Genomic DNA, 72,089 nt, shown 5'->3' with positions numbered 1-72,089 from the left:
CCCTCACCCACATTTCCCGAGAACGAGAGAGCAATCAACCCATTTCCGCCTCTAACCACTCCCACAATCCCACTCTTCCATATTAACAAGATTAATTCAGTTTCCACCATCTAAAAGGAGCATCACCAAACAACAGTTATTTTCAATTTATTTTCAGTTGGGGCATTGACTATTTACCACCGAGGATCAATCCTGAAGAAGTCCAAGATAACCATCACCCGAAATTCCACATGCACGGGAGACAAGTTCAACCCCGTCCTCCGGTGGAATTCATTAAGCACTTCTACAAAAGTTGTCTTTAACTCTCCTAACAAACACTGGAATAACACAAGAAAACCCATAGGTACTCGGCACCTTGTCTTTACCAAGATTCATCACTACATTTCTTTTTCATCCACAAACTCATCCAAACTAATCTGCTCAATCCAGTGAAATTTTTTCTAACTGTAAATTATCAAGAAGATGCAGGATCACCTTCTCCTTGTGGATATTTTTTTAAATCTCTTTCTAGTTTACATGATTGCTTCTCCAATTTTCACCCTAGAGAGATTTTGTTCTCCTGGCATTGGCAATCCAATGGTAAAAGGTGGCATTCCTATCTCCTTTTAACCCCAAGGACTTCAACTATTGCCTCCAAGCAATTCTTCAAATCTAATTGTCTCATTACTAATTGCCTGTCTCCAAGCAATTCGTCAAATCTAATTATTATTTAATAGATAAGAGAGCATTTATTAGAAATGAAAAGGATCCAGGGATCCAACGTATAAAGCTAGGAAAAACAGAGATCCAACATACAGAGCTAGGAAATACAAAGGCCCCAGGCCATATTTGCAGTGAAAAGACCATGCTCTTCCATTTAAATGAACTGTTTAACTGAATGGAAACAGCCAAAATTATCCCGTAAGGTTGAACAAATCATTCCCAATCTTTTTTTTAAAAAAAAAGGGGCAGTATACAGAATTTTGAGGACACAGACACCTGTTCAACAACTGTTTTATGAAATTCTCTTTCAACATTATTCGCTGATACTCTTTTTCTCCCCCTTTTGTTTTTTTTTTTTTTTTTTAATAGTAAAAGAAGAAGAAGACATTTGTGGGACCTTTATCCCTTAGTCAGGCAGCTGAGTTTCCTCAATTTGATCAAGAATCAGATCATCGCTTTCTTCTACCTTCCTAAGAGTACCCACTTCCTAAGAGTCTTCTCTTCAGGCTCTTAAAGCTTTCTTCATAATTTTGAAACAGACCAACCATCAGAACCTAAATTCTGTCCCACACTTCTCCACCATATTGTAAACCTAGGAATTTGAATGCGCAAGGGCCTCAGGAGCACTTCTGCACTGAGTATTAGAGAACTATGAAGTTTGGGAAGGGCACTTAGTGGATGTTGATGCAATTCCCAATACGAAGAAATGAAGAACCTATCAAATCTGCACATAGATGGGACTACTTGGTTATTGCACCGAGCAAATAACGCCCATTCCATTGGGAAGTTAATCCCAATTAATGGAATCCAGAAGATAATATAATGCTAGAATGTACACGCATACCTTGTATTGAAATTTACACACAAGAATATGATTGTGTCCAAATCCATGCAATGCACTAGAAGAGATCCCATGGGCTTTAAACTTGTCCAATTCATCCCAAACGGCCTTGCTATTGTTTTTCAGCACAGACCACAAACAGATCTACCCGGCCACTTAAATCATCATCTTTGTTTCACAAGAGAGATTGAAACAGCAAATTCACTGATCCCACTATCAGAAGTGATTGTCCCAAACTTCCAAAATTCCCCCCAGCCAAACCTTTCCATGGGAATGTTGCGCATCCCAATGCAACCAAATGTGTGACACACAACAGATCTAGAGCGGGTCCCACCCAATCACAAGTTCCGCACATTTGGACCCCCCCAATGAGCACACGTATCTGCATGATCACACATGGCCCCTTTTTCTCCCTTCATGATTACTGATGCTTTCCTTTAGTTATTGTTTTCCTCGGGCATTGTAAAGACCAGAATACTAGTAATAGTCAGATCTGCCCGTATCACTAATCATGGTTTCCACGTGATCTATGAACCAGATCCATTGATCCGTTTTTACTTTAATGGCCATATCTACCCATATAACAAGATCAGCATTTTGCACACAATCGCCAAGCCAGTTCGATTCCAAAACTTCACGTGTTCTTACTCATGCAATCCTCAGTTCAGGTCGGGGACCCATGACAATCAATGGGCAAATCTACAGTTATATGCACAAGTAGTGGGCATAGCTATAGTCCTGAGAGGGATGGAGATAAGAACCATGAATACTCTTGTGACAAATAATAGAAGTGATGATGAAGCAAATGAATGGCACATGAAAAGTGATTCACCAGTCCAAGAAGCTTCTATAGAAGGAAAGGGTAAGGGCAATAATACTTGTCCTTGTGCACTTTAGGACCATCTAGAAAGTTTCATCGATGCTTCCGGCCCATCCATCACCATCAAATGGACCCACTTTGGTTGTGGGATTGGATGTAAAATGGCCCATCTCAAGATAGGTTGGTTATTTTGGGAGAATTGCATCCAGGGGAATCTTTAATAAGATCTTATGTGTCATTAAGTCATTAGTATTTAGTAGGTTTTTATTTTGGGAAGATCTTTTGAGATTTAGAATCATGTTAGTAGTTATTTACCTTTATGGATTTGAAATTTAGGCATCATTTTAAGGATATGTTTTAGATCTAAAATTTGTTAAAGTCTGCATTTGAAAGATCCCTTTAGATCTCTATCTTTTGTGTGCAAGCATTAAAAGACCTCTAAGATGTAAAACCACCTCACACATCTTAAACAAGTGAGATTTCGAAGAGAAGCAACCACCACGGCCCTCTTCCAAGACTTCCTATCCTCACTCGAGGGATCAATGGTTACATCCTGAAGTGAAGTCATAAAGATGCCAAAACCCCGCAATTGATCTTGGTTTAAATCTCTTCAATGAACTACATTCCACAATGTGGCTCCTCCCAAGATCTCACAGCAATACACAACCATGACCTCTTTGTTCGTAGCTACAGAGAAAAGCAAGGGGAAAGAGGTTTCTGACCAAGTATCCCCAAGCCAAATATCCTTCCAAAATTGGATTCTATTTCCCTAGCCCACAACAAAGCAAGTTCCTTCCTCAAACAAGCACCCAACTTTGTTTGGAGTGTGTGTACTAACATGGGTGTGTACTAACAAGCTAACTTAAAGAAAAAAAAAAAGAAAAAAAGAAGCAAGCTCCCAACTTTGTTTGGTATTGACCAACCTTAATGGCCAGCTCTCGTCCTAATGATGCTTATTGCCCTCCACACATTAGAGCATGTATTCCTAAACAGCAAAACAGAGAACCACTTCCCCTCACCCGAACTACCATACTTACCAAAGATGCCATCTCTCCACAGCCATATCATAAGAAGAGCCCAGATTTTCTCCCCACTGACACCACCCTACCCCTTTGGCTTTTGAACATATTCCCAATTAACAAGAAACTTATGTCCATCTTCTCTTCCCTCCCATAAGAAAACCCTTTGAATTTTCTCAATCTTCCTTGCAACGCTCGCTGGCATTTTAAAAAGAGATGGTCTGTAAAGAGGAAGAATTGAGAGGGCGGATTTAATCACATGATCCTCACCCAAAGACATAGGATTTCTTCCTTTTAGCAAATTCTCTTTACATTCTTTACACAATAGGATCTCAAAATGAGACACATTCGCATCCTCCCGATCGAGAGGCAACATTTGCATTCTCCCGATAGCTGAATCCAAGAAGAAGAAAAAAAAAAGGTGCCAAAAGTCTTCAAAACTTTATACTCATAGGTCTCTTAGGTGGTCTGTACAAGATATAGGCTAAGATGCTGGCATTTCGATTCCACGCGGTCATTGGGGAAGTTATATCTCCATCACAAGGGGCTTTTGTAGAAGGAAGACGAATTATGGATTTTGGATTGCTTAAGTGCGCCGGCACATTGAGTGAATAAGTGGGCACCAAGTCCCAAGCTACTAACACTGCGTGTGAAACGCCTCTATCCTGCCTCCGAATACTTTTGACTCGGATTGTGACATAAATTATAAAATGGGGATATGTTTCGAGAAGACACAGAGATCCAACAAGCTCTGGGACTTGAAGGCGGCCCCTACTGTGAATTTTACATCATCTCCACCTCAGGTGGGTTGCATGTCAGTCGTCTGCTGGGCTCGAGTGGGAGCATCTGTTAACACACACACAAAAAAATAAAATAAAATAAAATAAAATAAATGTTACACTTTATAAGTTACTGAAAATTGCAAAGCGCACATGGCCCGTGTTTGAGACAACGGATCAAGGGTCAACCAATGTCTGATTAAGGCAATTTTTGAGCCCTTGGAAAGATTATCAAATCAACTTTTACCCAAAATTTGTTTCACGTCAATCCAACTTGTAACAAGGGAGATCTGCCCTGATTACCACAGATATAGTGCTGATCAGGCAGCTGCGAGTGAGGACGCCTAAGCCATATCACAGGTCCCATTTGGTGGGCCAGACGACATCCGATCGGCCTAATTCCAAGCATGTATCGTAGCTCTTTGAGTTAGCTTTCCAATTAGTACAAGATCGCCCCGATCCGACCGTTGACGAGGGAGTTATGTGTTTTACCAAAGTCACTCCATGTAGAGTGTAAAAACGGGAATTAAACGAAGTGATGATGTGGTATATCATATATCAAGCATCTCCAAGCTGGCGACGGTTGCAATCCAATTGTCCTTTAATTCTTGAGAGTCAATTGAAACACGTCATGTGGCAGGAACTCCTCCCACTCCTCTATAAATAGGAGAGCCTTCCCCCCATTTGCAATACAATTTAAAAGAATGAGACTTCCCTCCAAATTCTTCTCTCCCTCTTTTTCTCTTCTCTTTTTCTCCTTATCAAACTAAGGTCACATCTGAGATCATATAGCTAGTGATCAGTAGCCAAAAGAAATCAGCAGTCGCGATCTGCGTCTAGCAATCTTGGATCTGGTCGTGGACAGTTATCAACGTCAAGCATATAGAGCCATAAAGATAAGATCAGCACCTAAGCTATCATCAGATCTGGGATAAGATCATATCAGCAATCCATGCAAGAAGATCAGTGATTTACAGAGATCGAGATCAGTAATGGAGCTCGGATTTCTCATTCTTTCAGATTTCGATCTTCTTCTCCTACTACAGATTTTCTTCTTCCTTTCTCTTGTTTCTTCTTCTGAATCAGCTATGATCCGATCAAGCTTACTAAGATTTGATCGAATCAGCTTCGATTTGATAAAATCAGTAGAGACCTGCTTAGATCTACTGAGATCTGATTGAATCAGTAACAGATCAATGGCATCTGTTACAATCTAATTGAACCAGATGTGAGTTCATCGGACCAACTACAATTTGATCATATCAATCAGATCTATTGGAAGGATCTTCGAATTTCTGTAATCTTTATATTCAATTAGATTTTCTTCCAACTTTCTCTTGTTTTTAATCTCTCAGGTCAGAAGCTACAGAGCCAGATCTGGAAATCCATTTATCATTGATCTAAATCAAATTCCTCCATCAGATGAGACGTCCAGAAGATCAAACCTCGATTTGGAGTCGTATCCACCAATCGGCCATGGAAGGAATCCATTTCTATGATCTACTGCACTTGGCTTCTCCAGCAGCCAAAAGGATCTGTCTCCGATAATCCGAACCATCCAAAAGTTACCCATCATCCATGATCAGCAGTAAGCAAGGGCAGTCATCACACCCATTTCTCTCTTGTTGGCGCTGAAACCAGAAGGGCAGTGATCAACCCTTCACCCTCCATCGTTCATTGTATCCGGGATTCTGGGAACCAGCAATTGCCTATGAGTTACTCATTCGCCCAAGATCGTGGTAGCTATCCACATTACAGGAAGTAGTTCTCCCTTTTACACCAACAGATGCGATCTGGTTACTTATGATAGCAACTTGAGATTCGATGTTATGTGTGAATCTCCATCACACATTAAATCACAATAGTCTATCTCTCACTTCATGAGTGTTGTGGACCCATCTGATAAACCACGGTCCATTTGATCAGTCTTCAGCCCATCTGGTCATGCCTAGATTCAAAACATCCCACAGTCCAGATTCGCACCATTCATGGTCCGGACTTAACACCATTTCACAGTCCAAATCGGGACTCAGTTCAGGCCCTGTTTGTAGCCCACTTGTGGCCCAAGCTACTGGCCATCTTGCTGGCCCATTTACAAGTTGTGGCCCAGATCCAGGCCCTTTCACGGCCTAGATCTCAGCCTATGGACAATCCAATCCCATGCTCGGCAAGTAGCCCACTTCATGTCCAATATACGGCCCATCTTAAGACATGCTTCATGGTCCAGATTAAGACCTATCAGCTTGTCTAATAGCCTATTTACGACACAGATCACAGTCTGTGACTTAGGCCCACCTACTAACCAGATCTCAACCGCTAATTTCTTTTGGCCACCGATCATTGGCTGTCCACTTCCAGATCTAAGATTTGGACGATCTTTAGATCTAACCTTGGTTTGAGAATGATGAGAAAATGAGGGAGAGAAGAATTTAGAGGCAAGTCTCTTCTTTTAAATTGTGTTGTAAATGGGGGAAAGGTTCCCCTATTTATTGAGGAGTGAGAAGAGCCCCTACCACGTGGGGCGCTCTAATTGACTCCCAAGAATTAGAGGACAGCTGAATTACAGTTGTCGCCAGCTTGGATATGCTTGCTATGTGGCATGACACGTCATCACTTCACTTAATTTTCGTTTTCATATACTCCACGGAACGACCTCGGTAAAATGTTTGTAACTCCCTTAGTAAAATGATTGTAACTCCCCTTTATGGCTTTACAAGCCATGCTCATGTATCATCATGCATATCATGCCACCTCATACACAGCCGCGTCTATGCACATTGTATTGTGTCTCATCTCATTCATAGGCCTTGAGCTGCCCAAAGATGAGATAGCTTGGCCTCGACCTCAAAGACATCAAGGCCCTCTAATCGCCCTAGCAGACCCCTTTATCCCCTTCGCCGAGGTTGATAGCACGGGGAACCTTGAAGGTTTGTGATCATTCAACACGTGCATGTCAATCATATCATCATCCCTCACACATATGCCTGCTCGTACGATGAGCTGAGAAAGGTTGATTGTCGAGGAAAGCTATAACTCTATGGCCTATGAGCCCCGACTCCCTGTCGTACGGCCACAAGTTTAACCAGTCTAACAAAGCTAGGAAGCTCCCTGCCCACCATGCTGACTTGTACTATTACGTGATGAGCCTATGATGCCAACATCACTTTAGCCATGCTAGAGATACAAGCTGACATTCATAAGTATATCAAGACAAGACATCACTCACTGATTGATCACTCATCTTTCAAATTGTGCCTGTCGCTACCCACTCCGCATAGAGAGCATATTGAGGCCCCAAGCTAGTGATCCTAAGCACCAAAAGGCTAAATAGGTACCTTTGACAGCTAAGGCTATCATTACATAGCATGAGTATAACACCATGCATCTCATGACAGCCCATTGAGCTTTGCTTTAGAATCAATGGTTTTTCCTATGGAATAATTAAGGGTGACGTTTGTACCATACCTAGAATGTACATGCATCCATAGAAATAAAATAGCCCATGGTTTGCTTCCCTCCTACCTCTTACATGTTGGTGAATGTTTCGTGAACCATTGTGAAAGGCCTCGAACCAAACACCACACGTTCCACGTGCTGATCCCAAAATCGGGTTAACAAGAGGATGTGTGGATCGGGAAAATCTCTCCAACTAGCATTCCCTATAGTCGCTCAACTCTTCGTAGGAAGGAATATTCTAGTGTCAAATTGTTGCTCTTATTTTGGAAATAATGTTGTTTGGTCCCCACCATGCCGGAGGAACATGTTGGACAAAGGAGTTTGTAAGGTTTCTCAATTGCCTTCACCTATGCATGATGGTGAGTGAAGATAGAGACAAAATGATCTGGTTAAAGGATAAATCGGAAAGCTTCTCTTTTGTAAGGCTTCTCGATTGCCTTCACTTATGCATGTTGGTAAGTGAAGATAAAGACATTGATTTTGTTAAAGGAAAAACCGGGAAGCTTCCCGGTTCGGTTCTTCTATGATTTCTTTTGCTCTTCGAACGAGGATGGCTCCAATGTGTGCTTGGCCAACGTTTGGCATTGTGGGGCTCCCCTTAAGGTTGCAGCTTTCGGATGGCTCATTGGAAGAAGGAAAATACTTGCCATCAACAACCTTCAAAGGAGATCAATGGTGTTGCCCAATGTATACATGATGTGCAAGGCAGACACTGAACCTATAGACCATCTCTCCAGCCATTGTCTGTTCGTTGGATAGGTTTGGAGTTGCTTCTTCAAACTCTTTGAAATGTCCTAGGTTATGTTAAATTCGGTTGGGGAGTTATTCCTGCTCAAGCACGAAGTGGGATTAGGGAGAAATGTAAGAGCTATTTGGAATTTTGGAGATTGGCTTTGCTAGCCTCATTATGGGCAAGTTGGGGTAAAAGGAATGGGAGGGGAGGTGCTTCCGCAATAACTCCTCCAAAGTGGGAGAGATCTTCTACAAAGCTAAACTTCTTGTTGTGAAATAGGCTTCTTGTATATAATCTTTGAAGATGGTAATTTTCTTCTCCTTCAATTGTAGTTTTTGCACCACCTGAGTGTTTTCTCAATAAAATTCATCGTCACCCTTAAAAAAACATCAGAATAATTGCAAGACAACGTGACGTAGGCAAACAAGACTGGACAAAGCCTGCCCTAGACAAGTTGTCTATGTCCTAGGATTAAAATTTTGCTGTTATCAAACATGCCCTAAAGCTTTCTTTGGTATGAATATGAAACAAAATTACTATTGTACAAAAGTTTAGTACCAAGGAGTAATCATCACATCTTTTGCCCTTACTTAATTTAAGTGATGAAGATATCAAAATTGTTCATAAAAGAAATCCATAAATTGCTACATTTTTAATATTATGGTTTAATTGCTAAAGGACAAGAAAAGGAGAGGATATTTTTTAATTTTTAATTTTGAAGGACAAGAAAATGAGAGAAATTTGTAAATAAAAAGGTGTAATAGTTGCACTTTTGCATTAAATGTTCCTGCCATAATATATTTTTTTATCCTACTACTAAACTATGTCAGCATACCCTGGATAACAAAATACTTTGGCTTTTGGAGCACTTAGGTAGGTTAGATGATGTGTACATCCCATGGAGCAGCATCAACAAAAATAATATGGATCTAGGATCACAACGTGCTTGCAACCAGCTCGAAAACTCCCAAAAGCATGTGCTTCCCACCACCTACTAACAAAACATTGGAAATATGGGTGCCAATGCTCAATTGGTAACCCCGAGCAGTTAGGCATTGGTGGACTGGTTCAAGACAAGCATAAGGCATTAGAATTCCGGTTGGTGAATGAGATTCTAACCATGCCGAGTTGATAACTATTTGTGTGACCTTCAGATGGTGCAATAATTCTTTATGGGCCATCCCGTAGAAGTGGAAGGAGATTTGAGGAGTGTTGTCAACTGAGCATCTGCTTCACGTACGGCTTCTACTTTCTAGGAAGAGATGACCTACTGTTACTGAGATTAAGGCTTTGGACTTTGTTGGGTCAACTTTTTTTCGTGTTACTCCTACATATGGGAACTCAATTGCAGATTCTCTTGCCAAAGACTGTATCCAGGTCATCTCTTATAAAAGTTTGTCTCTATTGATAGTCTTTCTTTCCTTTTCTTTAATAAAATTTCACTCTATCAAAAAAATATGGCTACCTAGGCTAAAAAAGGAAGTGTGAGTGGAGGTTTTTTGTAGCTCCACATAGACCCGTTGGATTCCTAGTTCAATATAGCGAGTCTTTTGTAGATGCAAGGAGGGATGAAGCACAATTCAGTCTGTGCATATTTTCACGATTCCCAATGTGCTAAAATGACCCTAGACATGCTAAAAGAAATCTCCCAAAGAGAAGCAAACAAAATTGGATCTTCCCTTCTCAAAATAAAGGATAACCATCCAATCTAAACAATGTGGGAGGCATATGGTGGTTGGAACACGTAACTCTATATGTTTGGAGAATGAACAAAGATTCAAAAGGGTTCAAAGAAAACTATGTCAAGGTTTAATCATTGGGATGTCCTTTTCTCATCAGAGCATACACACATAAAATGGTTCTTCAGTTCTACCAATCTCCCTTCCACGAAAAGTCATTGAAATTGCCACCATGTAGAATCTAGAATCTTCTCACTAACTCCTCCCTTGTCACAATTGCATTCTGAAACAACTAAAAGCTTCAGGTAACCTGGCCATCTTAAAATGGCTCCTCAGTTCTACCAAGCTCCTTTCCACTATACCAAAAAGAGAAGATATCAAAATCACCACTACTTTAATGGTGATAGAACTAAGGACTCGACGTGGTCAACAATATCTCTATATTGGTTCTTCACCTTACTATGTCTTGTTTCTTCTTTTCCTTCAGATTATCAGGAAAATAATAACAATAATAATAATTTTCTTGCCCCCGTACTTTAATAGTATCTTTTGTAATACCATCATTTTCTTATAAACTAATAGCTAAAATTAAATCCATGAAAGTATCATCTACAGAAACGTCATTTGTACCAGTAATTCCAAATCAAGATGTCGTCATACATTCATATGAAAACAATTAAAATTTCAAAACAAATCCCACTAAAAAAATCTGTACATACCACAATTTGCGCCTTCACATTAGATTTCAAAGCTTTGAATTTTCCATTACACATTCAAACAAATTAGACACTGTACGAAATAACACAAAACGTACTATTTATTGAATGGGCTAACTAAAGAAACATCAGCAAAGAACAAAAAAATGTTTCTATGTAAGCACAAACTGGATAAGAATAAATCAAACCCAGTTCAAAAATATTACAAACATGATTGCCACACTCTCCGAAAACCACAAATGATGAGAGAACAAGATGGGGAGAAGAAGACAGCCATTTAACTCAGGTCAATTGCACATATAAATCCCACTTGTGTACCTGTGATTCACTTGGTAGAAGTCTGGCTTGTCATCGGAAACTGGCCTTAGAGAAATCCCAGAAAGCGTGGTAGCTCCTTGCACCAAGAACTTCACAAAACCAATAATGTCAATCTCTTCCCCTGACTCCAGCTCGCTAGGATCGATGGGCATCTGTGCTCTTAGATGTCCAGAAGGGGAATATCCTGAACATGCCATCACAATTCCCTCTCCGCCCGATTCAAAACTGCCTTCGATGACACCTTAAGCAATGTAGGGTCCACGGGCAGCTTCAAAACAAACATCACATCGTGCAATGGTTTTTCAAGGGGAGCTTCAATAATAATAAAAAGACCGTTATGGCTATTACGGCTCATATCGCAAGGGTAAGTGATGGTTGTTACAGCCACCGTTACTGTTATAGAATACCTTTCACTTCCGAGTGCTTAGCTAAATAAATAAAAGGCAGGAATTCAGTGTGCAATGCACACACCAGGAGACATTGTGCACATATCCTCCCACAGCACATACAATTCTCTGTGTGCACATTCCGCTTGAAGTTGCACCCATAAACAAATTCAAGGAACTCTATCACGACGGAATACTGATTAAATTACTAAAAAATCATGATTAACTCTATAATCCTTCTTAGGAACATACCCTGCCTTCTTCATCTTCTGATAAAGATCTTGAAGCAAGTAATAGATCTCCTTAGCTTGGCCATGAGACTTATCACCAACCACAAACACATGGACCCTATTACCTACTTCAATCCAACTACACCCAGGCTGCTTTTTCAATCCTTGATCTTTCATCTTCAATCTCACTTTAGCTGCTTCTTTCCATCTACCAGCTGATGCATATATATTAGATAATAACAAGTATGTCCCAGTATTGGTGGGCTCCACCTCTAAGAGCTGTTTAGCTGCATGTTTCCCTATCCTCACATTCCCATGGACACTACACCCACCTAGAAGTGCCCCCCACACACACGCGGATGGTTTATTCTTCAGTCGGCCGATGAATTCCACAGCCTCCTCAAGTCGTCCAGCCCGTCCACATAGATCAACCAAGCATGCATAATGGTCTTCTCTCACTTCGATTGATGGATTTCTCATCAATTCATTGAAATACTCCATCCCTTCATCAACTAGGCCTGAGTGGCTACACGCGGATAGCACCCCAACGTAGGTGACATCATCGGGTTTGAATCCATTTTCCCTCATCTCATCAAACAAACAGATCGCTTCTCTGCCGTAACCGTGGTGGGCATATGCAGCAATCATCCCATTCCAAGATATCAAGTCCTTTTGGTTTGAACGATCAAACATCTCTCTGGCAATGCTGATCTCACCACATTTTGCATACATGCTTATGAGAGCCGATTCAACGAAGGTGTTGAACTGAAAGATGGTTTTGTTTATGATCTGATGAATTTGCTTTCCTTCGCCGAGACCAGCCAAACTGCTACAGGCACTCAAAACACTTACAAAAGTTCCTTGGTTGGGTTTAATTCCATCGTTCAACATTCGTGAGAAGATCTTCATGGCCTCCTCGCTCTGCCCATCTTGCACATAGCCTGTGATCAAAGAAGTCCAAGTAACCACATTTCTTTCCTGCATTTCATTGAATAATTTCCGAGCACGTCTCAAATCCCCATTTTGGATAAACCCCGTAATCATCGCATTCCATGACGGAAGGTCCCTTTCAGGCATCCTCTCAAAGAGATAGAAAGCTTCATCCAGCCTCAGATTCTGTGCATAACCCGCGATCATTGCATTCCAAGACACCACATTTCTCTCAGGCATCTGATCAAAAAGGTTGCGAGCTTCATCAATCCTACCATTCTGGGAAAGACCAGCAACCATTGCTGTCCAAGAAATCACATCTCTCACCGGCATCTGATAAAAAAGCCGCCATGCTTCCTCAATTCTCCCTTCTTGGCCCAACGCTGTAATGATCGTATTCCAAGAAACCACATTTCTTTCAGGCATTTTCTGAAACAAATCATAAGCAGAATCAACACACCCATTCTTCGCATACCCAGAAAGCATTGTGTTCCAAGAAACGACATTTCTTTCAGGCATTTCTGCAAACAACCTCTCAGCATCCTCAATCTGCTTAAAACGGAAGTACCCAGCAAGCAATGCTGTCCACGTAACAACGTTCTTCTTCGCTGCACTTTCATCAAACAGCCGGCGAGCCTCTTTTATCAAGCCACATTTGATGTACCCAGAAATCAGAGCCGTCCAAGTGACAACATCTCTTTCAGGCATTTCATCAAACAAGCGTCGGGCGTCGGAGATCTTCCCTTCTCGGCTGAGTTGGTTGATCATCCAATTCGACCGAGCAATGTTCTGGTCAAGGCTGACATCTCTCTGAGATGTGGAAATTCTAGGAGGCAAGCTCGATGAGCAGTGCAGATTGCGGGAATGGAAGATGATGGCATCGTCTGCAAGGTGGGTTCGTGATGAAGGGCAGAGATTGGATAAGGAAACGAGAGGTAGAAGAGAAGGAAAAACCGAAGATTTTGAAAGGTTTTTAACGTGCAGTAGAAAGCATAAGAGTGGGGGGGAACGGATCGATGCTAACATCTCATAGCGAAGGGATTGAAAAAAAAAAAAATCAAATCCAAGAAGATATATACGGAGTTTGCCACCACACGTGCGCCCTCCTCCACACGCACTCATGCACGTCACCCACGTGCCAAACCAGCAATTGCGTGGACGGTCCAACTCTATAAGGGCCTGTTTGGCCGGACCAATTCCATAGGATTAGGAGGGATGGAATTGTTTTTAAGGTAATGATGGTGGTGTCAGTGGATGTCCTGTAATTCCATGGGATTGGTCGAATTCCAGGATGGAATCCAGGCGCGTTTGGGATGGCGGTGGGATTTGGTGTAATCCTCCGATTTCAGCCTGCCAGTGTTTGGGTGAAGGATTTCATGGCTTTTGGTAGGAGCCTGCAGGCATGCCGCTGCGTCAGAGGATGTCGTGGATTGTAGAAAGAGAGCTCGAGGTTTAACAAGAGTTAAGTGAGAGAAAATAGAGAAATATCAGAACTTGGGAGATGGGTTTTTCCATTCTGCTAAAAACGGAGAAAGAGAGAGGTTCAACGATGGTTTTGGGGAGAGAGGGGGGTTTTGGGACGCGGATTTCTTTTGCAGGAAGTTCCTGCGTAGGAAACCTAGGTGGGGCCCACCGTGAAGACTATGAGAAATCCACCTCGTTCATCCGTTTTGTGAGCTCATTTTAGGATTCGAGACAAAAATTGAACAGTATTAAAGATGCAAATGGGACTCACTAATGGAAATTTTGGGTAGGGAAGTTCCTACCGTTGAAACCTCCCCGGGGTCAACAGTTATGTTTAAATGCAATCCATACCGTTCAAAACGTCATTCCTATGGGGATTAACTGAAAAACAAATATTACCCTGATTCAGAACTTCTGTGGCCCCACAAATATTTCAACCATGGAAGTTCAATCCTCACTTTTTCGGCCCACTTGAGTATTGGATCCGGTTCATTTTTTATCAGTTGTACAAAAATGAGCTCACAAAACGGATGGACGGGGTGGATTTCTCACATACTTCACGGTGGGCCTCACCTAAGTTTCCAGCGCAGAAAGTAGGAAATCCGCGGCCGGATTTTGGTAGGGCGAGGGATGAGCGAAGCTAGGGGGAATTATCCCTTCTATCAGAGTTGCAGTTTACGTAGGGGTTACTCATCCAGCCATCCAAATATGCAGTGGATGGATATTGGGATCCAATCCCACTTAAAACGGTCTACTTCCATCCATCGCAGCGGGCCAAACATGCCCTAAGACCCAAGACCCATCCTCGATTAGGTTATACCCAAGGCTGAGCTCAAAAAATTAGTTGCACCGGACCCTACCGGGCATGAAAATTTATTAAACCCCTCCGTTGATCGAGTGGGCCACACCCACAAAAAAAAATAAAAATAGACATCTCAAAAAAATGAAATCCAATGGTCTATCAGGCGATTGGAAGGATTGGATGTCCAAATGAAGCCCTGGACGGATCAAGTTAAAATGACATGAGCCTAAGCTTAGCCGCAATATTGGATCTGGGTATAGATGTGAGCGTAAGCTCTGTTCACAAGCCAAGCTAACATGGCCAAACCCAAACCAATCCATAACCCAGGACCACCCACCCATTAGGCCTAATCATGAATCATTAATCCCTAATCAATCTGATCTCGAGGTTATGACCCACCTACAGTGGGCCCCACCTTCTGGACATTACAATCGAGTAACAAATCGTGCCATGTATACAAGTGTGCATGCCACATATGTGTGTGTGTGTGGGCGCGCGCGCGGGACCCATGAGTTCAAGCTGTGTGAGCCCCACCGTGATGTATGTCGAACATCAACACCGTGTATTTGATGGTTCCCTTTAAATTATGGAATATCCCAAAAATCACCCTGGAACTCAGGTGGGCCATACCATCTAAAATCATGTGAAGACATCCTAAAACATATAAAAGCATGGGGTAGGGCTCACTTGAAATTTTGATGCGTCCGAAACTTGGTCTGACCCCTCATCCAAGTGGGACACACATAATGGATGGGCTGGATTTGTGAACCAGTTTTCAGTGGGCCCAACAAATGATTATGAATTTTTTAATGGAGGGTAACCCCTCTCAACTTCTGTATGTGGTGTGGCCCACAAAAGTCACAGATTGACTTGATTTTTAAGATCTAGGCCCATCATGAAATGGTGCATCCGACTGATGGGGTAGATGTTCGACACACATCACAGTGGGGCCAGCTCAACCTCATGGGAAGTTCCCATGAGCTCAACCACATAGAACCTTTATATATATATATATATATATATATATATATATATATATATAATATATATATATATATATATATATATATATATATAGTAATGGTATCCTGTGAACCATCCCGCAGTATACCTTGTCCAAATTCCCCCTCAAGAGGGACGTGGATTTTCTTATAAAGCCTTTCACATGAGATGGTGGGTGGGACCCACCGCTATGTTTGTGAGAAATCCACTTCGTCCGTCCATTTTGTGCGTTCATTATATTACTTTTGACCAAAAATTAAGAGAATTAAAAACTCAAGTGGGTCTCACTAGATGGAAAATTGGAAAAAGAAATTCCTGCCGTTGAAACCTTTCTAGGCTCCACCTTGATGTTTATATCTAATCCAAACCGCTTATAAGGTTATTCCCACGTGGATGAAGCAAAAAGACAATAAATTTAGGCTGATAAAATACTTTTATGGCCATTAGAATGTTTCAACAGTGCTCGCTAAAAATCCATTGTTTGCTCTCTTGTGACCCACTTGAGTTTTGAATCCTCCTGATTTTTTTGTTTCATGTCATTAAATGAGATCTAAAAACGGATGGATGGAGTGGATTTCTCACAAACATAGCAGCGGGTCCCACCCACCATCCTTGCGCAAAAACCTGCAGGAAATTCGCGTCCCCACGGGATACCTTTATGGAGGCGCGGAATGGCTATTGGCTACTGATAGCAAGACTGCTACTTAGGGTGTACATCGGGCTGAACCGAGTCGAACTGGGCTCAACCCGGCCCAGCCCGGTCACCGAGCCAACATGCCAGGCCGAACTAGGCCCGGTCAGCAATTGGGCAAGTTCGGGCCGAGTTCAAACCAGTTTTGGACCTTACGGCAGTTTCATGGGTTGGGCGGCGTTCTCACTTCTCTGTCTCAAATAGTTAGGGTAAATGGCCGAGTCGGCCAAGTCGAGTCAAGTTTCGGACCAAGTCGAGCCGAACTAGGACCTGTTCGAACTCGGCCCAAACTCAGTTTCAAGCTGAAGAAAATGGCCCGTCCCAGACCAAACTCAGTTTCGGGTCAGCCCGAGTCGAGCGAGTTAACCGGGCTAGCCTGGTTCGTGTACAACCCTACTACTACTGAAGTGACATCACCAAATTCTGTGTCCCCACTATGATATATGTTTCGTATCAACGCCGTCCACCCATCTAGAGAGATCATTTTAGGGTAATATCCAAAGAATGAGTCACATCCAAAGCTCCAGTGGAACCCACCAGAGAAAACAGTGGGGAGAGTGACCCCACCGTTAAAAACTTCTAAAGGCCAAAAAAGTTTTGATTAAGCTTATATTTGTATTTTCCCTTCTTCAATGTCTTTGTTAACTTTTGAACAGGTTAGAATTCGAAAAACATCAAAGTGGGTCTTAGAAAGGCATCAACGGTGGGCATCAATCTTCCCCTGTTTTCTGTGGTAACATCAAAGTGGGTCTTAGAAAGGCATCAACGGTGGGCATCAATCTTCCCCTGTTTTCTGTGGTGGGGTCCACTAAAGCTTTGGATCTACCTCATTCTCTGGTTCATGGCTTCAAATAATATCTGCAAATGGATGGACGTTGTGGATACAACACATACATCGTCCATAGAACTTGGTGATGTCACTTGCGTAGCCAGTTTCGCTACTGAAACGTATATGATCCGCGTCCCTCTGTGCTCTCCACCTCCCTATCATCTTGGAAACTTAGATAGGGTGGGCCCTATAGTGATGCGTACGTGAAATCTACTCCGACCATTAGGTAACTGTTGGAAATTTAGCCGTAGGGCTAAGATAATAGGTAGATATGAGTCACAGTCTACTGCACACTAGTCCGCAAACCTCATCTACGGTCTTAAGGTGGGGTTAGCTGAAGTGGGGCTGACCGTAATGTTTTGGTGAAATCCACCCCGATCATCATGTAAGTCACCCTGTTTTAACTGTAAGGCCCAAAAATCTACACAATCTTTAATTCAAGTGTGCCATTCCAAGGAAAATATGTGATCCTGAAAGAGTAGCTCCAGAGGAGGCTAAAGTTGTGTGCTGTTAGAAGACTTAACTGAAGAAGTCTTTATCATCATCGCATCCTTGAAACACCGGGTTTAGTTAGGCTATGATCCCGGCCATCTTGATGTATGTGTTATATATCCACTCCATCCATCCATATTGCCCACTCATTTTAGGGCATTGACCCAAAAATGAACTACATCCACATCTCAAGTAGACCACACCACAGGAAACATTGGTGGTTGAACACCCACCGTTAAAAACTTCCAAGGGCCCATTGTAATGCTTATTTGTCATCCAACCAAACCATTAGATGACACAAATTTAGGTCAGTGACTTAAAAATCAGGCCCATCTATGATCCATGCGGCCCATAACTAGTTAAACAATTTCGAGGGTAAGTGTCACCCTCATACTGTTTCCATTCTTATGGTCCATTTGAATCATGGTTGGGTTTGGTTTTTCAACCATGGGCCTAAAACTTAAGGCATTTACTTAATACTCAAGAGTAGATTTTTTTAATGCATAATAGTGGGACCCACTGGAGGTGGACCATTGATTCCGTGAATGGCTTTCATGACTGTGTAGTTGTAAACGGCTTTCACGTAAAGTGAATGGCTTTCACAACCTCAAATGGTGTCTTAATTTTCTATCGCATTCCATGAAATGAGCTCACATAATGGATGGACAGAGTGGATTTCTCACAAACATAGTGGTGGGTCCCCCCATCATCCTTGCACAGGAATGAAATTCTCATCCCCTTGTGATGGGAATTGGACCGCACCAAGGTATCCTGCAGGATGGTTCGAGTTAGAAACATGAAATTCTAGGTTTTCTTAGGTTTTGGAATTCATGTAAGAATTAGGTCCCTTTGAGCCGTCGGTTTGAGAGCTCATACAGCACACGATTCATGGTTGTACAGTTCCCATACTGACTCTAACTAGGATTGTCCAATGACTATTTAACAGCTGCAATTCGGCCCATGTGCCAACTGCAATGTGGTAAAAAAATTGGACAGATCAGATAGATATATACATGACCATCAACAGAAGTTGCCTTTTTTATATGGGTACTCCTGGTACCTGTGCTCATGAAGTCACTTCCATTTCCTTCCTACTAGCAGTCCTGATACTCAGCACAGGTACAGGATCTGGACCAGTCATCTTATAACATGCCATGGATAGGTTGGTTGATCGTTGTTGCTGACTGTAATGACCACAAAATGGACCGTTAGTGGGATCTCTTTCTATGCCTATCCATTTTGTAATCCTCAAATGTGCTGACTGGAGAAAGTCTCTTTTGCAATGATTAGTAAGAACACATGAATTGGTATAATCCTTCTAAGGAATGTTAGCTTAGTGGTTCAGATGTTTCCCAGTAGAGCTAACAAACACCCTCTGGAACCCTGTTTCCCTGACACAACAGCAGGTGGGGCCCATGATCATTACCCACCACCTTGCAGATGTCAGAGTATCTTCACCCCACGATCCGCTCCGAAGTCGTCTTCTAATGCATTGCTTTTGTTTGAGAGCTCCTCATGTCCTCGATACCCGCCGGGGCTGCTCCAGTGGCCCAGTTCCTTCCAATGGCTACTACAAGACTCAAAAAAAAAAAACAACAAACAACATTTTCTAATCATCTCATCAAGATCTAACACACAAAATACCTTACCGTTACTCACCGTCTTCAATTTCAAAAGCACGACTCGGGAGCAATTTTAACTGTCAACAGAGATAGCTTTCCCCCTCTGCATTTGACGTGGCACGGCACAAGTTCTTATAGATGAAGAAAAGGTGGCACACTCAGTGTATCAGGCTTCACCTTCGAAGGTCACCAATCTGCGTATGGCCCACAAAACTTCCTCATCTGATAACAGTAGCTCTTTTCTTTCAAGCATCGTACAACACACAGTGGACTTATTGCCGACTGCTAAAACCACGCCGATAGGAAAAGCCAACAGGTGAAGCATTACAAGCTGAATTCGACACAGATGTCTGCCTAAAGCACTTCAAACAAGCTCTCTCCAGCTGCTGATAGAATCCTCCACTCCACCTGATTCCTCGAGGGTTGATCAAGGCATTTCCATGAAAAAACAGGCCACCATTATTCACCAATTCCATCTAAAGCAAACATTGTTTGTTAGCTCCAACCAATGCAATTTGTCATTCCTGATTATACTTCCTTCTGTAACCACGTAAAGTCACTAGATTTTTCAACAAACACAAGACCAAGCACCATGAATCAACATCCCCTTCAAGGCCTTTGACGAGCCGAATTAGGACAGCCTGACCCCACACATTTACTAATCGGCACCTCAATAGAAGATTTGACAAAACCTAGGCCCAGGCACAACCCAAGGGTCTCTATCAGCGGACCAGAAAGATTTTGAAGCCAAAGGGTGAAGCCCTTCTCTCAAAGCAACAGCCTTAGCTCTACTTGTGCCACCCTCACCCACATTTCCCGAGAACGAGAGAGCAATCAACCCATTTCCGCCTCTAACCACTCCCACAATCCCACTCTCCCATATTAACAAGATTAATTCAGTTTCCACCATCTAAAAGGAGCATCACCAAACAGCAGTTATTTTCAGTTGGGGCATTGACTATTTACCACCGAGGATCAATCCTGAAGAAGTCCAAGATAACCATCACCCAAAATTCCACATGCACAGGAGACAAGTTCAACCTCGTCCTCCCGTGGAATTAATTGCGCACTTCTAAAAATGTTGTCTTTAACTCTCCTAACAAACACTAGAATAACACAAGAAAACCCATAGGTACTCGGCACCTTGTCTTTCCCAAGATTCATCACTACATTTTTTTTTTCCTCCCCAAACTCATCCAAATTAATCTGCTCAATCCAGTGAAATTTTTTCTAACTGTAAATTATCAAGAAGATGCAGGATCACCTTCTCCTTGCGGATATTTTTTTTAATCTCTTTCTGGTTTTACATGATTGCTTCTCCAATTTTCACCCTAGAGAGATTTTGTTCTCCTGGCATTGGCAATCCAATGGTAAAAGGTGGCATTCCTATCTCCTTTTAACCCCAAGGACTTCAACTATTGCCTCCAAGCAATTCTTCAAATCTAATTGTCTCATTACTAATTGCTTGTCTCCAAGCAATTCTTCAAATCTAATTATTATTTTAACAGATAAGAGAGCATTTATTAAAAATGAAAAGGATCCAGGGATCCAACGTACAAAGCTAGGAAATACAAAGATCCAACGTACAAAGCTAGGAAATACAAAGGCCCCAGGCCAGATTTGCAGTGAAAAGACCATGCTCTTCCATTTAAATGAACTTTTTAACTGAATGGAAACAGCCAAAATTAACCCGTAAGGTTGAATAAATCATTCCCAATCTTTCTTTTTTTTTTAAAGGGACAGTATACAGAATTTTGAGGACAGACACCCATTCAACGACTGTTTTATGAAATTCTCTTTCATCATTATTCGCTGATACTCTATTTTTTCTTCCTTTATATATTATTTTTTTTTGAATAGTAAAAAAAGAAGAGAAGAAGATATTTGTGGGACCTTTATCCCTTAGTCAGGCAGCTGAGTTTCCTCAATTTAGCCGATTCCTCAATTTGATCAAGAATCAGATCATTGCTTTCTTCTACCTACCTAAGAGTACCCCACTTCCTAAGAGTCTTCTCTTCAGCTCTTAAAGCTTTCTTCATAATTTTGAAACAGACCAAGCATCAGAACCTAAATTCTGTCCCACACTTCTCCACCATATTGTAAACCTAGAATTTGAATGCGCAAGGGCCTCAGGAGCACTTCTGCACTCCGAGTATTAGAGAACTATGAAGTTTGGGAAGGGCACTTAGTCAATATTGACACAATTCCCAATATGAAGAAATGAAGAACCTATCAAATCTGCACATAGCTGGGACTACTTGGTTATTGCACCGAGCGAATAACGCCCATTCCATTGGGAAGTTAATCCCAATTAATGGAATCCAGAAAATAATATAATGCTAGAATGTACACGCATACCTTGTATTGAAATTTACGCACAAGAATATGATTGTGTCCAAATCCACGCAATGCACTAGATGAGATGCCACCCAGCTTTAAACTTGTCCAATTCATCCCAAACGGCCTTGCTATTGTTTTTCAGCACTTACCACAAACAGATCTAGTTGTGGTGGGACGATAATCACGTGATTCACATCTACACAAAACAAACGAGCAGTTGAATGAAACTGATTGGTGTTTCAACTTCTGTATAAACGTGTGGCCCACCTATTGATAATATTGCCTATTTTATATGCATGGAATCTACACAGCGAGGATTTCTAGATAAGATAGTCCCATCTAACACGTGTGACTCATTTCCACGTGTGAGGCACGTGCACTTGATGAATCGGCTTGTAAACTCGTGCATGACTCGGTTGGGGTACCCCAGAACCAGCGATGTGGGTGGTACCCTGACGATGGGGCCCACCTCACTATATGCATTGTATCTACGCTGTCCATTCATTTTGCCAACTCATTTTAAGGTAAGCAGATACAAATATTAGGTGGACCACTCCACATGAAACAGTGGCGAATGACTTCAAAAACAATATATATATATATGGTGTGGGCCACAAAAGCTTTGGATTAAACTGATATTAGTGTTTTCCCTTCACCCAGGTCTGGGTGACCTTATCCACCTGAGATTTGTATCTGCTTCGTTTTTGGGCTCATGCTATAAAATGAGTTGGCAAAATAGATATACATTGTAGATATACAACACATACATTGAGGTGGGCCCCACAGTCAGGGTACCACCCATATCGTTGGTTCAGGTGAATCAACTAAGTCACCCCCTGTAAACTTAGGCCAACTCTACATGACTTAACCGAGTCACTCACCCAATCAGCCTCTTCTTCAAGCTCAAATTGACACCCTAGTTCCAGAGCTTGGAAAGCAGCTACCATTAGGGCAAGCACTTGCAACTCTGTTCAACCACGCTTTTGTTGTTGTTGTTATTGTTTTTATTTATTTTATTTATTTATTATTTTTGAGTTGAGTCTTCGAGTCAACTCGACCTAGTTCGAAATTAAGAATACGACCACGACCACCAAATCGGTCTGGATCGCCCTAAAACCATGACCTCTACTTAAAAAGAGAAGCTTCTAATTACTAGGCCAAGATAGGCCAAGCGACTCTGACTAGTCAAGACTTACAGTTGGACCCAATCACATAGCAGATATGAGATCCGTTCCAGGTATGGTGTGCCGTTACGAGACTACGAAGGCCATTATGTAAAGATAACGACAGCAACTGTTATACATCACGGGGTTATATCAGCTGTTATGGAAAAAATAACTCGTAACTGCCATTATGGTACCTATACCGGTAATAGCCTCGTAACGACTCATTATGAGGCAAATAAAGGTTTTTTAAGGGGGGCTTCAATAATAATAATAATAATAATAATAATAATAACAACAACAACAATAATAATAACAATAATAATAATAATAATAATAATAATAATAATAATAATAATAACAATAACAACAATAATAATAATAATAATAATAATAATAATAATAATAATAACAACAACAACAACAACAACAACAACAATAATAATAATAATAACAATAATAATAATAATAATAATAATAATAATCATAACAATAATAATAATAATAACAATAATAATACTAACAAGAACAATAATAATAATAACAATAACAATAATAATAATATTAACAACAACAACAATAATAATAACAACAACAACAACAACAATAATAACAACAACAACAACAACAACAACAACAACAATAATAAAAAGACCGTAATGGCCATTACGGCTCATATCGCAAGGCTACAAGTGATGGCTGTTACGGCCACCGTTACTGTTATAGAATACCTTTCACTTCCGAGTGCTTAGCTAAATAAATAAAAGGCAGGAATTCAGTGTGCAATGCTGTGCAATGCACACACCAGGAGACATTGTGCACATATCCTCCACAGCACATACAATTTTCTGTGAGTACATTCTGCTTAAAGTTGCACACATAAACAAATTCAAGGAACTCTATCATAATGGAATAATAATTAAATTACTAAAAAATCATGATTAACTCTATAATCCTTCTTAAGAATATACCCTGTCTTCTTCATCTTCTGATGAAGATCTTGAAGCAAGTAATAGATCTCCTTGGCTTGGCCATGAGACTTATCACCAATCACAAACACATGGACCCTATTACCTACTTCAATCCAACTACACCCAGGTTACTTTTTCAATCCTTAGTCTTTCATCTTCAATCTCACCTTAGCTGCCTCTTTCCATCTACCAGCTGATGTATGTATATTAGATAATAACAAGTATGTCCCATCATTGGTGGGCTCCACCTCCAAGAGCTGCTTAGCTGCATGTTTCCCTATCCTCACATTCCCATGGACACTACACCCACCTAGAAGTGCCCCCCACACGCATGCATATGGTTTATTCTTTAGTCGGTCGATGAATTCCACAGCCTCCCCAAGCCGTCTAGCCCATCCACATAGATAAACCAAGCATGTATAATAGTCTTCTCTCACTTCGATTGATGGGTTTCTGATCAATTCATTGAAATACTCTATCCCTTCATCAACTAGGCTTGAGTGACTACATGCGTATAACACCCCGACGTAGGTGACATCATCGGGTTTGAATCCATTTTCCCTCATCTCATCAAACAAACAGATCGCTTCTCTGCCATAACCGTGGTGGGCATATGCAGCGATCATCCCATTCCAAGATACCAAGTCCTTTTGGTTTGAACGATCAAACATCTCTCTGGCAATGCTGATCTCACCACATTTTGCATACAAGCTTATGAGAGCCGATTCAACGAAGGTGTTGAACTGAAAGATGGTTTTGTTTATGATCTGATGAATTTGCTTTCCTTCGCCGAGACCAGCCAAACTGCTACAGGCACTCAAAACACTTACAAAAGTTCCTTGGTTGGGTTTAATTCCATCGTTCAACATTCGTGAGAAGATCTTCATGGCCTCCTCGCTCTGCCCATCTTGCACATAGCCTGTGATCAAAGAAGTCCAAGTAACCACATTTCTTTCCCGCATTTCATTGAATAATTTCCGAGCACATCTCAAATCCCCATTTTGGATAAACCCCGTAATCATCGCATTCCATGACGGAAGGTCCCTTTCAGGCATCCTCTCAAAGAGATAGAAAGCTTCATCCAGCCTCAGATTCTGTGCATAACCCGCAATCATTGCATTCCAAGACACCACATTTCTCTCAGGCATCTGATCAAAAAGGTTGCGAGCTTCATCAATCCTACCATTCTGGGAAAGACCAGCAACCATTGCTGTCCAAGAAATCACATCTCTCACCGGCATCTGATAAAAAAGCCGCCGTGCTTCCTCAATTCTCCCTTCTTGGCCCAACGCTGTAATGATCGTATTCCAAGAAACCACATTTCTTTCAGGCATTTTCTCAAACAAATCATAAGCAGAATCAACACACCCATTCTTCGCATACCCAGAAAGCATTGTGTTCCAAGAAACGACATTTCTTTCAGGCATTTCTGCAAACAACCTCTCGGCATCCTCAATCTGCTTAAAACGGAAGTACCCAGCAAGCAATGCTGTCCACGTAACAACGTTCTTCTTCGCTGCACTTTCATCAAACAGCCGGCGAGCCTCTTTTATCAAGCCACATTTGATGTACCCAGAAATCAGAGCCGTCCACGTGACAACATCTCTTTCGGGCATTTCATCAAACAAGCATCGGGCGTCAGAGATTTTCCCTTCTCGGCTGAGTTGGTCGATCATCCTATTCGACCGAGCAATGTTCTGGTCAAGGCTGACATCTCTCTGAGATGTGGAAATTCTAGGAGGCAAGCTCGATGAGCGGTGCAGATTGCGGGAATGGAAGATGAAGGCATTGTCTGCAAGGTGGGTTCGTGATGAAGGGCAGAGATTGGATAAGGAAACGGGAGTGAGAAGAGAAGGAAAAACCGAAGATTTTGAAAGGTTTTTAACGTGCAGTAGAAAGCATAAGAGTGGGGAACGGATTAATACTAAGAAAAAAAAAAAATTCAAATCCAAGAAGATATATACGGAGTTTGCCGCCACACGTGCGCCCTCCTCCACACGCGCCAAACCAGCAATTGCGTGGGCCACGCCCGTGAAGATGGCACTATACGATATTCGAGGAGCTGGGACTCACGGATCCATTGAGTTCGGGCATTGGTATGACAATGGCCCGATTTAAGCTGGGCATTGGACGGTCCAACTCTGTAAGAAACAAGATCCATCCTTGATTAGGCTATACCCAAGGCCGAGCCCAAAAAAATTGGTTGCACCAGACCCTAATAGGCCCGAAAATTTATCTAATCCCTCCGTTGATCGAGTGGGCCACACGCACAAAAATAAAAATGAAAATGAAATACAACGGTCAATCCGGCGATTGGAAGGGATGCATGTCCAGATGAAGCCCTGGACGGTTCAGGTTAAAATTACTTGAGCCTAAGGTTAGCCACAAAAATGGATCAGGGTATAAATACCAGCCTAAGCTCGGTTCACAGGCCAAGCTAATAGGTCCAAACCCAAACCAAACCGAGTCCCCCAGGACCACCCAGCTAATAGGTTTAAGCCCTATACAACAACAACCCTAGTTGAGCTCGGCCTCAAGCTCAACATTGAAGCTTGGCTTGTTTGCCAAAGCTGTCGAGTCAAGTTCAAGTCGACCTAGTGGTTCGAGTCGAGTCGAGTTTACCTCGAGTCGAGCTTGAGCTTGTTGGGTGAGAGAGTAATGGATTCTGTTCTTGATCCTCCTCCATTGATTTAGAAGAAAAGCTAAGTAAAAAAAATTTAAAGAGGCATTTTACATAACACTCTACCAAGCGAAATTCATTTTTAGTTTGCCCCGGCAATCGAAACAGGGTGTAGTCCATATTTCAACAGTTCAGAAAATCCATATGTGGGTCCTATGATAGAAGAACCACGAGCCAAAAACATCCTCAATTGTATGTTCTGAATTACCCATCATCAAGGCCATACTTTTCAATGAATAAGTTTTTGAATAGACCTGGGACCACAGAAAAGTGGGACCCACCTGTATTATTATTGATCAGACAAAAGCGCAATTTCCGTTACCTTGCAGATGATCTGAGGACTTGTGGCTCACAACATATTTAGGAAGGATATGTCTATTCATGTGAGTACTCTATACAATATACCATTTTGGATTCAAGAGATCGTCAACACCAATATCAAACTCTTCGCTGCTAAGGTGAAAGCAAAGAGATCCCTCTTCAACTTTCTCAGGATGCATGTCCAGATGAAGCCCTGGACGGTTCAGGTTAAAATTACTTGAGCCTAAGGTTAGCCACAAAAATGGATCAGGGTATAAATACCAGCCTAAGCTCGGTTCACAGGCCAAGCTAATAGGTCCAAACCCAAACCAAACCGAGTCCCCCAGGACCACCCAGCTAATAGGTTTAAGCCCTATACAACAACAACCCTAGTTGAGCTTATGATAATCACGGCTTTTTAATCCTCAATCAATCTCATCTTGAGGTTATGACCCACCTATAGTGGGCCCCACCTTCTGGACATTACAGTCGAGTAACAAACGTGCTGCCGGACTAACTAATGAAAAGGGGCGTGTCAACGGATGCGGATTGCATCTTACCCCACCTGGACGCTTAAAAAGACGGATGAGTCGTGTTATTTTCTTATTGGCAGACACTGTAGGGCCCACAAGGAAGGAAGTTCACAGCCGTTACACGCCGTTAGGCTGTGTAGTACTCGACCCCAATAAAAACTAAAAACAAAGCCAAAAATCCCTCATTTGGTGGGCTCTCTCTCTCTCTCTCTCTCTCTCTCTCTGCCTGCCTGGAACAAAGAAAGAGACAAAATCCCTCGGGCTCTCTCTCTCTCTCTCTCTCTCTTGATTTCCTTACCTCCTTCTCAGATTTCACTCCTTTCTCTCTCGGATCTCTCTTTCCCTCCCTCCTTGCATCTCTCTTTCCTTCCATCTTGGATTTCTCGTGCCTTCTCTCTCTGCTTCTCTCCGAGAAACGCCACACTGAGAGAAACGCTGCACCGAATCGTTTCTATCACTCTATAGCAACTTTCAAGAGGTAATATACAATAGGATTTGTAACTGTAAGAAATTTAGGGATTTTCAAAATTGGGGGTTTAGGGATTTAGCTACTTATATGGTTTTGGAAAATTCTCTTTTGTGAAAATCTTCATTTAAAAAAATGGTTAGTATATATATATATTCTAGCTGTATTGTATTTTTTTTCTTTCTGAATTTTTATGAAGTCATATCTCTTTACTATCTGCATTTACAAAAAATAAAAATAAAAAAATAAGTTCCCCATTTATGGGGAGTTATTCAATACTCTTATTGCATATGATGCTTAAATGTTTACTTTGTTAAAAAAAACGTTCAATGGGTTTTGTTTCTGCAATACATCTTGGTTTTGTTTAAAGTCTCATGTTATTTAGTTTTTCCTTTTTCTTTTGAAGGCCAATTGGTGAAATGGATGATAATATTCAAGAGAGTCAACTATTTTCTCAACCATGTCGAAGGCTACAGTTTGATATTGAAATAGATGATCAACAAGAAAATCAGCAAGTAGACAACCATGAGGAAAGACAAGTTGTATAGGTCTAGATAAATGAGGAGCTAGATAAAGAAATGGAAGTGAGAATGGAGTTTAGTTTTGACGAGAAGTTAGATGAAAATTCAAAACTAGGAATGGAGTTTAGTTCTGATGAGAGTGCATATAAATTTTACAATAGATATGCTAGAAAAAGGGGATTCGGTATTCGTAAAAATTGGACAAAAAAATTAGATGATAATGTCATGATTAAGAGGTAGTTTTGTTGTTCTAAATAAGGTCAAAAGCGTGGAAAAAAAATATCATCAAAAAAAGCACCCGTCCGAATACTAGAACTCAATGTCAAGCAAACATGATTATTAAGCTTCAAGTAAATGGAAGGTACAAAGTGATTAAATTTATTGAAGAGCATAACTATGAAGTTGTTACACCGTCAAAAGTGCACATGTTAAGGTCATAGAGAGGCTTCACTGATGATCAAAAAGTTGAAGCAGAGATGATGAAAACTTCAGGTATACCACCTAAAGTGGCTTTAGAATATTTTAGTAAACAATCTGGAGGGCGAGAGAATCTAGGTTTCATGCACATTGATTACAAAAATTACTTACAAAGGAAGCGCCTGAAAGCAATGGAAAAAGGTGATGCAAGAGCCGTTCTACGATACTTGTAGAAAATGTAAGTAAATGATCCATTGTTCTTTTATGCACTACAAGTGGATGAAGATGATTTGATTATGAATATGTTTTGGGCAGATGGGAAGTCAATAATGCATTATAGTGTTTTTGGGGACGTGATTTGCTTTAATACAACATACAGAATAAATAGTTATGGACGGACATTTGTTCCATTTATTGGGGTAAATCATTATAAGCAAACTGTAATATCTGGTGCAGCATTACTATATGATGAAACGATTGAATCTTTTAAGTGGTTGTTTGAAACATTTTTAAGTGCAATGTTTGGAAGGTAACCAATGACAATTCTCACAGACCAAGATGTTGCAATGGCCAATGCAATAGCTACAATGATGCCGGAAACATATCACCGTCTATGTATCTGGCATATCTACCAAAATGTTGCGAAGCACCTTAATAATGTATTTAAAGGTTCAAAAAGTTTTGAACATGATTTTAGTAGGTGTGTATATGATTATGAGGATGAGGAAGAGTTTCTAACATCATGAAATAAAATGCTCGAAGATTATGATTTAATGCAAAACAAGTGGCTACAGAATCTATTTAAAGAAAAAGAAAAATGGGCTTTGGTTTATAGAAGAAATACATTCTGTGCTGACATGAAGAGTACGTAGCGAAGCGAGAGCATGAATAATATTTTGAAAAGATATCTGAACTCTAAATACAACCTCTTGCATTTCTTCAATCATTACGAGCGGGTGCTAGCTCATAGACGATATGAAGAAGCCATAGCTGATTTCAAAATGAGGCAAAGTACCCCGGTATTGGTTCTTGATATGAAAATGCTAAAGGAAGTGGCAAATACATATACTCTGAAAAGTGTTTGAAAATTTTCAAAATGAGTTTAAGAAAATTCTTAATCATTCTCTTTTTAAATGTGGTGAGGTTGGCATAGTTGCGAAATTTCAAGTTACTGATAACGACAAAGTTGAAGGATGTACTGTTAAGTTTGACTCACTAGACAATACAGTGAGGTGTAGGCTGCCGCAAGTTTGAGTTTGTGGTCATCTTGTGTAGTCATGCATTAAAAGTTTTAGATTATTATAATATAAAGGTGCTTCCTCCTTGTTATATTTTGAAAAAGTATGGCATAGAGATGCAAAGGTAGGTTTTGCTAGAGAAGCGGCTACATTAACAATACAAGATAACCGCAATATTGTATCGGGTAAGCGGTACAAATATATGTCTCGCAAACTTCTTAAAATTGTGGCAAAGTTAGAGAACATGAGGAGGTTTTCAAATTTGCTGATAGATATTCTGATAAATTTCATGATGAAGTAATGGAATGCATGAAAAAGATCAAGGAACTTTCATTAAACTCTTATCAAGTTGTTGACAAAAGTGTAGATATTGAACATAATGGTGGGGTCACATAATGCACGGTTCACATAATGCATTACTATACAATGAAACAATTGAATCTTTTAAGTAGTTAAAAGTGCACATCCTAAGCCAATTGTAAGTGTAGATACCGAAAGCGCATGCCGTGAACCGATTGAAACAACATTTACTTTTGTGGATAGTTTGAGTTCACAAACTGTACATGGGATTAGAGTAAAGCCTAAATTTAGGGCCAATCATCGTACATATAAAAATCCATTAGATAAAGCACGAAAGAAAAGATTTCGAAATCCTATTGCTCAAACGGAAGCAAATCAAGAGAGATGGGAAATGGCCCAAGCATTTCAACCTTCAAATTATCAATTTACGTTCACCCCAATGTGTCATTTCAATAAGGTATCACTCGAAACTTGTTTTGTAAAGCTTGTCATGACATATGTTTATGTTGTTATAGTTTTTAATTTTCCTTTTGCTTTTATTAGAGATCTCAAAGTATGATGGCGAGTTTTCTTTGATTACCTCGTAGATCCATCTATGCATCATTATTGCCTCAACGTGAATACCTGCTAGCTAATCTTAACATGTTTCAACAAAACCTTTTTAATCTTGGGAGTGGTCCTAGTGGACCCACGAGTGGCCCTTTGGTTGCTTGTGGCGATCAAACCATCAACTCGAATCAGCAATTTCTCTTAAGCAACCCATAATTATCTTCTCAAGAAAGCGCTGTATGTAACCAGGTAAAATTAATCATTTTAAAGGCAAAATATATTGAACATACCTTTTTAAATTTCATATTTTAAGATATCTTCTTTATTTATATGTGAAATTTCTATGCAGTTGTCATCACAACAATCTGACAAGAATTAATCGGTGGGAAGAGCATCACATACGTTCCAATATTTTGTCAAAGGTGAGCACCAATCTTCTCCCTAATGTAGTTTTTGGATTTTGCTCCATCCACAAACGGGTTAGGGAAAAAGCAGATTGGGATAAGTATATAAATATGCCAGTTGAAGGTTCACCATTTTCAAAATGGTAATGAGTATCATGATCATTTGAACCCTCCAAACTTAAAACAATGTAAGCATGTGATTGCCACATGTGCAATATGGCTCCTAAAGTCACTGTCACTTTTCAATTTTCCACATCAGGAGGTTCTCCACTACCAAACTCAGTGGTACCTAACCCAGGCTCTCTCATGAATAAGAATCACTTGATCATCAGAACTGGACACAATGTATTTAGTGGTCCACTTCAATACATTTAATTTATCATGTCCAAATGCCCTACTTATTCTCGGGGAAAGCATGGTGCATTGAAGCTTATTAATCTCAACCTGCATTTTATATAAATGCTGCCAATCTACACACCAGCAAAGTCATTTGCCCAATCTGGATGGAGAATAGGCTCAGATCAGTCATTTTGAATTTGGACCCTGTTTCACCTGTTCATTTAATCACACCAATCATACGGTCTGGAATGTCCAACCAACATGGTACGGACTAGGTTATGGGCCTTACACTGGTGATTTAGAAGGTTTGGATGTAATTTATTATATCTTGCTCAACCAGTGTGTTTTACGGCTTGTCAAGGATAACACCCTCATATTGTTGCTCATCCACAGTGGTCTGGAATGTCTAACCAGTGTGTTTGACGGCTTGTCAAGGATAACACCCTCATATTTGACCTGGAACTATTCCATGGCATCCTCCTTTGTTACCTAATGGATTGAAGTTGTTGATTAGGTGGGTCCAAGAATCAGACCAGCCCTCTCATCAAATCAGCCACATCTGAATGTTTAATGTCAAGCATTGGCTGACCTTTTCTCACCATACATTTGTTTATACATAGTGGCCTCCCTGATGAATGGTTCAACCTTTTTCTTCACTCTTCAGCGAGTGTAACTACACGTTGGGACCATCAAATTAATAGTTCTAATCTTAGACACATGAGTCATGTTGACATGTATTTCCAATCTGTATTTTCAAATTCTTGATATAAATGCTCATTTTCATTTACATGTCATGAAGATTGTAGGTTTGAAGAATAACCTTTAATTTTATATTTTTTCATTCTTGTGTAGGATTTATGTTTAGATGTAAGTGTGTTGTGGTTTTCACCTGTTCCAAGAAGCAGACTCTAGGGACGTTCGGTGTGGATGTGTTGTCAGTCTAATAATTTGTGGCTCTCTGTAAATTTTGTACAGTCAACTTATTTTTATCTTGTGGGCCCACTTTATTAATTATCGGGTAGCCGAGATTTTTAATAAGGTGTCCAAATAATGCTTGAGTCCGATATATAACATAGAATCATCAAATCAAAGTACTGCTTTGAAATCATAAGCAAACCAAAGTAGGATTTATCTGGTAGCTGTTTCAAAATGATGATTGGAAGGGGTTTTTTTTTTTCGCTCAATCTTGGCTCTCCATTTTCCATTGCATTGATGATTGTCGTGATTTTTTTCACATGGTTTACTCATTTTCTGAATGAATGAATGGTTGAAATTGATGATGGGTCACCCCATATGCCATTGAGAATCTCCCAAGAGATGCCCAAGAAAAAAGGCTGTCACTGTGACCACAGTATGATCGCCAAGCATAACTAAGTTTAATGAAGGAGATCTTCAAACCATATCCACGAACAGTGCACATTTATAAGAGAATGATCATCATCTACCACATTCTGTTTATAATTACAAGGTGAAATATACAGATTGCTGGCTATAGAAGCCACAAAAGAGTGTCAAAAAAAAAGAAAAGTGGGGCGTGTTTTCCCTATGCCATCTCAAAGGCAACAAATTAACAGGATCCCATCAATCGAAGCTGAAATCAGATTCCAGTATCTGCGCAGAATGATCTAGCTGTGCTATCAACTTATAAAGAGATGAATATTTGCAATCATAGTTCAAAGAGGAAGACGCCGTCCTTCCTCCTCTTTTCTCTCCATGCTTCCAATATCTCAGATGCTGAGGGTAACTCGGAACTATCCAATTCATTGCTGCAGCTAGTTAGCAAGTGGACTGTTGTGTTGTTAATGTCATTCTGCAACTAGCCATGATGGATGGGCTCTGAGTTGCTATCATCAACATAACCAGCTGGTATGCCAGATTCAACGGATAGGCTAGAGCTTTGGCTTTCATTGCTGGCATGGGTTATTGGGTCAGAGCCCAAATCGTCACCGTCGCTATCATCATCATCATCGCTGTCATTGGTATGATAAACTAAGGGGCTTGGTTCACGGTCATGATCTTCATCTGATAGATTCTCATTAGAAATATGGTTCCCATCCACTGGATCAGTCAAAAGATGCAGCATCTTTCCACTTGTAGTCTCATAATCTTTCAGTGATCTTAATCTGCAAAGGACTCCAATGATGTTAACAAGTTACAGGCAATAGCTTCTGTCATGGTATCACTACCACGAATAAAGCTCAAGAGATTCTACAATTCATCTTGATATGATCCAACAGTTGATATGATGAGCCACACTGGCAGGCCCATGCATCAAAAATTTTCCAAATTGTAAATTCCTAACTATAAAAATAAAAAATAAAAACAGTAGCCCTTCTTTTGGTGGAATGTGTAAAGTTGTTGTCTTTCTTTCTTAATGAAGAAAAAAATGCTACCACCAATTGACAGGTTAGGATTTTCCATATGAGAGATTTTCAGCACATGATATTACAGTGGACCCCATAATATCAATGATTGGACGGTTGAACTGAAAACCCAAAGATTGCATTTATGATACCTCATAAGTTTATGAAAAAACATCCTTTAAAAAAATAAAAATAGTGATACCATTGCTAGTACATTCCCTAATATATCAACTCATCTAAGCTAATACAGATAATCATGAAACTGCTCTGATCCAAGACACATGGTTTTGCAAATACAAATACAATTTCCAAATGGAGAATGGAAAGAGCAAAGCTTACATTGTACTGACAAGATTTAGTCCAGATATAAATACGATTTGCAAAATATATCTAACGTTAAGCAAAGCTCTTAAAATATACCAGAGGTAATCTGTTCTATCCTTAGTCAAGTTCATGAGTTCTAATGGTGCCATTGATCGCTGATTGTTGGGATCTTCTCTTGATGCATTTTCCACTCCTTATCCTTGTGAGATTCCTTCACTAGATGATAGCCCTTTGCATTGTGTTGTGAAGTTACCCGTTTGGATACAACCAACGGGGTTACAATTTGTTAAATTGAGACAATATGCCATAGTTATAGCTTGTATGCTAATAATTGAAGTGTTGGACATGGTAAAAGACCCATTTGAGGTCTCTAGCAAAAACATCTCAGCAAGCATAAATGAATGAGGGAATTTTATGAAATTAATAGAAAGTGTCAGCCAATTAGTAGGCAATGAGCTATTGTATAACCACTGATTCCGAGATAAAAAGAAAGGATAGAAAGGAAATATGGGTGTATTGCATAAATTTTCATATGTTCAGAAATGGTAAGGAAAAAGTGAAGTGCCACACTTACCATGCGAAGTGACGGAGGAACAAAGGCACTATCTTGTGTAGTTGTAGGCTGAGCATTGGAAGAAGGTGAGACATATTCAACAAGAACAGCTGCTTTTTCAGTACCTTCAGGATCAACAGTTTCATCCACTTTCATGAAGAGAGCATCAATTAGCATTTATCGATGTGAAAGGGGGAAAAAAAACACTTACAATATAACTGTCAAACATTCAAAATCACTTCATAAGAGTACTAACCTCAATTATTCTAGGATATCATAGAAAAGGTTGCGTTGACTATTAAGTTCTTTCTTGGAAGTGCCCTTCCCACCAGCTTCAACAGATAAATCCTTCATCTGACTAATGACATCTTCATATGCATTTTCAGAAATGAAGTTTCTACCTGCAGATAGATCCATCCGCATCCAAGTTCAAATTGTTTAAATGCTCAAATATAATAGTTATACACCAAAAGATTCCAATGCCATCATGCCAACTTGCATGATGAACAGGTCTTGACTGAAGGTTCAACAAATCAAGACAGTCCATCTGCGAGCACTACCAAGGATCACCCATGGTATAGAAACCACAATGAACAAGCAATCTTGTCTAATGTGCAGACCACAAATGGACAGCGAAATAAAAATGAGTTGAAGTCCACATTCATAGAGAAAACATGTTTAATCAGATAGCTAGGATTCTTTGATTGGGGTGATTTTTGTACCATGGGCCATCCACATGCATGTTGGAGTTGCAATAAATCAAGATTGCTTCATTGTAAAACATAACCATTCCACTACACTGGCATTAGTTTAACTGAAGGCTGGGAATGCCCATCAATCAGATGGAGAGTTTCTCCCTGAAAGTGAAGCTGTTTCACACCTCAGGTGGTCCTATTTTCAAAACAAATGGATGTCTAGAAATTTGTATTACCCTATTGTGCCCCTTTTGTTCCCCATTAAGGAGCAAAACAACCTATTTTTGTGCAGATGGTGTCTACAGTGGGCCCTATAATATCAATGATTGGATCGTTGAACTGAAAACCCAAAGATTGCATTTATGATACCTCATAAGCTTATGAAAAAACATCATAGAAGATGTTCCAACTTCCAACAATAGAAAATGGTGCAATCTCGATGCATATTTTTCGGTATCTGCAGACAAAGAAGTTTACCTGCACAATAGCTTCCTGCCACCTCCCATTGTAGCAAAGGCAACATGCTAATTCATAATAAACACTAGCTGTTCCTACTACTCCTCTCTGTTCCATATCCCTGACTGCTTCAACAGCCTCATTGACTTTGCCTTCTTCCCAGAAGGCTCTTACAAGAACTGCAAATTTTGAAGCAGTAAGATACAGAATTTTTCAGAAGAATCTAATCAATAAAAAAGAAAAGAATGACTAGCCTCACCTTTGTATGTAATGGCTTTCAGAGCTAACCCACTTCTTCTCATCTTCCCAAAGAACTTGTGAACAAGATCGTACTTCCCTGATCTCAGCATGACCTTTCAAGAAGCACCACCTGTAAGACTAAGGGAGAGATCCCTCCATCGCTAACGTTTTCAGAATAAATTGACAATCAGGTTTTCATTAACAAGCAAGCTCAAATAACTTAATAGTTCAGCAGAGACGGAATATTGACTATTCCGAGTGAAAATTGAGATATGGTTGATCCTCAGTGGGCTTTCATTGCCATACTTGAAAGGTTCAACACTGAAAAGATGTTAGATTAATTTCAAATGATACCTTGATGGGCCTTGGAAATGATTGGCAAAACAGGATATGAGAGCCGATCCTAAATAACTAGAAGGTTAGAATGATACTTTATAAGCCTTTTGGACATCCATGGGCTCCAGTATTTTAGTTGTAGTTCATGGGAAAATGATTCAAAGTCATGTTCAGAGCATCAGGTCCAAAGTAAGACCAGCGGTTGAGGTAATACCTCCATTGCAAGTCCATAAGTTGTTCCATTAGGTTTCAGACCACCATGCCTCATCTGCTCCAGCACCCAAGAGACTCCTTACCACTGCTTGCATGGCACGCAAGCATTCAGCACTTGGTGTCCAGTTTGAATAAGAGATCAAGAAATTAAATAAATGCATGAAGTGATTAAACGAAGATTTTCACAAAAGAGAAATTTTCAAATCCATATAAGTAGCTAAATCTCTAAACCTCCAAATTTTAAAATCCCTAAATCCTAAATCTTCTGATTGCAAAAACATTGTATATTACCTCTTGAAAGTTGCTGCAGAGTGAGAGAAATGATTCGGTGCGGTGTTTCTCTAGGATGATTCGGTGCGGCGTTTCTCGGAGAGAAGCAGAGAGAGAATGTGCGAGAAATCTAAGAGGGAAGGAAAGAGACATGCATAAAGAGAGATCCAAGAGAGAAATCTGAGAGGGAAGGGAAGAGAGATCTGAGATAGAAAGGGAGAGAAATCTGAGAGGGAGCTAGGGAAATCGAGCACCACCGAAATGGTGGTACTCTCTTTGTTCTAGGCAGCGGGAGAGAGAGAGAGAGAGAGAGAGAGAGAGAGAGAGAGAGAGAGAGCCCACCGAATGAGAGATTTTTGGCTTTATTTTTTATTTTTATTGGGGTCAAGTACTACACAGCCTAACGGCATGCAACGCACCTTGAACTTCCTTCCTTATGGGCCCTACAGTTTAATCCGACCCGTCTAAATATCTCTATTTGTAGTTGAGGCACCCGGCAGCTAATTATTAGTCTTTTGTAAATAGCTAAGTTGGCTCAAAAGAGACAATGATCAAGGAGTCTCTCTCTCTCTCTCTCTCTCTCTCTCTCTCTCTCTCTCTCTCTCTCACATGCGCACGAGTTCTCACAACAATTGATAATTCATGAAAACTTTTTCAGAACTCATCACACATGATGTGGGACCAAAATCTGAACCGTTCATGTGTTGCAGTACCCCATGAAACTAGCAGGGCCGGATTTTCACTATGATCCAAAACTTTGGGGGGCCATGGAAAAAGAAAACAGTTTCCTCCTTCAATTTGTCTCTCTTTTGCCATGGCTAACCAAAGTTTTCGATAGAGTAAAAGTTAGGCCTTGGGTTTCATGGGATGGATTTTGGGCCCACATGCATTCCTTTCTATATATAAATAGAGAGAGAGAGAGAGCATTGGTTCTCATGGGAACCCATGAGAACTTTTTCAAAACTTGTCTCCCCTGGTGTAAGTGCAAAATCTTAACTGTCCATGTGATCACATGCAACACCCATGAAAACCCCAAGTCCCTTTGAGCCGTCGGTTTGAGAGCTCATACAGCACACGATTCATGGTTGTACAGTTCCCATACTGACTCTAACTAGGATTGTCCAATGACTATTTAACAGCTACAATTTGGTTCATATGCCAACTGCAATGTGGTAAAAAAATTTGATGGATCAGATAGATATATATATACGACCATCAGCAGAGTTACCATTTTTTATATGGGTACTGCTGGTACCTGTGCTCATGAAGTCACTTCCATTTCCTTCCAACTAGTAGTCCTGATACTCAGCACAGGTACAGGTTCTGGACCAGTCATCTTATAACCTGCCATGGATAGGTTGGTTGATCGCTGCTGCCGACCGTAATGACCACAAAATGGACCGTTGGTGAGACCTCTTTCTGTGCGTATCCATTTTGTAATTCTCAAAGGTGCTGACTGGAGAAAGTCTCTTTTACAGTGATTAATAAGAACACATGAATTGGTATAATCCTTGCAAGGAATGTTAGCTTAGTGGTCCAGATGTTTCCCAGTAGAGCTAACAAACACCTGATGGAACCCTGTTTTTCCTGACACAACAACAGGTGGGGCCCATGATCATTACCCACCACCTTTCAGATGTCGGAATATCTTCACCCTACGATCCACTCCGAAGCCGTCTTCTAATGTATTGCTTTTGTTTGAGTGCTCCTCATGTCCTCGATACCCGCCGGGCCTGCTCCAGTGGTCCAGTTCCTTCCAATGGCTACTACAAGACCCAAAAAAAAACAGCAAAGTAAACAACATTTTCTAATCTTCTCATCAAGATCAAACACACAAAATACCTGACCGTTACTCACCGACTTCAATTTCTCCAGTTCCTTCCAGTAGTTACTTCAAGATCAAAGAAAAAAAATCAGAGTAAACAACATTTTCTAATCATCTCATCAAGATCAAACACACAAAATACCTGACCGTTACTCACCGACTTCAATTTCAAAAGCACGACTCAGGAGCAATTTTAACTGTCAACAGAGATAGCTTTCCCCCTCTGCATTTGACGTGGTACAGCACAAGTTCTATAGATGAAGAAAAGGTGGCACACTCGGTGTATCAGGCTTCACCTTCGAAGGTCACCAATCTGCGTATGGCCCACAAAACTTCCTCATCTGATAACAGTAGCTCTTTTCTTTCATTTACCTCCTGAAAGGTAGCTCGATTTCTAGCATCGTACCACACACAGTGGACTTATTGCCGACTGCTAAAACCACGCCGATAGGAAAAGCCAACAGGTGAAGCATTACAAGCTGAATTCGACACAGATGTTTGCCTAAAGCACTTCAAACAAGCTCTCTCCAGCTGCTGATAGAATCCTCCACTCCACCTGATTCCTCGAGGGTTGATCAAGGCATTTCGATGAAGAAACAGGCCACCATTATTCATCAATTCCATCTAAAGCAAACATTGTTTGTTAGCTCCAACCAATGCAATTTGTCATTCCTGATTATACTTCCTTCTGTAACCATGTAAAGTCACTAGATTTTTCAACAAACACAAGACCAAGCACCATGAATCAACATCCCCTTCAAGGCCCTTGACGAGCCAGATTAGGACAGCCTGACCCCAGCACATTTACTAATCGGCACCTCAATAGAAGATTTGACAAAACCTAGGCCTAGGCACAACCCGAGGGTCTCTATCAGCAGACCAGAAAGATTTTGAAGCCAAAGGGTGAAGCCCTTCTCCCAAAGCAACAACCTTAGCTTTACTTGCACCGCCCTCACCCACATTTCCCGAGAATGAGAAAGCACTCAACCCATTTCCGCCTCTAACCACTCCCCCAATCCCACTCTCCCATATTAACAAGATTAATTCAGTTTCCACCATCGAAAAGGAGCATCACCAAATAGCAATTATTTTCAGTTGGGGCATTGACTATTTACCACCTAGGATCAATCCTGAAGAAGTCCAAGATAACCATCACCCAAAATTCCACATGCACAGGAGACAAGTTCAACCTCGTCCTCCCGTGGAATTAATTGAGGGCCTGTTTGGCCGGGCAGATTGGATGGGATTAAAGTGGATTACATGGATTTCAAGGTAATGATAGCTGCGTCAGTGGATTGGTGCAAGATCTATGGGATTGCTATATCGGGTCTGCTTGGCACGCCTGGCCAATCTCGGGATTAAACCTTCCATTCTCTTTCAATCCCTCTAACCAAACATGTCCCAAGTAATTTTGAAGGGATTAGGGTAGATTGGATGAGATTTAAAGGTAATGATGGTGATGTCAGTGGATTGTCTTAAGATCCATGGGATTGCTATATCCTGGGATTAGGATCCCGTGTCTGTTTGGCACCCCTGGTGTAGTGAAGTTCAACGCCGTCCTCCCATGGAATTCATTAAGCACTTCTAAAAATATTGTCTTTAACTCTCCTAACAAACACTGGAATAACACAAGAAAACCAATAGGTACTCGACACCTAGTCTTTCCCAAGATTCATCACTACATTTCTTTTTCCTCCACAAACTAATCTGCTCAATCCAGTGAAATTTTTTCTAACTGTCAATTATCAAGAAGATGCAGGATCACCTTCTCCTTGTGTATATTTTTTTAAATCTCTTTCTGGTTTTACATGATTGCTTCTCCAATTTTCACCCTAGAGAGATTTTGTTCTCCTGGCATTGGCAATCCAATGGTAAAAGGTGGCATTCCTATCTTCTTTTAACCCCAAGGACTTCAACTATTGCCTCCAAGTAATTCTTCAAATCTAATTGTCTCATTACTAATTGCCTGTCTCCAAGCAATTCTTCAAATCTAATTATTATTTAACAGATAAGAGAGCATTTATTAGAAATGAAAAGGATCCAGGGATCCAACATATAAAGCTAGGAAATACAGAGATCCAACATACAGAGCTAGGAAATACAAAGGCCCCAGGCCATATTTGCAGTGAAAAGACCATGCTCTTCCATTTAAATGAACTGTTTAACTGAATGGAAAGAGCCAAAATTATCCCATAAGGTTGAACAAATCATTCCCAATCTTTTTTTTTTTTAAAAGGGACAGTATACAGAATTTTGAGGACACAGACACCTGTTCAACAACTGTTTTATGAAATTCTCTTTCAACATTATTCGCTGATACTCTTTTCTTTCTTCCCATTTTTTTTTTTTTTTTTTTTTGAATAGTAAAAAAAGAAGAAGAAGAAGACATTTGTGGGACCTTTATCCCTTAGGCAGCTGAGTTTCCTCAATTTGATCAAGAATCAGATCATTGCTTTCTTCTACCTTCCTAAGAGTACCCACTTCCTAAAAGTCTTCTCTTCAGGCTCTTAAAGCTTTCTTCATAATTTTGAAACAGACCAACCATCAGAACCTAAATTCTGTCCCACACTTCTCCACCATATTGTAAACCTAGGAATTTGAATGCGCAAGGGCCTCAGGAGCACTTCTGCACTGAGTATTAGAGAACTATGAAGTTTGGGAAGGGCACTTAGTGAATGTTGACGCAATTCCCAATACGAAGAAATGAAGAACCTATCAAATCTGCACATAGCTGGGACTACTTGGTTATTGCACCGAGCGAATAACGCCCATTCCATTGGGAAGTTAATCCCAATTAATGGAATCCAGAAAATAATATAATGCTAGAATGTACACGCATACCTTGTATTGAAATTTACGCACAAGAATATGATTGTGTCCAAATCCACGCAATGCACTAGAAGAGATGCCACCCAGCTTTAAACTTGTCCAATTCATCCCAAACGGCCTTGCTATTGTTTTTCAGCACTTACCACAAACAGATCTACCCAGCCACTTAAATCATCATCTTTGTTTCACAGGAGAGATTGAAACAGAAAATTCACTGATCCAACTGTCAGAAGTGACCATGACAACTTTGTCCCAAACTACTGAAATTCCCCCCAGCCCAACCTTTCCATGGAAATGTTGCATCCCAATGCAACCAAATGTGTGACACGCAAGAGACCTAGAGCGGGTCCCACCTGATCACACGTTCCGTACATTTGGACCCCCAATGAGCACATGTATCCACATGATCACACATGGCCCCTATTTTCTCCCTTCATGATTACTGATGCTTTCCTTTAGTTATTCTTTTCCTCAGGTATTGTAAAGACCAGAGCACTTGTAATGGTCAGATCTGCCTGTATCACTAATCATGGTTTCCACGCGATCTATGAACCAGATCCATTGATCCATTGTTACTTCAATGGCCATATCTACCCGTGTTACAAGATCAGCATTTTGCACACAATCGTCAAGCCAGTTCGATGATCTATGACTGATTAACAGACAATTCCAGAACTTCACGTGTTCTTACTCATGCAATCTTCAGTTCAGGCCGGGGACCCATGACAATCAATGGGCAAATCTACAATTATATGCACAAGTAGTGGACAGCTATAGTCCTGAGATGGATGGAGATAAGAACCATGAATACTCTTGTGGCAAATGATAGAAGTGATGATGAAGCAAATGAATGGCATATGAAATCAGATAAGTGATTCACCAGGCCAAGAAGCTTCTATAAAAGGAAAGGGTAAGGGCAACAAGACTTGTCCTCATGCACTTAAGGACCATCTAGAAACTTTCATTGATGCTTCCGGCCCATCCATCACCATCAAATGGACCCACTTTGGTTGTGGTATTGGATGTAAAACAGCCCATCTCAAGATAGGTTGGTTATTTTGGGAGAATTGTATCCAGGGGAATCTTTAAAAAGATCTTATGTGTCATTAAGTTATTAGTATTTAGTAGTTTTTTTTTTTTGTTATTAACCTTTATGGATTTGAAATTTAGGCATCATTTTAAGGATATGCTTTAGATCTAAAATTTGTTAAAAGTCTGGATTTGAAAGATCCCTTTAGATCTCTATCTTTTGTGTGCATGCATTAAAAGACCTCTAAGGTGTAAAACCACCTCGCACATCTTAAACAAGTGAGATTTCGAAGAGAAGCAACCCACCATGGCCCTCTTCCAAGACTTCCTATCCTCACTCGAGGGATCAATGGCTACATCCTGAAGTGAAGTCATAAAGACGCCAAAATCCCGCAATTGATCTTGGTTTAAATCTCTTCAACGAACTACATTCCACAATGTGGCTCCTCCGAAGATCTCGCAGCAATACGCAACCATGACCACTTTGTTCATAGCTAAAGAGAAAAGCAAGGGGAAAGAGGTTTCTAACCAAGTATCCCCAAGCCAAATATCCTTCCAAAATCGGATCCTATTTCCCTAGCACACAACAAAGCAAGTTCCTCAAACAAGCACCCAACTTTATTTGGTATTGACCAACCTTAATGGCCAGCTCTCCTCCTAATTATGCTTATTGCCCTCCACACATTAGAGCATGTATTCCTAAACAGAAAAACAGAGAACCACTTCCCCTCACCCGAACTAACATACTTACCAAAGATGACATCTCTCCACAGCCATATCACAGGAAGAGCCCAGTTTTTCACCCCACCGACACCAACCTACCCCTTTGGCTTTTGAACATATTCCCAATTAACAAGAAACTTATGGTCATCTTCTCTTCCCTCCCATAAGAAAACCCTTTGAATTTTCTCAATCTTCCTTGCAATGCTCACCGGCATTTTAAAAGAGTTAGAGATGGTAGTAAAGAGGAAGATTTGAGAGGGCGGATTTAATCACGTGATCCTCACCCAAAGACATAGGATTTCTTCCTTTTAGCAAGTCTCTTTATATTCTTTCCACAATAGGATCTCAAAATGAGACAACATTCGCTGAATCCAAAAAAAAAAAAGGGTGCCAAAAGTCTTTGAAACTTTAGACCCATAAGTCTCTTAGGTGGTCTGTACAAGGTATAGGCTAAGGTGTTGGCATTTAGATTCCACGCGGTCATCGGGCAAGTTATATCTCCATCGCAGGGGGCTTTTGTGGAAGGAAGACAAATTATGGATTTTGCATTGGTTAAGTGCGCCAGCACTTTGAGCGAATGAGTGGGCACCAAGTCCCAAGCTACTAACACTGCGTGTGAAACGCCTCTGTCCTGCCACCGAATACTTTGACTTGGATTGTGATGCAAATTCTACAATGGGGATATGTTTCGAGAAGACACATAGATCCACCAGGCTCTGGGACTTGATGGCGGCCCCTACTGTGAATTTTACATCATCTCCACCTCAGGTGGGTTGCATGTCAGTCGTCTGCTGGGCTCAAGTGGGAGCATCTGTTAACACACAAAAAAATAAAAATAAAAATAAAAATGTTACACTTTATAAGTTACTGAAAATTGCAAAGCGCACATGGCCCGTGTTTGAGACAACGGATCAAGGGTCAAACAATGTCTGATTAAGGCGATTTTTGAGCCCTTGGAAAGATTATCAAGTCTACATTTACCCAAAATTTGTTTCACGTCAATCCAACTTGTAACAAGGGAGATCTGCCCTGATTACCACAAAGATATATTGCTGATCAGGCAGCTGCGAGTGAGGACGCCTAAGCCATATCACAGGTCCCATTTGGTGGGCCAGACGACATCCGATCGGCCTAATTCCAAGCATGTATCGTAGCTCTTTGAGTTAGCTTTCCAATTACAAGATCGCCCCGATCCGACCGTTGACAAGGGAGTTATGTGTTTTACCAAAGTCACTCCATGTAAAGTGTAAAAACGGGAATTAAGTGAAGTGATGATGTGGTATATCATATATCAAGCATCTCTAAGCTAGCGATGGTTGCAATCCAATTGTCTTTTACTTCTTGAGAGTCAATTGGAACACGTCATGTGGCAGGAACTCCTCCCCCTCCTCTATAAATAGGAGAGTCTTCCCCCCATTTGCAATACAATTTAAAAGAATGAGACTTCCCTCCAAATTCTTCTCTCCCTCTTTTTCTCTTCTCTTTTTCTCCTTATCAAACTAAGGTCACATCTGAGATCATATAGCTAGTGATCAGTAGCCAAAAGAAATCAGCGGTCGCAATCTGCGTCTAGCAATCTTGGATCTGGTCATGGACAGTTATCAACGTCAAGCATAGAGCCATAAAGATAAGATCAGCACCTAAGCTATCATCAGATCTGGGATAAGATCATATCAGCAATTCATGCAAGAAGATCAGTAATGGAGCTCGGATTTCTCGTTCTTTCAGATTTCGATCTTCTTCTCCTACTACAGATTTTCTTCTTCCTTTCTCTTGTTTCTTCTTCTGAATCAGCTATGATCCGATCAAGCTTACTAAGATTTGATCGAATCAGCTTCGATTTGATAAAATCAGTAGAAACCTGCTTAGATCTACTGAGATCTGATTGAATCAGCAACAGATCAATGGCATCTGTTACAATCTAATTGAACCAGATGTGAGTTCATCGGACCAACTACAATTTGATCATATCAATCAGATCTATTGGAATGATCTTCGAATTTCTGTAATCTTTATATTCAATTAGATGTTCCTCCAACTTTCTCTTGTTCTTAATCTCTCAGGTCAGAAGCTACAGAGCCAGATCTGGAAATCAATTTATCATTGATCTAAATCAAATTCCTCCATCAGATGAGACGTCCAGAAGATCAAACCTCGATTTGGAGTCGTTTCCACCAATCGGCCATGGAAGGAATCCATTTCTATGATCTACTGCACTTGGCTTATCCAGCAGCCGAAAGGATCTGTCTCCAATAATCCGAACCATCCAAAAGTTACCCATCACCCATGATCAGCAGTAAGCAAGGGCAGTCATCACACCGATTTCTCTCTTGTTGGCGCTGAAACCAGAAGGGCAGTGATCAACCCTTCACCCTCCATCATTCATTGTATCTGGGATTCTGGGAACCAGCAATTGCCTATGAGTTACTCATTCGCCCAAGATCGTGGCAGCTATCCACATTACAGGAAGTAGTTCTCCCTTTTACACCAACAGATGCGATCTGGTTACTTATGATAGCAACTTGAGATTCGCTGTTATGTGTGAATCTCCATCACACATTAAATCACAATAGTCTATCTCTCACTTCATGAGTGTTGTGGACCCATCTGATAAACCACGGTCCATTTGATCAGTCTTCGGCCCATCTGGTCATGACCTAGATTCAAAACATCCCACGGTCCAGATTCGCACCATTCATGGTCCGGACTTAACACCATTTCACAGTCCAAATCGGGACTCAGTTCAGGCCCTGTTTGTAGCCCACTTGTGGCCCAAGCTACTGGCCATCTTGCTGGCCCATTTACAACTTGTGGCCCAGATCCAGGCCCGTTCACGGCCTAGATCTCAGCCTATGCACAATCCCATCCCATGCTCGGCAAGTAGCCCACTTCATGTCCAACATACGGCCCATCTTAAGACATGCTTCATGGTCCAGATTAAGACCTATCAGCTTGTCTAATAGCCTATTTACGACACAGATCACAGTCTGTTTTGGGTGTAGAATTAGGCCCACCTACTAACCAGATCTCAACCGCTAATTTCTTTTGGCCACCAATCATTGGTTATCCACTTCCAAATCTAAGATTTGGATGATCTTTAGATCTAACCTTGGTTTGAGAATGATGAGAAAAGGAGGGAGAGAAGAATTTAGAGGCAAGTCTCTTCTTTTAAATTGTGTTGAAAATGGGGGAAAGGTTCCCCTATTTATAGAGGAGTGAGAGGAGCCCCTGCCAGGTGGGGCGCTCTAATTGACTCCCAAGAATTAGAGGACAACTGAATTACAGTTGTCGCCAGCTTGGATATGCTTGCTATGTGGCATGCCACGTCATCACTTCACTTAATTCTCGTTTTCATACACTCCACGGAACGACCTCGGTAAAATGTTTGTAACTCCCTTAGTAAAATGATTGCAACTCCCCTTTATGGCTTTACAAGCCATGCTCATGTATCATCATGCATATCATGCCACCTCATACACAGCCGCATCTATGCACATTGTATTGTGTCTCATCTCATTCATAGGCCTCGAGCTGCCCAAAGATAAGATAGCTTGGCCTCGACCTCAAAGACATCAAGGCCCTCTAATCACCCTAGCTGACCCCTTTATCCCCTTCGCCGAGGTTGATAGCACGGGGAACCTTGAAGGTTTGTGATCATTCAACACATGCATGTCAATCATATCATCATTCCTCACATGTATGCCTACTCGTACAATGAGCTGAGAAAGGTTGATTGTCGAGGAAAGCTATAACTCTATGGCCTATGAGCCCCGATTCCCTGTCGTACGGCCACAAGTTTAACCAGTCTAACAAAGCTAGGAAGCTCCCTGCCCACCATTCTGACTTGTACTATTACGTGATGAGCCTATGATGCCAACATCACTTTAGCCATGCTAGAGATACAAGCTGACATTCATAAGTATATCAAGACAAGACATCACTCACTGATTGATCACTCATCTTTCAAATTGTGCCTGTCGCTACCCACTCCACATAGAGAGCATATTGAGGCCCCAAGCTAGTGATCCTAAGCGCCAAAAGGCTAAATAGGTACCTTTGACAGCTAAGGCTATCATTACATAGCATGAGTATAACACCATGCATCTCATGACAGCCCATTGAGCTTTGCTTTAGAATCAATGGTTTTTCCTCTGGAATAATTAAGGGTGGCGTTTGTACCATACCTAGAATGTACATGCATCCATAGAAATAAAATAGCCCATGGTTTGCTTGCCTTGGTGAATGTTTCGTGAACCATTGTGAAAGGCCTCGAACCAAACACCACACGTTCCACGTGCTGATCCCAAAATCGGGTTAACAAGAGGATGTGTGGATCGGGAAAATCTCTCCAAGTAGCATTCCCTATAGTCGCTCAACTCTTCGTAGGAAGGAATATTCTAGTGTCAAATTGTTGCTCTTATTTTGGAAATAATGTTGCTTGGTCCCCACCGTGCCGGAGGAACATGTTGGAAAAAGGAGTTTGTAAGGTTTCTCAATTGCCTTCACCTATGCATGATGGTGAGTGAAGATAGAGACAAAATGATTTGGTTAAAGGATAAATCGGAAAGCTTCTCTTTTGTAAGGCTTCTCGATTGCCTTCACTTATGCATGTTGGTGAGTGAAGATAAAGACAAATTGATTTTGTTAAAGGAAAAACCGGGAAGTTTCCCGGTTCAGTTCTTCTATGATTTCTTTTGCTCTTCGAACGAGGATGGCTCCAATGTGTGCTTGGCCAACGTTTGGCATTGTTGGGCTCCCCTTAAGGTTGCAGTTTTCAGATGGCTCATTGGAAGAAGGAAAATACTTGCCATCAACAACCTTCAAAGGAGATCAATGGTGTTGCCTAATGTATACACGATGTGCAACGCAGACACTGAACCTATAGACCATCTCTTCATCCATTGTCCGTTCGTTGGATAGGTTTGGAGTTGCTTCTTCAAACTCTTTGAAATGTCCTAGGTTATGTTAAATTTGGTTAGGGAGTTATTCCTGCTCAAGCACGAAGTGGGATTAGGGAGAAATGTAAGAGCTATTTGGAATTTTGGAGATTGGCTTTGCTAGCCTCATTATGGGCAAGTTGGGGTAAAAGGAATGGGAGGGGAGGTGCTTCCGCAATAACTCCTCCAAAGTGGGAGAGATGTTCTACAAAGCTAAACTTCTTGTTGTAAAATAGGCTTCTTGTATATAATCTTTGAAGATGGTAATTTTCTTCTCCTTCAATTGTAGTTTTTGCACCACCTGAGTGTTTTCTCAATAAAATTCATCGTCACCCTTAAAAAACATCAGAATAATTGCAAGACAACATGACGCAGGCAAACAAGACTGGACAAAGCCTGCCCTAGACAAGTTGTCTAGGTCCTAGGATTAAAATTTTGCTGTTATCAAACATGCCCTAAAGCTTTCTTTGGTACGAATATGAAACAAAATTACTATTGTCAAGTTTAGTTCCAAGGAGTAATCATCACATCTTTTGCCCTCAATTTAAGTGATGAAGATATCAAAATTGTTCATAAAAGAAATCCATAAATTGCAACATTTTTAATATTATGGTTTAATTGCTAAAGGACAAGAAAAGGAGAGGATTTTTTTTTTTTTTTTTTTTGAAGGACAAGAAAACGAGAGAAATTTGTAAATAAAAAGGTGTAATAGTTGCACTTTTGCATTAAATGTTCCTGCCATAATATATTTTTTAATCCTACTACTAAACTAAGTCAGCATACCCTGGATAACAAAATACTTTGGCTTTTGGAGCACTTAGGTAGGTTAGATGATGTGTACATCCCATGGAGCAGCATCAACAAAAATAATATGGATCTAGAATCACAACGTGCTTGCAACCAGCTCGAAAACTCCCAAAAGCATGTGCTTCCCACCACCTACTAACAAAACATTGGAAATATGGGTGCCAATGCTCAATTGGTAACCCCGAGCAGTTAGGCATTGGTGGAGTGGTTCAAGACAAGCACAAGGCATTAGAATTCCGGTTGGTGAATGAGATTCTAACCGTGCCGAGTTGATAACTATTTGTGTGACCTTCAGATGGTGCAATAATTCTTTATGGGCCATCCCGTAGAAGTGGAAGGAGATTTGAGGAGTGTTGTCAACTGAGCATCTGCTTCATGTACGGCTTCTACTTTCTAGGAAGAGACGACCTACTGTTACTGAGATTAAGGCTTTGGACTTTGTTGGGTCAACTTCTTTTCGTGTTACTCCTACATATGGGAACTCAATTACAGATTCTCTTGCCAAAGACTGTATCCAGGTCATCTCTTATAAAAGGTTGTCCCTATTGATAGTCTTTCTTTCCTTTTCTTTAATAAAATTTCACTCTATCAAAGAAATATGGCTACCTAGGCTAAAAAAGGAAGTGTAAGTGGAGGTTTTTTGTAGCTCCACATAGACCCGTTGGATTCCTAGTTCAATATAGTGAGTGTTTTGTAGATGCAAGGAGGGATGAAGCACAATTCAGTCTCGACGTGCATATTTTCACGATTCCCAATGTGCTAAAATGACCCTAGACATGCTAAAAGAAATCTCCCAAAGAGAAGCAAACAAAATTGGATCTTCCCTTCTCAAAATAAAGGGAAACCATCCAATCTAAACAATGTGGGAGGCATATGGTGGTTGGAACACGTAACTCTATATGTTTGGAGAATGAACAAAGAATCAAAAGGGTTCAAAGAAAACTATGTCAAGGTTTAATCATTGGGATGTCCTTTTCTCATCAGAGCATACACACATAAAATGGCTCTTCAGTTCTACCAATCTCCCTTCCACGAAAAGTCATTGAAATTGCCACCATGTAGAATCTAGAATCTTCTCACTAACTCCTCCCTTGTCACAATTGCATTCTGAAACAACAAAAAGCTTCAGGTAACCTGGCCATCTTAAAATGGCTCCTCAGTTCTACCAAGCTCCTTTCCACTATACCAAAAAGAGAAGATATCAAAATCACCACTACTTTAATGGTGATAGAACTAAGGACTCCGCGTGGTCAACAATATCTCTATATTGGTTCTTCACCTTACCATGTCTTGTTTCTTCTTTTCCTTCAGATTATCAGGAAAATAATAATAATAATAATAATTTTCTTGCCCCCGTACTTTAATAGTATCTTTTGTAATACCGTCATTTCTTATAAACTAATAGCTAAAATTAAATCCACGAAAGTATCATCTACAGAAACGTCATTTGTACCAGTAATTCCAAATCAAGATGTCATCATACATTCATATGAAAACAATTAAAATTTCAAAACAAATCCCACTAAAAAAATCTGTACATACCACAATTTGCACCTTCACATTAGATTTCAAAGCTTTGAATTTTCCATTACACAGTCAAACAAATTAGACAATGTACGAAATAACACAAAACGAACTATTTATTGAATGGGATAATTAAAGAAACATCAGCAAAGAATAAAAAAATGTTTCTATGTAAGAACAAACTGGATAACAATAAATCAAACCCAGTTCAAAAATATTACAAACATGATCACACCACTCTCCGAAAACCACAAATTATGAGAGAACAAGATGGGGAGAAGAAGACAGCCATTTAACTCAGGTCAGTTGTACATATAAATCCCACTCGTGTACCTGTGATTCACTTGGTAGAAGTCTGGCTTGTCATCGGAAACTGGCCTAAGAGAAATCTCAGAGAGCGTGGTGGCTCCTTGCACTGAGAACTTCACAAAACCAACAACATCAATCTCTTCCCCTGACTCCAGCTCACTAGGATCGATGGGCATCCATGCTCTTAGATGTCCAGACGGGGCCTTCAGAGGAATATCCTGAACATGCCATCTCAATTCCCTCTCTGCCCGATTCAAAACTGCCTTCGGTGACACCTTCAGCAATGTAGGGTCCACAGGCAGCTTCAAAACAAACGTCACATCGTGCAATGGTTTCATCAACTCAGGATTCGATGCATACTGTACCATCACAGAAAGCAGTGTCCCGCTGTGACGCTGAACCATTCGGACCAGAAAAGGAATTGGGATGAAATGAGGCTGCAAGCTGTGCTTCAAGATCAGCACTGGCTCCTCGACAGGTGCAGTCCGTATGTGAAACAGCCCATTTCCTAGGCTGCTGATCCAAGAGCCCTGCATCACAACCCCCTTGACCCCAGCCGGACCATCGATTTGGAAAGAGAATTCAGTCTCTTTCCCGCCTGATTCCTTCGGTGGCAGCATTTTCAAATACACAAGGCCGTGTAATCCAACTCTGGCAAGCAGGGATTCTCAGAATTCTGCATTGATCTCTTCGGCAATGTACATTTCCGGGCCCTTCATTTCAGGTGTATTCTTTACTAGAAGATTTTGAGAGTGTCAGCAGCACCACCAGTGGATACAGCTGTTGTCGGGGCAGGTTGATCCAATTGCAGCAGCTCTAGCCCACTTAGCCCCCTTGACTTCACAGGCTTCGCTGTCCCCACAAACTCCGAAGCATCCAGGCCTCCGCCAAAGGCATTGTCAAGCCCTTCAAAAGTTTCCAACAGCGTCGCCTCCTCATTGCTGAACTCAATCCCGCCATACTCCCCTTCAAAACCCTCCACCCCAATGAACGTCAACTGGGTCGCCGCGGCTGGCGGGAGTGTCCTGACCTCAAGGCCTGCCAGTGCCGTTGCAACATCAGACCACACCGCAGGCCCATCCTTGCTCTTCTTGAAACCACCCACAAGTTCTTCTGGCTTGTTGATCGCATTGCTCGCAGCGAACGGGTCTTTCTCTGCCTCCTGGGTGGATTCTTCCTGTTTCTGCTGCACTGGTCCTGTGGGTCTGGTGGGGGCGGAGACAAGTGTGGCTGCAATCTCATCCCCAGCTGCCAGCGTCTCTGGTGGCAGCTCAAAGCTCGCGCTCAAGAAGAGCTCCACATTGGCCTCGTGCTCAGTAGACAACCCCTCCACAGCAGACCAGGCCTCGGCCCCACGGACACACCATTCTCTTCTTCTATCTGGGATTGAAGGATCTGTTAGGGTGGATGGATGAGAGGATGGTAGCAAGGCGGATGCTGCTGACGCCACGGAGGACGATGTCGAGCGCCATGTAGATCTCAGCGTACTTGCGGTGGAGCTTCTCAGGGGTCACTTCAACGCCCCGACAGGCGGCGACAACGACGGACACGGCCTGATTGACGGTCTCGATGCATTCGAAGACGTTGGAGAGATCAGCAGTGGTGATCATCACAATGGTGGGGCCCACCTGATTTACATCTTAGATCTCACACGGTGGGGCCCACCGTAATGTACGTGCATTACATCCACACCCTTTGTCTATTTTTATAACTCATTTTAGGTCGTGATCCAAAAATGAAGTAGGTCCAAATATGACACAGGGAAAGGTGCATAAGGTGAAGAAGATAGTGATTGAATACCTATCATTAAAAACTTAATGAGGGCCACAAAATTTTTATTTGCCATCCAACTTGTCAATAAAGTCACAAAGATATGGATTAAGAGATCACACAAATATTAGCTTAATCTAAAACTTTTGTGGCAATAAAAAATTTTAATAGTCAATTCTCTATGTTTCATATAGTATGGCTCACTCAGGTATCTAAATCTAGATCATTTTTGGGATAATACTTCAAAACGAGTTTTCAAATTAGACGAACAGCATATAAAATATATCACAATGGGCTCATGGTTAAGCATCCCACCCACCTTATCATAAACGATGCCTTGGAAATTGAATTACATACTGGATAACCCAATACACTTTTTCTTGATAGGAAAACACATACATGATCCAAAACCTTTGTGGCCCATTAAGACTTGATGGTAGGTGTTGATTAATCTCATGTAGTGTGGTCAATTAAGACTTGATGGTAGGTGTTCGATTCAGTCTCATGTAGTATGGTCCACTTTAGCTTCGTTTATGCTTTGATTTTAGGCTCTTGCCCTGAAATAAGCTAGTAAAACGGATAGACAGCGTGGATAAGACATATAAATCATGGTAGACCCTACAGAGTTTACTTAGTACGCAATCAGCTCAGTACGACTTTTGGAATAAACGGATGCAATTCCAGAAAGTCGCTGATCCAACCTTGAATGGAGAGCGGGAACGAAAAAATCGCAACTAAGATATAATAAAAACTGCCTGATTTTTCTCATCAAATTCGGGCCACTCGTTATTTATATTTAACTATCAATTTGAGAGCTGTTGATTGAATGGTTCAGATTGCTTGATCATTGTGATTTTAGACATATACTTCATTCATCATGTGCGTCTTTCACATGTTTCTTCTCTTTCAGACATGGCACAATCATAAACTTAAAACACAATCCGAACCATCCAAATAGCTTACTTATTTGTAGATGTAGCATCTACTAAATAATACCGTGGGGCCCATCGTAATGTATGTGCATACGCTAGGAAACAGTGAGAATTAAAAACTCAGGCAGGCCACACTCTAGGAAACAGTGAGAATTGAAACACCCAAAGTCGCATCAAGGATGGCGGTTTCCTTGGTGGGTTTTCCATTCTCACTGTTTCCTCTCATGTGGCCCAACTGAAATTTTTTAGCTCTCATCCCATCGTTGAGATTGGAAAGCTGTTGAACGGAGTAGATTACCACGAAAACTGTGTGATACCGTCGGCAGCACGCAATCAGTTGCCATCCCAGTAATCTCTCAAATAGGAAGATCCTAGCCACAAATCTCATCATTCTGCTTTATCAACGGCCTGTAGGTGGTTTGATTCCATCAAACTGACATCAGCTTGAAACCCAGTGGCCCATAGGCACGTATGTCCACAAATCTTGATGATCCTGATCGTTAATCCAACACAAATGTAAACCAATCTCTCAATTCGACCGCCTATCCGGTTACCGTCATTGGATTGATCAGATAATTCGTCTGAAACCATATCCGCGACTGTACTATTCATGTTGGATCGGCTCCGGATAGTTTAACTCCATGCGTGAGACTGCCATACATAATGCGCACCCCGCGCATTTTAGTCACTCAAGAAGCGCACGTTAGATTATAACCGATTTCAAAAAAAAAAAAAAAACAAAAACAAATACAGAGAGAACAGAAATTTAGGAAAATGAAAATTTCTCCATTCACGTATCATCATCTCCAATTACATCAAATCCCTAACCCTAACTGAAACCCAAAGAGAAAAGAAATGAGAAAAAGGCCAAAATACCCCTACAGAATGTCTACAATCCCTAAATCAGAAGAAGCACCGGAGCCCTAACCCTAACCCCCAAAACCGTATAGGGTCCTGCCCTGGCGCTTGAGGGCGTAGACGACATCCATGGCAGTGACGGTCTTCCGGCGAGCATGCTCGGTGTAGGTGACGGCATCACGGATGACATTCTCAAGGAAGATCTTGAGGACACCTCTCGTCTCCTCGTAGATCAGACCGCTGATTCTCTTGACCCCACCACGACGAGCGAGACGACGGATGGCAGGCTTCGTAATTCCTTGGATGTTGTCTCTCAGCACTTTCCTGTGCCTCTTCGCTCCTCCCTTTCCCAATCCCTTCCCTCCTTTCCCTCTTCCCGACATTTTCTTTCCTTTCTGGCTCTCTGGTTTTCTGGCGATAGAGATTTGAAGATTTCTGTGTAGGGAGATTTCGGAGTTGTGGTGTTTTTATACGGAAGGGTGTGGTGTGTGGAACGTTGGATGGAGTGGCGATCCGTGTGAGGGCGTTGTTTTTGTTGTGGACCGTTGGATGGAAAAAACTGGCTTTTGATTGGTGGAAAAGAGAGTTTGCGGATTCTGAAGATTAGAAAACACACAAAAACAGAAACACGAGGAGAACAGGAAAAAACACGAGGGAAAGCGCGGGACCCCACAGCTACCGTACACGTGGCTCATGTGTATGAATGGGATGCGGCTTAGGTGGATCCCTTACAGTGGGGCCCACCGTGATGTATGTGTCTTGCATCCACGCTGTACATACGTTTTGAGAGATCAATTTAGGGCATGATCCTAAAAAATAAGTAGATCTGAGTATAAGGTGGACCGTACCATAGCAAACAGAGGTGATTGACCGTTAAAAACTTCTTGTGAGCTAGGTTTTGATCAAGCTGATATTTCTGTGCCCCCCTTCATCCATGTCTTTATAACCTTATGAACAGGTTTAATGCAACTATCTGGTGGCCCAAGAAATTTTTCACGGTGGGCATTCATCACTACTGTTTCCTGCCATGTCGTCCACTTGTCCATCTGTTTTGTTCGATCATGTTTAATAAATCCAAAACTCAATTGAGCCACATTACACTACAGGAAAAAGGTGAACCGGGAATACCGACTATTGAAACCTCGCTTGGCAATCCATACCGTTTGTAGGGTCATTTCAGCATGGTTTAAAACTTTTGTGACCCCACCAATGCTTCCATATTAAATGTTTAATCCTCACTGTTTCTTTACGGTGCAATGTACTTGAGTTTTAGATTTATCATTGTTTCTTTACGGTGCAGTCTACTTGAGTTTCAGATTTATCTTATTTTTTAACCCATGTCCTGACATGATACCGCAGATCCAAAGTAGATATCTCACAAACTTCCGCCTTGTCAAATGAAGTTCGGCCACTCCCTCCATCGAGACTAATATAAAATTCAAGTGGAGATGGAATACCCACTATTAAAATCTCCATGCAGCCTACCGTGGAAAACATCCAACCCATTTTAGAAGGTGGGTACAGCTATTGTGAATGAACTAATCAAATTTCGGCTTGATTCAAAACTTTAGTGGAACCCAAGAAGGTTTTAATGATAGACTTCATTCCAGTTGCCCCTCAAGTAGGGTACTCAGCATTAAGTAGCCTAATTTGTTAACTCACACTCACGTTTAATTATAAGAGGATGAATGCACGTGTTAAATGCATAGCTATAAGAGGATGAATGTACTCACGTTTAATTATAAGGGTCCTTACTCTGGCTCGGGTGGTAGACTCTCAGGAGTTTCAACTCCCAGTCAAGGGTTCGAGTACCCATAGGTGTTCCACCAGTGTGAGTGTGTGGGGGTGTGTGTGTAAAAAATAAAATAAAAATATTTTAAATTATGAAATTTTTTATCTTTATAATTTGCCCTACATCTAACATGCACAACTAATACTATTTACTGACCACAATAAAATGACAATAATTCTTATAACTAGAGGTAAAGGGAATTTAATCCCAAACATGTTGGAATAAATATCATTAAAGTAAGTAGATGTCCCATCTATTTTGTGATAAGCCCAAAATTCAAGTGTATCAAATCTAGGCATCATGGGGCTACATTGTTGGTGGGAAGGGACCTAGTACAGGTGAAAGAAAGCCGTTGGATCTTTGCCCATTACTGACCATCTGCATGCTATCTAGGAGAGGGCTTGGAAAATTGTGATGTTTGGTCTCATGATTTAAGACTTATCCAATGTTGAAGGATATTTGACAAATAACACTTGTCCAATGCAACATGGTCTAGAGCCATCTAAGGTAGCATGACTTGAACGGCTTGTACCGGACATTTCTAAGTGGAAAAGGTTCAGATCCTATTCTTTCTTCTTCTTCTTTTCCACACCCACACACCCCCACGCGCTTACACCATATTAGGGTTTCACCACTTATGGGTACTAGGATCCTTGACTTGTTTTAAAACTCTTATGAGTCTTCTACTGGGGTAAGTCTTGAGATCCATGGGATTACGATATCCCTGGATTGCTATATCCCGTCTGTTTGGCACGCCCGGCCAATCCTCGGATTAAACCTTCCCATCCCTTCCAATCCCTCAAACCAAACACAAACACGTCCCGGGCAAATTTGAACGGATTAAAGTGGATTGGATGGGATTTAAAGGTAATGATGGTGTTGTCAGTGGATTGTCTTAAGATCTGTGGGATTAGGATCAGATCACCGACTCTGTTTGGCACGCCTGGCCAATCCCAGGATTTAACTTCCAATCCCTTCCAATACCATCCAATTCCTTCCAATCCGACCAGCCAAACGGGAGGGTTTCACCACCTATGGGTACTCGAATCCTTGACTTGGTTTTAAAACTCTTATAAGTCTCCTACACTGGTGAAAGTAATATCCTATTCATAGGGCTCAACTTGAGTTGGAGTCAACCCAAAGCCAGCCACCCCAACCTGAGTGCAAGTCCTCGACTCTGATTAGAATTGGAAAACTCCAACTTGAACATAAATTGGGCCAGCTCAGGTCAGCTAGGTTGGACCAGTTTAAGGATGGGTTCATGTTTTATATATTGGGTTGGAAATCAAATCAATCCGGGTTGTGGATTGGGTCCTCTTGAGGTGGAGTTGAGCTTGACTTGACCCTTCAACCCGAAGCAACCCAACCCAACCCAACATAACCTGCCTGAGTAGTGAGTGGCAACCCTACCTGTAAGTTCGAGTCTAGAATTATATTCATGGCTGTAAATTCAATCTATTCTAGGTACCCATAAAGCCTTCCAATCTTAACTTCAGATTGAATGTAGGCAAGCGGTTAGACTCATCCAACTAGCATGTGGATGGGTCCCCTTACGAACGTGGGCTTAGCAAGCCTCATTCAACCGTGAGAATTATACATGTTTGTGCGAATAGCAATAATCCAATTGGGTCGAATGTATGGAAAGCTCCCATACATATGACTTAAGGTCCACCTTGATGCAATGATGCAAACCTCCCATCTAGCCTGTCCATATGTTACAACGACAATGTTAGTCCGAAAGCCCAAAAATCAGCCTGATCTAGGACTAAGTGGGCCATATGCAGGGGATAATGGGGACAATTAAGAGGGGAATGTGGACTGTAGAAACTTCTCATTTTTTCGGATGCGCAGTGTACTTTGTACATGCCATCCAATCCACTCATCTAATGTGTCTCACTGGGATGAAGGGACAGACAAAATATCAGGCCATCCCAAAATTGAAATTAGCCACACCACATGATTTTAAAGATTTCAGGCATGATCCTACACTGCCCCATGGTGTGGCCAACTTTAATATTGGATTTGCCTTATTTTTGGGTTGTGCAGTGAACACGAGGAGGTGAAACCAATGGACGGGGTGGATGTTGGAAACATTATAGTCTGCCCCCACATAACCCAAATGTACTGTTAACATGGTCCTAACTCCTAAGTGCACACACCTTGGTGTCCCACCGTCCGTCCCTTGGCAAGGCTCCAAACCGTTGATTGGTGATCCAAACCGTTGATCTAGAGGCTCCAATTTGGATGGTGGATTCCCATCCAGTCTTTGGGCATTTCCCCCATTGAATGTGAAATTCTGATGTATTTTCTCATTGAAAACCTGTTTGATGCCCAGCGATCAGAAGGTTCCTCATTCACATTAGGAATCATCAGATCAACGGTCTAAATGATTCTTCTACAGGTCCCATTACACTAATTCCAGGCTCAAGAATGTATCTAACCAAAAGGCATCTTTAATGGGCCCAATCAATTGCACGTGCGGGTCCACCTACCAGTTGGGCTATCAACAGGCCAAAACAAACAGGCTTGACAGCATGGAGGATCTGAGCCATTCATCTAATGTGACCCATTATGAATGGGCCTGGCTAGGCTGACAGGCTCTTTAACCCAGTCAGATGCAGCCTGATTAATAAACGGGCTTAAATTTTAGTACTGGGCCCAGATATTGGGCCTAGAATGCCTTCCCAAGCCTGCCCGAAAGTGCGTGGGCCATCCCGGCCCGCTAGCAGTCCTATTTACAAGTGATCAACAGCTACCACTTTGGCATACATGGATGGCGCCTTGTGTATTATAAGAGGACGTTTGAGATCTCCAATCGGGAAGGAGTAGGGTGGTGGATCCCAACCGTCCATTTGATGAATCCTACAAATGGATGGCTCACAGTTGACAAATTACTAGATGAAGTGGACAATCCTATACACATGGATCGTGGTCTGCAATTGGATGGTTAGATTGAAAATGAATTCATAAGGGAGTAACTAATGGTTAGTGTTGTCTATCGGCCAACCAAGGGATGAGATTTCTGTTCAGTGGGCCCTGAGGAACCAATGGACCAAGAGACAAGAAATTCACAACCGAAATAGGCTGGTTCTGAATAGCCAAACTTATTGGACCTGATGCTTGCCCAGGCCCGGCCCACATGACAATGTATAGGTCTGTGACAGCTTGGGCTCTCCACAAGCGGTGCAAATGGGTCAGGTCAACCCAATGGGTCATTAGACCCGACCTGAAAACTAGTGGGTTTGGGTCCAAAATTTAGAACCACAAAGTGGGTCAAGGTCCAAACCCATATCGGTAAATGGGTCATATTGAGTCATCTTTACTTGACTTAAACCAGACCCAGACCCGGCCCAGACAGAATCCAGAACCAACGTTTGATGAATGGTTGGGTGTCCCAAAGGAACCAGACCCGACCTACTAAATTAATGTGTCGGCTAATCTTAGCCTCGAACTGACCCAAACTCCACTCGAATTTATCCTTGGCTTCACATGAACCCCAAACTCATTCTGAATTTATAATAGATTATGATGTAGAGCGGTCGCAGACACTTTCATGGCAAAGATGGACAGGAGAAGATCCAATCGGAGGTGGAAATGATCCGGACCGTTAGAACCTTAAAACAACCATATCTTGCAAATCGGGATGAGTTTTTCGACACATCGTATATGATTTTGGGTAGGAGAAACTATTTTAGCAAACCAACCCAATGATGCCAGATTGCCCACTTTGGATTCGCGAGATTCCATTAGATCGACAATCAAAAGTCCCTTTTATTTTCATTTTTATTATAAATAGTAAGTTTTAGTTAGCATATAACTTTTGATCCTTTGAGTTATAAGAGTCGTGTGCGACATGAAAAGGGTATAGAAAAGTTTGGAGAATAACATGATTAGGCTTAATTGGACAATTACTTTTTTTTGGCGAAAACTATGAAGCCTAGTAAGAATGGTGATTGTCTATAAATAGTAAGTCACGTTTTTAAAGAGTTCGTGTCTAAAACAAAAGAATTGTAATTTCGTTTTTTCAATCATCAATCAATTTTATTTCGAGTTTATTAGAAATTATTTTTATTTTTATCTTTAGTGGATTCGAGGAAGCTTTCTAAGGAGTCAAGAGAGCTCTGTGGATTCGGAGTAGTTATTACCTAAGAATGACGGTGATCAACCTCATCACATCTCTCCCCAGGTAGATCAAGTCTTGGTTGAAAATTTTGGCCCAATGTTAAAATGAATCGAGTCAAGTTCCCCTTGACCCAACTCAACCCATTTGCAACCCTACCCACCGCTAGCCGAAGAGTCATGGGTCGAGTCCAGCCCACTGCCAGAGATGCAGGTACCTGTGATATGGATTGCCTGAGAAAGGGTTTTGTAGGAATTTCTTGCCACCAGAAGTTAGGCGACACCCACGGTGATGTTTATGAGGAATCCACTCTGTCCATCCCTTTTCCCATATCATGTTAGGGTACAAGCCCAAAAATATGGGAGGTACATTGACTTTTGTATTTGCCTTATTTTTGGGCTCGTGCCCTCTCATGAGCTAAAAAAACGAATGGACAGAGTGGATTTCTCACAAACATCACAGTGGCCTCACCTAGCTTTCCATTACAAGAAGTTCTATCAAAAGCCTTTCTCAAGCAATCAACGCCACGAGTACTCACCTAGCTACATTTGTAAGGGCCATGAAAATTTACTAATAATAATAATAAAAGATATTTTATCTTATCTTTATTTTGTATTTATTTTAAATCAATCTTATCTCCTATCTTAAATCGTATACTTTAAATATACCTCTAACCCTCCCCACATCTCTTAAGATTCAAACACTTAATCATAAAAGAGTTCTAGTCAAATTTAAATATTAACAAAAAGGCTACTTGTGACAACAGAGAAAGGGAGAAAGAGAGTTTTGGAGTGCTTAGATCAGGTATGTAGATCATCTTCTTTTTAGTATTTTTTATATATTTAATATAATTTGATTCGGTGTATGCAATGAACGGTGTGGATTGGTCAAATGTTCATTATATTGAATTATGGGAAGATGTCATTTAAAGGTGAGGGGAATCTAAAATCATGTAATTGTAGTTGGTGTGCATCTGATTAAATTAGATTAAATCTGTACGGATCATATGATCCCTAAGGTCAAAATATACAAGGGCCCTAATATTCAGATCAATCTAACCATCAGATGGGCCATATTAGTTAGATCTAGAAGTGTTTGATAAATGAATCCTAGATATTTTAGGAAAGTGTTGGTATCACTTGGCGTATAAGGTCGAGATGGGTCATTGATGTATGTATGGTTCGATCCATACCATTCTTCCAATGCATAGAGGCAAAATATGACAAGACCTTAAGAATCTGAATGATTTGACCATTCGACGGGCCACCCCGATCAAGTAATTTCCATTCAATTTTATAATCTTAAAAAGGAAATAAAAGATAGAATAGAAATTTTAATTATTTGATTATTTTGGATTTGTCCACCTAGGATGTTAATCAAAGGTGGGCCCCACCATGTAATGCAAATAAATGAATAATAATATCGTTGATATAATTGATAGGACCCCGGAATTCAAATTAGCCTAATTACATTGCAGAGTCAATACTACCAAACTTAGGTGAGTAACCCAACTTGTCTCATAATTCATTAAAATTAAAATAAATCTTTTGTGATTGTTGGATTGATTTACTGATTTGAGTATTTTAATATGATAATTGTATGCTAAATTCATAGGTGAATATTTTGATCAAGATAACTATGCCAAATATGAAATATATGCATTTACATATCATCCATCATTCATTGCATTACATAATATATAGTCGATACTAGGGGCCCTCCCTGGAAGAAATGTCGATCATAGTAGAGCATTACCAGATGCGGGTTATGCCCAAGCCTACCGAAAGGTGGAAGCCTACCCAACGGGTGGATGCGGGTTAATGACCTCTAACCTAAGCAAATAGATGATCATCCCATCTAATGCATTCATACACTATTTTACATTCATATCATTATACATGTATTTATGTATTATTTTAATTGTTATGATTATGAATCATGCTGATTTATATCATTAAGCCTGGCCAACTTATATTTTTATTGATGGAAAAACCGTACAGAGAAACCACTAGCAGATGATTTGATGCAAGAACCGAAAGGATCTACTGTACCTAAACACGACCCACCTGAAACATGACCATACTTATCTGAAGATGAAGTAATGACATTAGAAAATTTTTTATTATATGTTTTATTTGTTAGCATAGTTTGATTAACATATAATGCATATTGGTATTGATTTTTGAGACTTTAAGAAATTATTTAGATTTATTTCTTTGAAACAATGTTAGCATGTAATAAACATCATTATAGTATAATGGTATAATAAATGAATGATTTTAAGGTTTATTTTATTTTAAGGGTCGTCAAGGTTTATATATGCTTGGTTGATTGGTATTAAGTGTTACGTATATGTGATTGAAATTTTAGTGGATCTTATATTGAATGTAATTATCATATGCGATTAAACCGATTAAAGAATTAAGTTAGTACACTTCGTATATGAGTTACGAACCGAAACTCGGGTCTGAGGTTACACACTCTGTACCCGAATTTTGGGGCGTGACACCATTGCCCGGACATACTATTTGGGCCAAGTCCAAGGAACAAAGGAAGTGCTTTAAACAATGGGTCACGGATCCTGGCCATGCCTAAATCCAAGATTTTCGATCCTAGTCCTAATGAATGGGCCCGGGCCTAAGCCCCAAACCTAAAGAGCGTGTTCGAGTGCAACCCAAAAGTTAATTTAATGAGTCTCTCTGCTATAGGAGATGGCACGCACACACACAACACACACACACACACATATGGTGATATTTCATGATAATATACTAAACAATATAATTGCAAGTTTTTTGCTTTTTTAATATTGTTAATATTTTAGCTAACTCATTATATAATTATGTATTAAAAGTTTAAAATTATTTATGGATTTATATAAATGTATAAGGCATGTTTTCACACAATTTTAGATGGTATGACTCACCTAAGATCCAGGTAATTTTTGACATATCCTATAACATAGAGGGGACCCATCAAATGCATGACGTGGATGTATGACACACATCACAGTGGGGGCCCACAGGGCTTGACCTTATGAGAAGAGGTAGACAAATGGTACTGTGAAGTTGACCTCATGGGGAGCTTCCCATAAGGTCAAGCTCTGTGGCCCCATCGTGATGTATGATGAGGATCCATGTCGCGCATTTACTAGGTCCCCTTTAGGTTATGGGATGTGCCGAAAATCTGACGTATCCAAAACTTAGGTGGGCTACACCATTTGAAACCATGAAAAATATACCTAAAACACTTAAAAATGCTTGATTGGGCCACCTGAGTTTTGAAAATGGCCTAAAATTTGGTGTGAGCCCCATCCAAGTGCGACATAGGTAATGGATCAGTTGGATGTCTAAACCACATTTCGCTACATTTTGCTAGGCCCCATATGCAACCGGGAAGGTTTCAATGGGCGTGCGTGCACTCTCAACTGTTGCTTGTTGTGGGGCCCGCCTAAGTCACATATTGACATGATTGTAGGCCCGTGGGCTACCATGGAATGGTGCATCTGATTGATGGGGTGGATGTCCAACACACATCATGGTGAGGCCCACAAGGTTCAACCTCATGTGAAGCTCCCATGAGGTCGACCTCATGTCAATCCATGACTTGGGTGGGCCACACCACAACAACATTTGAGAGTGATTACTTGCCCATTAAAACTTTCATGATCATTTATAGGGCCCATCGAGATATGGTTTATACATTCAACCCGTCCATTGTGTGTGTCCCACTTGAATGAGTGGTTAGACTAAGTGCACACATCCTGCCAATCTAATAGCACACAGGTTGGACCAACCAAGCGCTATTAGATGTCTTAGGCATGTTTTCACACAATTTTAGATGGTGTGACCCACCTGAGTTCTGTATACAGTTAATTTTAAAAATATCCCATGTCAAGTTCCCATGAGGTCGACCGCATAAAACCATTTCGCATATACAGGGAAAATGGTACTATAATGTTAACGTCATGGGAACTTCCCATGAGGTTGCGCTGTGTGGGCCCCACTGTGATGTGTGTTGAACATCAATACCATACATTTGATGGGTTATATTCCAAAAATCAGCCGTATAAGAAACTCAGATGGGCCATACCATCTAAAACCATGTGAAGACATGCCTAAAATATATAAAAGCACTTGGTGGGGCCTACCTGAGCTTTGAATGAGGCTGAAACTTGGTCTGACCCCTCATCCAAGTGGGACATGCACAATGGATGGGTGGATTTGTGAACCACATCTTAGTGGGCATAATAAATGATTATGAATGTTTTAATAAGAGGGCAATCCCCTGAACAATTGTGTGGTGTAGCCCAACCAAGTCATGGATTGACTTGATTTTTTACCCCGTGGCCCACCATGGAATGGTGCATCTGGCTGATGGGTTAGATGTTCGACACACATCATGGTAGGGCCCACACAACTCAACCTCAATGGAAATTCCTAACTTCTCCACGTGTGTGTGTATAGAGTCATGCTCACCTGCGCACCTACGCATGTGCGTACCTTTGCACACGTGTCATGGGTGTCTAATCTGAATGGTCCATGTGATGCAGAATCCCATGAAACCTCATGTGACAAATTTTCATCCTGATCTAAAATTCTGGTGGGCCATAGCAAAGAGAAATGCAAATCAAGGAAGGAAATTGTTTTCATTTTTTATGGCTCATCAAAGTTTTAGATCAAAGTAAAACTTGGGCCTGGGGGATTTCATGAGGTGCTGCTTTACATGAACGGTTCAGATTTTGGATCCACATCACGTATGATGGGTTCTCAAAAAAGTTCGCACCAGATTTTGGATCCCAATTTTTACTTTGATATAAAACTTTAGTGGGCCATGAAAAATGAAACCAGTTTCCTCCTTTGATTTGCATTTCTCTTTGCTATAGTCTACTAGAATTTTAGATCAAGATGCAAATTTATCATTTTGGGTTTCATGGGATTCTGCATCACATGGACCATTCAAATTAGACGCCCATACACATGTGCAAAGGTGTGCATGTGCGTAGGTGTGCAGGTGAGCTTGACCCTATATATATATATATATATATATATATATAGTCCCGGTCTCCTGCGCACAAGACCGCACGGAGCTTTCATGTGAGCTGTCAAATTACAACCACAGCTGAGATTCAACGGCATTGAGAATAAGAGAGTCTCGAAAATCATGACTCGCGCCGAGACTCTCGCGCTCACAGGAATGGCATGATGTACGGAGTTAGGTAACTTTTGGACGGTGCTCTATGGGCCGATCATGATGTATTTGTTTTATCCATGCCATTCATCTAATTTTTCAGATCATTTTTGAACATTAATATAAAAAAAGGTAGATCCAAATCTCAAATGGACCACACCATAGGAAAACGACCCATCGTTAAAAACTTCCTAGGGTCCATTCTACGGTTTATTTTCCATCAAATCTGTTCCTTGGGTCACAAAGTCTTGGATGATGAGAAAAAAAAAATCAATTTCATCTAAAACTTGTGGCCCTTAAAGAAGTTTTTAACAGTGAGCGTTGAATCACCATTGTTTCTTGTGGTGTGGTCCATTTGAGATTTGGATATACCTCGTTTTTAGGTTATGCATTAAAATAAGCATTCAAAATGAATGGACGGCATGGATTAAACACGTACATCATGGTGAGGCCAGAGTACCCTGTAGTAGTCATCTGGTGACGCTGCCTCAAAAGGCAATCTGTGTCCCCTGGATGCATGGGTACCACCCTCATCAGGACGGAAGCTCATTACGTAGTGAGTAACCAAGTAGGCTTACCGTACTGAGTAAACTCTGTCGGGCCCACTAAATTCAGCTATTTTATCCCCTTCGTTCATCTAATTTACTAGATAAGATTACACAGACATGGATGAACTTAAATATCGGCTTGAGCCAAAACTTCTCTGGCCAGAAGAAGTTTTCAAAGGCGAACATTCAATTTACATTGTTTCCTGTGGTGTGCTCCACTTGAGCTTTGGATCTGCTTCAATTTTGGGTTCAACCCATAAAATGAATTGGAAAAATGGATGGACGGCGTGGATAAACCAAACAAATTGATGGTGGGCCCAACATAGTTTTGCTCAACATGATAAAAGCCTACTTTGTAACTCAGTACACAATTTGATTTCATTGGACGCAGCTAGAAACGGATGGTTCTAGTGGTGCCTTTTTGGGGCTCACTGTGATCTATATGTTTTATCCACCCCATCCATATTTTTGGACAGATTATTTTAGTGCATGAGCCCAAAAATGAGGCACATCTGATGCTCAAGGGGACCACACCTCATGAAGCATGAACGCACGCAACATTTATTCGCATTTGAATAAAAATAGTTGGATCACACCAATCGCTCCACTATCATTGTCGTTGCCTGCAGTGGGGCCCACTGTGATCTATGTACTCTATCCACTTTTTCCAACCATTTTAACAGATAATTTTAGGGCTTGAGACCAAAAATAAAGTATGTCCAAACCTCAAGTGGACCACATCACAGAAACAGTGCAAATTAAATGAGTACCATTGAAAAATACTTGGGGGCCATAGAAGTTATGTATCAAGCTAATATTTGTATTTTTCTCTTCATCCATATCTGTGTGATCTTATGAACAGGTTGGATGACAAGTAAATATTATTGTGGGCCCAAGAAAAGTTTCAACGGTGGAAATCATTATTTCCATTGTTTCCTGTGGTATGGTCGACTTGAGCTTTGAATATGCTTCAATTTTGAGCTCAACCCTTGAAATGAGATGAAAAAACAAATGGACAGCATGGATAAACCACATACATTTACGGTGGTCCCAAAAGAATCTACTTAGAATGATAAAAGCATACTGAGTAATTCAGTACGCAATCCACTTTCATCGTGTGTGCGAAGGAAGCGGATTGGTTGGTGTGTTGACATCACCAAGTTATGTGGGTCCATCATGAGGTATGAGTTATATCCAAACCATCGGTCCACTTGGTGATCTACTGTTAATACTTGAGCATAAAAATAAGACAGATCCAAAAACTAAGTGGACCACACTATAAAAAGCAGTGGGGGATTGAACGCCTGCCATTGAAACCCTTTTCGAGTTCACAAAAATCATGGATTAATATGATATTTTTTCTTCTCTTCATCCAGGTCTATGTGACCTAATGAACAGATTGGATGGAAAGTACATGTTACAGTCGGCCCTACGAATGTTTTAAAGATGAGAATCATTGGCCCATTGTTAAAAACTTTTTGAGGGCCACAAGTTTAATTTGGATGAATTGGATATTTTTATTTTCTCATCATCCATGTTTGTGTGACCTAACAAATAGGTTGGATTGCAAATAAACATTATAGTGGGCCCTAGGAAGTTTTTGACGATGAGTGTTCAATCACAACTATTTTCCTATGGTGAGGTCCATTTGAGATTAGAATCTACTTTGTTTTTGGGCTCATGGTTGAAAATGATCTGAAAAATTAGATGAACTGCATGGATAAAACAGGTACATCATGATCGAACCAAAGAGCACCGTCCAATAGTTTTTGAGCCGTACAGCATGCAATCCTATGAGAGTGCGAAAGTATCGCCGCGAGTCATTATTTTGGAGGCTCTCTCGTTCTCACAGATGTTGAATCCCAGTCATGAGTATAATCTAACAACTCATATGAAAAGCTCGCATAAAATATCCATGCGGCCTTGTGCGCAGGAGACCATTTCTGTATGTATATATATATATATATATATATATATATATATATATATATATATATATATATATATATAGAGAGAGAGAGAGAGAGAGAGAGAGAGAGAGAGAGAGAGTTGTTCAAAGTCTGAATAGTAAGTCAGGTGTAACTTTTGATAAGGGTATAGTACGACATACACGGTATATAGATCTTTATGTAGCGGGCCATTTGGAGTCAGCCAACCGTTATAGTGGGCCAAGTCCATCAATTTTATAAGAAAATGCACCATTCTGATTCAAAAATATGATTTTAGAAAAAAATATTTAAAAAATATTTTTTAATCTTATCATACCTCTTTAATTTTAGAGTTTTAATATTTTCATCTATTTTAGAAATTGCTTCGGGTAGAAATTCAATAGTATGATGAATTAAAACATTTACATTTTTGGTAAAATTTACTATTTTAGATAATTTATGTTCTAATTAAGTCAGAACTTTTATTAGAATTTGAGTATTTTATACAAGTGTTGTAATCCGGCGTTTTAAATTTATTAATCAAGAATACAAAATGCAAAATTTTCTTCTTCTTCTTTTTTTTTTTTGTTGGATTTAAAAGTTAAATTATAAATTTAAAGTTTTGATTAATTGAGCAAGATGGTAATCTTATTTTCATTATTTTATTTATTTGCCGTTATTATAATGTATCGTATCATGTTACGCCTGAAAAGCATCTTCTCCTCATTTCTCTCGTACTTCCTCTCTTTACGTGTATTGCACGTGTCAATTATCCGGTGTAGTTGGCAATTCTCTTCCTTAACATAAATAAAAGACATTCCGCAACATAAGTAATAAGAAATGTACAATTTACGTTTGGTTAAACAGATGTAAGAGGTTTGCTTTAAAAGAAAACATATAATAACTAAATAGAGAGTGGATTCGGTGAGACCCCAGCCTCACCCAAGACGGTGCAGCCCCTACCGTGGGCCTACCTTGATATATGCATTATGTTCCCATGCCCTTCATCCTTTTTTTAAGATAATTTTAAGGCACTCACCCAAAAATGAAGCAGATCCAAGTATCAGGTGGACCATATCATAAGTAGTGGTGATTAATTGTCCTATTATTAGAAAATTTTTAGGGCGTACCTTAATGTCTCCGTACTTTTTATTTACTATCCAATCTGTTGATAAGGTCACATAAGCCTAGATAAAGGCAAACAAAAAAAAAAAACAAATATGATTTTAATCCAAAACTTTTGTGGCCCATTAATGGTGTTTCTTATGGTATGGTCCACCTGATGATTGAATCTACTTCATTTTTGAAATAATGCACTAAAGTGATCTGGAAAAATGGATGGACGGCATGGGTAACATAATACATATATCAAGGTGTGCCCTATGGTAAGCACAGCTCATGTACATGCCACACATGTGCCAGCATGGCATAATAAGTCCCAAATCCAATCCACCCGTCAGAATGGCACCCCTATATTGATTCCTCACTCCAAAAATCAGTTTAATCCATTGGTAAGGTGGGCCACAATTAGCAAAAAAAAGTGTAGTATTGCTTTAAAAAATTGGCTAAAGTCTCGCAACCCATCTCGGGGCCACGTATTGAGTGGACCATACGTACTTTTGGCAAAAACATGTGCAAGTCGGACAAACCTGATGGATGGATTGGATCTCGCTCTTGTGTACCAGCTGGCACTTTACAAAGCTCTAATCAACGACACGTACACGCACTTTCTTCTTTTCAAAGATATTACGGATGTAAATGCATGTGATTAGACGATAACAAGATTAAATCTCAAGTTTGCAGATTGATATACAAAGTTGCTCTGGCAACATATGACGCTCGATACACAGGCACTCAAAAACTATACACGTGGCATACATTAACACAAATTAAATCAATAAAATTGTAAAATTCACGGTGGCCAAGTCACAATCCCAAGACTTGATTGGTCGAGCAATCCTACCTCTAAATTCGTTGAAATACGACCAATAGATGTTTCTCATTTTTAGCCGTCCAATAAAAATTTCCACCAATCCAATGGCCAGATGATCAGATAAGCATAATTTTTGGTTTGTAATACATCGACCCATAATTTGGACGGCTTAATATAACTTCTATGCCACGAAGGTAATTTCTACGTTTGTTCTAAGCGCCTGTGTATCATCGATCGTACTATGCATGAGTATCAAAATTAAAGCTTTTCTCATACGCACAACTGGGTGCGATGCGTGCATTGAAATGATTCACATGGCGTCGCTCACATAAGCCTTCGATTTTTTGAACTTTCAATGCAAGTTTTCGTTGCTGGGGTAGCTCATCACATGGTACCCATGCAATGGAAGCGGCTTGCATGGTGTAACCCCAGCAGCATGGATATCCCTCGTGACCGGAATTTGTGGGGCCCACCCTAATGTATATGTTTTATCCATGCCCACGTCCCTTTTGTTAGCTAATTTTAAGGCACCAGCCGTTTAGTGCTCGGCATTAGATGGGATTAGGTGGGATTGAATGGCATTTGGTTTCATGTAATTCTATCCAGTGGAGAGGATGGGAAAGGATGAGATTAAGTGGGATAGAATTACATTTAGTCTCATGGAATTGCATCCGTTTTGTGCAGGATTTTCATGGATTTTGAAATCCAATACACATGTGAGCCCCACAGTGATACATGCGTGTATCCAAGTCATTCATCCATCTACACCATTTACAAGTGACAATATGGTTATATATGCGTACAGGTGAATGACATTGTTTGGTCCATTGATTACAATTCCATTGTCCACGAAACATGATTTTGCATAATACCATGTTTTGCCGTGGCAAAAATTTTATCCCATACCTGGGATTGGATGGCTACAATTCTATGGCATTTTTGAACATGCAATCATTATGCAATAACAATGTTAATCCCATCTAATACAAGCCTTAAAGCCTACCCAAGGCTAAAGTACATTGCACCGTAGGAAATAGTGGGGATGGAATGCCTCTCATTGAAAGTTTCATGGGAGTCATTAAAGTTTTAGATCAAACTGATATTGATTTTATAAATAGGTTGAACATGTAATCATTGTGCAATAATGATACTAATACCATCTAATACAAGCCTTAAAGCCTACCCAAGGCTAAAGTACACTACACCATAGGAAATAGTGGGGATGGAATGCCTCTTACTGAAAGTTTCATGAGAGTTACTAAAGTTCTAGATCAAACTGATATTGATTTTATAAATAGGTTGAACATGTAATCATTGTGCAATAATGACATTAATCCCATCTCATACAAGCCTTAAAGCCTTCCCAAGGCTAAAGTACACTGCACCATAGGAAATAGTGGGGATGGAATACCGCTCATTGAAAGTTTCATGGGAGTCACTGAAGTTCTGGATCAAACTATATTGATTTTATAAATAGGTTGAACAGGTAATCATTGTGCAATAATGATGTTAATCACATCTAATACAAGCCTTAAAGCCTACCCAAGGCTAAAGTACACTGCATTATAGGAAATAGTGGGAATGGAATGCCTTTCATTGAAAGTTCCATGGGAGTCGCTAAAGTTTTGAATCAAATTGATATTGATTTTATAAATAGGTTGGATGCAAATAAACATAATGTAGTTATAGAAATGTTTCAAGGGTGGAGATCATTATTCTTGCTATGTCTTGTGGTGTGGTCCGCTTGAGATTTGGATATGCTTCATTTTTTAGCTCAAGTACTTAAATTATGGTAAAATAAATGAGTAGAGTGGATAAAATACATAAGTCAGTGGGCCCACAAGAGTTTACTC

General features: G+C 40.6%; 4 protein-coding genes, 2 long non-coding RNA genes and 1 pseudogene across 9 annotated transcripts in view; 1 reads left to right on the top strand and 6 right to left on the bottom strand.

The window, feature by feature from the left end:
* The window catches only part of LOC131217170 (pentatricopeptide repeat-containing protein At2g35030, mitochondrial-like), a 15,503-nt gene extending 1,543 nt beyond the window's left edge, over positions 1 to 13,960 (bottom strand). Inside the window, exon 1 of the mRNA XM_058211967.1 lies at positions 11,064 to 13,960. Coding sequence (XP_058067950.1) covers positions 11,650 to 13,731 — 2,082 coding nt within the window. The 5' untranslated portion in view covers positions 13,732 to 13,960 and the 3' untranslated portion in view covers positions 11,064 to 11,649. The remainder of the gene's footprint in view (positions 1 to 11,063) is intronic.
* Positions 13,961 to 23,933: 9,973 nt separating this feature from the next.
* Positions 23,934 to 25,893, bottom strand: LOC131217172 (pentatricopeptide repeat-containing protein At2g35030, mitochondrial-like). The gene is given in 1 exon segment (XM_058211968.1): positions 23,934 to 25,893. A coding segment is annotated over 1 exon segment (1,728 nt). The 5' UTR covers positions 25,662 to 25,893.
* Positions 25,894 to 31,012: 5,119 nt separating this feature from the next.
* Positions 31,013 to 32,889, top strand: LOC131257573 (uncharacterized). Its single transcript, XR_009177504.1, has 3 exons — positions 31,013 to 31,238; positions 31,339 to 31,411; positions 32,585 to 32,889. It is a non-coding gene; the product is annotated as an uncharacterized LOC131257573 (long non-coding RNA).
* A 1,488-nt stretch (positions 32,890 to 34,377) lies between these two features.
* On the bottom strand, positions 34,378 to 34,875 carry LOC131257572 (uncharacterized). The gene is made up of 2 exons (XR_009177503.1): positions 34,516 to 34,875; positions 34,378 to 34,440 (listed from the first exon to the last, which is right to left on the bottom strand). It is a non-coding gene; the product is annotated as an uncharacterized LOC131257572 (long non-coding RNA).
* A 78-nt stretch (positions 34,876 to 34,953) lies between these two features.
* Positions 34,954 to 37,027, bottom strand: LOC131257571 (pentatricopeptide repeat-containing protein At5g67570, chloroplastic-like). Of its 4 annotated transcripts, none has more exons than XR_009177501.1 (4): positions 36,383 to 36,892; positions 36,037 to 36,302; positions 35,229 to 35,373; positions 34,954 to 35,121 (listed from the first exon to the last, which is right to left on the bottom strand). XR_009177501.1 is itself a non-coding variant. In XM_058258358.1 (4 exons), exons 1-3 carry the CDS (start codon positions 36,471 to 36,473, stop codon positions 35,323 to 35,325), a joined length of 300 nt encoding a protein of 99 aa, XP_058114341.1. In that variant the 5' UTR covers positions 36,474 to 36,892; the 3' UTR covers positions 34,954 to 35,121; positions 35,229 to 35,322. The 4 variants fall into 4 exon arrangements, 2 of the variants coding, with proteins under 2 accessions (XP_058114341.1, XP_058114340.1); XM_058258358.1 differs by having other exon boundaries at positions 36,145 to 36,302; XR_009177502.1 differs by lacking the exons at positions 36,037 to 36,302; positions 36,383 to 36,892 and adding an exon at positions 36,914 to 37,027.
* A 13,927-nt stretch (positions 37,028 to 50,954) lies between these two features.
* On the bottom strand, positions 50,955 to 52,775 carry LOC131217648 (uncharacterized; annotated as a pseudogene).
* A 1,857-nt stretch (positions 52,776 to 54,632) lies between these two features.
* On the bottom strand, positions 54,633 to 55,171 carry LOC131217169 (histone H4). The gene has a single exon (XM_058211966.1). It carries the CDS (start codon positions 55,106 to 55,108, stop codon positions 54,797 to 54,799), a length of 312 nt encoding a protein of 103 aa, XP_058067949.1. The 5' UTR covers positions 55,109 to 55,171; the 3' UTR covers positions 54,633 to 54,796.
* Between the last annotated feature and the right edge of the window lie 16,918 nt (positions 55,172 to 72,089).

Source organism: Magnolia sinica, chromosome 10 (assembly GCF_029962835.1).
Source record: "Magnolia sinica isolate HGM2019 chromosome 10, MsV1, whole genome shotgun sequence".
Lineage (NCBI taxonomy): Eukaryota > Viridiplantae > Streptophyta > Magnoliopsida > Magnoliales > Magnoliaceae > Magnolia > Magnolia sinica.
This window is presented reverse-complemented; position numbering and strand designations above follow the sequence as displayed.

Excerpts from the sequence above, each read along its gene's own strand:
- LOC131257571 (XM_058258357.1), bottom strand. The coding sequence starts at position 36,473 with ATGCTGAGATCAGGGAAGTACGATCTTGTTCACAAGTTCTTTGGGAAG. Across the intron at positions 36,303-36,382 it reads GAAAGCCATTACATACAAAG|TTCTTGTAAGAGCCTTCTGG; the intron begins GTGAGGCTAGTC and ends CAAAATTTGCAG.
- LOC131217169 (XM_058211966.1), bottom strand. The coding sequence starts at position 55,108 with ATGTCGGGAAGAGGGAAAGGAGGGAAGGGATTGGGAAAGGGAGGAGCG.